Source organism: Rhamphochromis longiceps, linkage group LG1 (assembly GCF_057381845.1).
Source record: "Rhamphochromis longiceps isolate RC_006_pf linkage group LG1, R_longiceps_female_GT1.1, whole genome shotgun sequence".
NCBI lineage: Eukaryota > Metazoa > Chordata > Actinopteri > Cichliformes > Cichlidae > Rhamphochromis > Rhamphochromis longiceps.
The window spans coordinates 2,602,008-2,672,723 of NC_140557.1; the positions used below are offsets into that span (position 1 = coordinate 2,602,008).

At 42.9% G+C, this 70,716-nt stretch overlaps 5 protein-coding genes and 1 long non-coding RNA gene across 12 annotated transcripts in view; 3 read left to right on the top strand and 3 right to left on the bottom strand.

Annotated features, from left to right (window-relative positions):
• Positions 1-9,680: 9,680 nt before the first annotated feature.
• LOC146678075 (interleukin-17C-like) lies at positions 9,681-16,917 on the bottom strand. Its single transcript, XM_085400955.1, has 3 exons — positions 14,873-16,917; positions 14,562-14,794; positions 9,681-12,868 (listed from the first exon to the last, which is right to left on the bottom strand). The coding sequence occupies exons 1-3, from the start codon at positions 14,894-14,896 to the stop codon at positions 12,634-12,636; spliced, it is 492 nt and encodes a 163-aa protein (XP_085257081.1). The 5' UTR covers positions 14,897-16,917; the 3' UTR covers positions 9,681-12,633.
• A 9,547-nt stretch (positions 16,918-26,464) lies between these two features.
• LOC146678076 (uncharacterized) lies at positions 26,465-28,227 on the top strand. The gene is made up of 3 exons (XM_085410636.1): positions 26,465-27,042; positions 27,122-27,251; positions 27,748-28,227. Exons 1-3 carry the CDS (start codon positions 26,979-26,981, stop codon positions 27,914-27,916), a joined length of 363 nt encoding a protein of 120 aa, XP_085266762.1. The 5' UTR covers positions 26,465-26,978; the 3' UTR covers positions 27,917-28,227.
• Positions 28,228-30,645: 2,418 nt separating this feature from the next.
• Positions 30,646-35,749, bottom strand: LOC146678077 (gamma-aminobutyric acid receptor-associated protein-like 2). Of its 2 annotated transcripts, none has more exons than XM_085401094.1 (4): positions 35,534-35,749; positions 32,919-32,974; positions 32,660-32,832; positions 30,646-31,130 (listed from the first exon to the last, which is right to left on the bottom strand). In XM_085401094.1, exons 1-4 carry the CDS (start codon positions 35,565-35,567, stop codon positions 31,040-31,042), a joined length of 354 nt encoding a protein of 117 aa, XP_085257220.1. In that variant the 5' UTR covers positions 35,568-35,749; the 3' UTR covers positions 30,646-31,039. The 2 variants fall into 2 exon arrangements, with proteins under 2 accessions (XP_085257220.1, XP_085257163.1); XM_085401037.1 differs by having other exon boundaries at positions 35,507-35,724.
• Positions 35,750-36,861: 1,112 nt separating this feature from the next.
• On the bottom strand, positions 36,862-45,997 carry nqo1 (NAD(P)H dehydrogenase, quinone 1). The gene is made up of 6 exons (XM_085401165.1): positions 45,861-45,997; positions 44,013-44,180; positions 42,763-42,893; positions 40,877-40,990; positions 40,495-40,596; positions 36,862-37,522 (listed from the first exon to the last, which is right to left on the bottom strand). Exons 1-6 carry the CDS (start codon positions 45,862-45,864, stop codon positions 37,163-37,165), a joined length of 879 nt encoding a protein of 292 aa, XP_085257291.1. The 5' UTR covers positions 45,865-45,997; the 3' UTR covers positions 36,862-37,162.
• LOC146678079 (uncharacterized) lies at positions 44,954-50,263 on the top strand. Of its 6 annotated transcripts, none has more exons than XR_014910362.1 (5): positions 44,954-45,179; positions 45,382-46,443; positions 46,609-46,819; positions 47,001-48,825; positions 49,053-50,263. It is a non-coding gene; the product is annotated as an uncharacterized LOC146678079 (long non-coding RNA). The 6 variants fall into 6 exon arrangements; XR_014910383.1 differs by having other exon boundaries at positions 44,973-45,179; positions 47,001-48,141; positions 48,681-50,263; XR_014910388.1 differs by having other exon boundaries at positions 44,979-45,179; positions 47,001-48,141.
• Positions 50,264-67,351: 17,088 nt separating this feature from the next.
• The window catches only part of LOC146678080 (uncharacterized), a 5,781-nt gene continuing 2,416 nt past the window's right edge, over positions 67,352-70,716 (top strand). The window contains exons 1-2 of the mRNA XM_085401708.1: positions 67,352-69,252; positions 70,387-70,716. The exon at positions 70,387-70,716 is cut by the window's right edge and continues 2,416 nt beyond it. Coding sequence (XP_085257834.1) covers positions 68,807-69,252; positions 70,387-70,621 — 681 coding nt within the window. The 5' untranslated portion in view covers positions 67,352-68,806 and the 3' untranslated portion in view covers positions 70,622-70,716. The remainder of the gene's footprint in view (positions 69,253-70,386) is intronic.

Below are 70,716 nucleotides of genomic sequence, written 5' to 3' on the forward strand. Positions count from 1 at the left end.
ACACCTACGACTGGACAGCCATGAGCAACTCCAACATCATTGTGAAGTTTGCAGACGACACTACAGTGATGAGACGGCTTACAGGAAGGAGGTCAGCGCCCTGACCCACTGGTGCCGAGGAACCATCTCACCCTCAACGTCACAAAGACAAAGGAGCTGATAGTAGACTTCAAGAGGAGCAGAGAAGCACACACCCCCATCACCATCAACAGAGTGAGCAGCTTCCGTTTCCTCACTGGATGCATCACCACCTGGTACGGCCACAGCACCGCCTACAACCGCAAAGCTCTCCAGGGAGTGGTGCGGTGTGCGGGAAGGACAATTGGAGGTGAGCTTCCCTCCCTCCAGGACATCTACAGAAAGCGCTGCCTGAGGAAACCGGAGAGGATCATCAAAGACTCCGGTCACCCCAGCCACAAACTGGTCAGACTACTTCCATCAGGCAGGAAGTCTGCAGTATCAGGAGGTACTGAAGTATCCGGTCCCGAACCAGCAGACTGATGAACACTTCACAGACACCTCACCTTCACTTACCAGAACTGTACATAAATGCCACTTGTTTTGCACAATATCCAACCGCTGACCTCTGTATATTTTATTTTATTTTATATATAAGTACACACACACGTATGTATATATATACATATTCAGTAATGCGCATACATTCTGTATTTGTACATATATTTATTCTTATAATTCTCAGATTCCCATTCTTATATTTCTTATTCTAATGTTATTGTATTGTGCACACCTCTGTTGCTTGTGAAGCTTGCACACAGGAATTTCCCTCCCATGTGCTGTACCAGTGTACCTGCACATGTGTGACAATAAAAGTGATTTGATTTGAAAACCAAAGTGAAGTCTTTAATGGGAAACACACAAAAACAAAGATGCTCAAAATCAAACAAAGTCCAACAGGAAGCACACAAAGCGCTCCGACTCCTCCCCTCAGTGTCATCTTCTTAAAGCTGCTAAAGTTCACATCAGAGCGCGTTCATGACGTGATCTCAGATACTTCAGCCTATTATTTGATGGAAATCATCTCGCCACCGATTTCAGGCCCTCTGGGACCGGAGTCAGAGTTAATCCATCGCTGCCGTGCAGCGACAGACAGAACTGATGCAAACTCAGTGATGGAAACCGCTGCACTCACTTTGATCACATTAATAAAGACACCTGATTTAAAATGAGAAGAAAATATTATATTATTGTATATTATTATCAGGGTTACTTTACACATTTAAAAAAACGTGAACACAAACTGAAAAGATTTCCGTGCATCACATCATCTCTGCATTTATAATGATACAACAAACGTGCCCAAATGTATTAAAATGCACGTTTTCAAACAACTAAACATGCGAGCCAGCAGTGAGCGACAAATTATACAGGGTGGGCCATTTATATGGATACACCGTAACAACATGGGAATGGTTGGTGATAGTAAAGTCCTGTTTGTGGCACATTAGTATATGTGAGGGGGCAAACTCCTCAAGATGGGTGGTGACCATGGTGGCCATTTAGAAGTCGGCCATCTTGGATACAACTTTTGTTTTTTCAATAGGAAGAGGGCCATGTGACACATCAGACTTATTGGTAATGTCACAAGAAAAACAATGGTGTGCTTGGTTTCAACGTAACTTTACTCTAAACCAAAACCTGTGTATGAATGTGTTGTAATTGTATGTATGCGTATGTGCTATTATTTTATCCATCTTATGCTTTGTATCAATGATTTATGATGCTGCTATCCCTCTTGGTCAGATCACTTTTGTAGGACAGATTTTCAATTCAGTTCAATTCAATTTTATTTACACAGCACCAAATCACAGTCGCCTCAAAGTGCTTTATACTGTAAGGTCGACCCTACAATAACACATACAGAGAAAAACCCAACAATCATATGACCCCCTATGAGCAGCACTTTGGTGACAGTGGGAAGGAAAAACTCCCTCCCGGCAGAACCAGGCTCAGGGAGGGGCGGGGCCATCTGCTGTGATTGGTTATAAATATTACAAATATTAAAAATATTACACCACATCATAATTTTTGATTAAGATGACAAATATCAGTTATTTACTTGTTTTCATGAACAGAAACATGTTTTAGTGTTTGATGGACTGTGGGATCGACTCATTTCTGACTTGTCGGATGAAATTCGGGTCTAAATGTGTGAATTCAGTTTACTTGCTGAATAAACAACATCATAATTGGTAGTTTTTGACAGATTTCTAAATTAAAACTTTTTTCTGTGGCACATGTCCAGATACGTTTGGCAGTGCAGAGCTGCGACGCTGCGAGATGGTCAGCGTCGCGCAGTTTTCACTTCCTCCAACTGAAAAAAGGTTTCTGAGAATAGCTGGGGACCACGCACACAGCCCGAAGACAGACCATAAATGTTTTTGTTCTTCATTGTTCTGCTTAGAAAAGGATTTAAAGAAGGTGAAATGACATCACTTTCTTTCTCCTTATTTAGGTCCTGTTCTTGTTCCTGTAAAAAACCAGCTTTAACACAGATGCAGGCTCCTTTTCTCCTCTGGTGAAATCAGTAAAGATGAATAAAAACACGATGCAGACCCACAGGTTTGAAATTTGGTGTCGTTTCAGCAGCTGTTATTAATGTTACCGTGAGGTTTACATCTGATTGCGTCATTTATGCCACAAACACAAAATAACATCTGTAGTCGTTCAACAACACACAGCTTTCAGCCAAAGTTGTGCGTGAGTGCTGAGGGGTTTACTTTTGTGCCCCTCACAGGGTTTTGGTTGTGAAGGTGAGCGCGGGGAGGACTCTGATCTCTGACTTCTCTGCTTATCCTGCTGCAGCAGTTTTCATACCACAGATAAATGTTGTCGGTCATTCTCTGTCACTGACCGGTGACATGTCCGTGTTTTCAGGTACAGTCATATGTTGTCTCCTCCCCAGACACTGAGAGCAAACACACACTGCACAGACTCAGCCTTAGAAATGACGTCTGAGACCTCACAGTGAGCAGTAAAGCTTTTTCTTCTGCTGGAGGCTGTTTCAAAGAAGAGGAATCTTTAGACCGAAAGAGAACAGCTGATCAAAACGAGCTGTGAGATCCGGTGTGGCTGGAAGGACGAGTGGGGCTGACTATGAGCGTCTTTTCCTCTTTGACTAAATTTAAAAATTTGGAAATTTTTGAGAGTTTTCCAAGTATTTTTCTGTGAGCTGTGCAGAAATGATGCAGAGGACAGACGAGGAAGCGAAAGCATGAAAAGAAGAGTAGACACACACTTTTACACCAGCTTTGTTTAAGGTTGTGTCACTCGTTGCTTTTTTTTTTTTTTTTGTAAAAAAAAAAAAAAAAAAAAAAAAAAAAAAAGCAACAACTACTGAATGACTGCGGGTAAATTATTTTTAAGAAATCCAGCCCGGTGCCAAGTTGAAAGAGTGTCGGTTAAAACAATAAAACAGCCCTGGTTTAGACAGTTGACATTGCAGATGTCTGTTTTATGGGTGGATCTGAAGCAGAGATCATACAGTGCCGTGCTGCTTAAACTCAGACGTTATAATTAGTGACAGCAGGCTGCAGACTTCGGCTTCTTTCAATGGTTTTATGTCATCCATAACTTGTTCCAATTCCGTTTTCCACTCCATAGTCTTGCAGTCTTTCATGTGTATCTATTTAGTATTATTTATTGTTTACACAGAGTATGCAAAACATTTAAATGCTTACTGGCCTGTAAATCTGCTTGGCTATGTGTAAATATGTGGATGGATGCTAAACAGAATTTCTTAAATAACTTGTTTAATATCAACTTTGATTTGGTTGCTTTTAATCCCCACATACGTGCAGCCATATGTTTTCCTTCATTATCTGAGATCCACCTAATTAAGCAGACAACTACGTATGTTTTCCTCTGTGCAGTTTGTTCTTCTAGCAATGGTCTCGCCTTTATGTCAAGTTTATGTCACTCCAGCTCCTTTTAAGATTCCGTGCTTTGACAGGAAAAACTCATAAAGTGCATTTATTAACCTGGCGTCTGGGTCAGTTCATTTAGTGGGGTTGGCTTTTAACACAGGAAGCTAAACCACTTCTCTCTTTAACTAATTATCAATCATAAACTGTGTCTGTAGACCTGCATTTAAAGTAGACGTCTCTATTGATATGAACTGGGCTGCAATGAACTGGGTGCTGCCAGGCCAGATTTTTCACTATAAAAACAAGAGAAGAAAAAAAAAAAAAAAAAAAGGTTGTGTCACTCGTGGATTTCAGGGGCTTGTTCTGTTTCCAGGGTGGATAATGGCTTCAAAAAACAAGAATTAGGTGGACAAGATTTAATTTATGTTGGACTCTCTCTAATCCTCACAGTGCCAAAAGGCTCAAATGTATATACAAATACAAAATATATCCAAAGTCCACACCTTCGGGCTATAATGAAATTCGTGGCTTCCCACAGGGGCGAGCCAGTCGCCTTCTGGAGAAAAGTTTTATGGTCAGCTGAGACAAAGACCAAGCTGTTTGGCAACAATAACCAGTTTACGTTAGCAGGAGTAAAGGTGAGACTTTCAAACCTGAGGCGGTGGCGGTAGCATCGTGCTCTGGGCCTTTTTATTTTACTGCCAGTGGTGATGGTATGCTGCACAAAGTGGGAATAATGAAGGAGGACTTCATCACCAGTTTAAATGAACTCTAACCATTCTGCTAACAAGAGCGGTCAAATATTCAGCCAGAATTACGCCAGAAGCTTGTTGATGGTTTCCCAAAGCATCTGGTCGAGGTGCAACTTGCTACAGGACATTTAAGCTCATGTTAGTTTGGCTGTTTGTACATATTTGAGTCTGAAAAAAGTTCAATGAAATCATTACAAGCATAAAATTACAACAATGTTCATGCCCATGATGACTGGATGTGATCCTCTGACCACAGCGGCACATATGTTTTTATTGTGTTAGAAAATAAAAGCATGACATGATTTCTGAAGACCATGAAACCATGAACTGAAGCTCTATCAAGAGCTCACTATCCTGCAGCACCGGCTTCTAGAACCGTCCTTATAAAACAAAAACAGCATCGACTTTTAGGGATTTGCTTACCTGAAACCAAACATCTACATCTATCTGCATTTTGTTATATTTCTGCACCAAGATGCCTTTTCTTCTCTTAGAGAATGTAAAATAGCACCTGAAGAAGCTTTGGTGGACACATGGATCTACAATGCCAGAGGATTGTATAAAGAGGCTGGTAGATAACGTACCCAGAAGTCACTGCTGCACGTTTGTCTCATGAGGCCAACACACTCGTAAAAATAAAGCAATCTATACTTTTATTTCCAAAGCGTTGGCCAATCAGAACTGTTGGGCTTTATGACAGAAAACACTTTATGACTGAAAATGCAGCTCTATCATGCAGCCAGATGTTTTTCTCTGAATCCTGTCAGAAAGGAGAAGAAGTGGAACCAAAGGGGAACCGTGACTTCTTAGAACACACTGAGCCATGAACGTGGCCGTTGGATATAAAGGGAGCAGCGAGCAGCTCAGAGCACATCAGCCCTGCACATTCAAACAGAAGAACATCTGTCTGTGTCGGGAACCATGAAGACTCTGCTGGCTCTCACAGTCCTGACGCTCATCTGCTTCCTGAAGCACAGCTCTGCCAGTGAGTACCGCTGACCTCTGACCTCTGAGCGCCGTGAGTCTGAGCTGCACTCATATTAACTCTGTGTGTGTGTCCACAGTGCCAGTCGCTATAGAAATGGTGATAAACGGTGTCGAATGCTGCGAGGCCGTCACTAATAAAATCCACATACCAGTGACAAAGGTGAAGCATGTGATGAAGAGCAGCTGCAACCTTGAAGCGATCATGTGAGTATCCTCAGGAGGTCAGGAGTGTTATTATCCCGACTGTTTTTGTTCAGTTTTGTAGCAGCTTAAATTCTCACTGTGACCACCTGACTTTGAAATTCTGTTAAATATTTCTCATCCAGCAAACTGTGAGCTGTGACAAAATAATTAATGTTCTTGCTGTAAAACGGTTTTATGAAATAGGGGTGAACCAATCTATGTCATGTAGATTTCTAATTATAAGTGTTAATACGTTTTCCTGTTGCCACATGTTAAATGCAGCCATTACAACAACAGCATGGTCCGTGAGCTCAGGACTGTAAACTGTAAAACAATAATAATAATGTTGAGGAGAAAATTAGGTGAAGCTAAGTAAATGCAGTGAAATCTGCCTCCAAAAAGATGTTTTTAGTTCTCAGGTCCTGTTCGGATCAGCTTCACTGATCTGTCAGGATCAACTGCCATAAATGAAAACTCAAGTCTTTGCTCTCGTTCGGAGTCACGATTGATCTGAATCAGTTCGACAATAAAGAAGTGCGATTTCTATCAGTGGCTTCTGGTAATGACTAAATGAAATGTTTATTACTTCTAATCAAGTCTTTGCGACGTATATTCCAGTTTTTTCCCGACAGTGAAACTGCACGTGTGTGTTTAAAGTGTGTATCATGTGTTTCTTGCAGAGTCACCACTGTGGCTCGGAGGAAGTTCTGCCTTGATGCTAAATGGAAACATGCACAGATGCATCTGGAAGAATTCAAGAAAAAATCCTCAGCCCGGAAACCCTGAGAGTGATGAAGGAGATCTAAAAACAACAGAAAGTAGTTCCTCTGTGCTTCTGTGCACAAACTGACGTTTGTTTGATTGTGTTTGACTTAAAGCTGGGCGATAGAACGATAACGATATGTATTGCGAAATAACTTTTTCTCGTTAGGAAAATCAAACTGTTGCGATAGACCTCGCCGCTCTTGTCCTCTTAACAAAAAAAAGAAAAAAAAAAGAACAGTCAATCCAAATTAAGTAGCGCAGAGCCGAACCAATCACAGCCGCAGCGTCACGTCACGTGACTTGTGACGTACAGCACAAGTGCCAAGGCGCACATGTGTATTTGTTTGGGAAGCAGCCAGCCGCCGTGCCAGCGGGTAATGGAGGAATGAGTGCGCCGACTAGAGAAACATCAACCGAGCGTGACCGAAGAGAAAACAGATGATGGTTCCAACGCCGGAGAGATTGTCGAACGGAAGAGCCATAGAAGTTCCGTAGTGTGAAGGTATTTCTGCTATTTCAAGTCTGACAAAAACAGAGTAGCGTTCACTGTAAATGTGCCGAAAGCAAGTCTGGAAATACAATAAAGCGGTGCAGCTCAGTCTCTGACTGGAAGCGCTGATTCGTCATTCGGCTTTTGTCAGACTAAAGTAACTGTTACAGCTGTTTGAAAAGCTCAGCTATACAACAAGGAGAGATTGAGAATTTCCTTTTAGTTCTCAGTTTATTTGATATTGACAAAAGTTAGTCAGTTTTGTCTGTTCTTCTGTAAAACAAACTAAGATTTATTTTTAGAATTAATATTTTGTTTCTAAGTGGAATTGACAATTTAGTCTGTTTTGTTTGTTCTATTTTGAAACTTAAACGCTTTAGCGGCTGCCTTTTGTGTAGTTTGTAATATTTGCCTTTATTTATCTGAAAAAGTCTCATGTTCCTTAAGTACATCTACCCTGTTGAACTTATTATGAGAAATAAATATTTAAATAAAAACAAGCTGCTGATTATTTCACATTTTACTTGTGAGCAACGGCACATTTAAATCTTACAAATATAGTTATTTGGCTTATATCATGATAGATATCGTTATCGCCTGAAATGAAAAAAACATATCGTGATATGAAAAAATCTCATATCGCCCAGCTCTAGTTTGACTGTTTGATTGTGTTTGATTGTGTCTGACTGTGTTTTTGTGAGAACACGGTGTACGTGTATGTTTTGATCTGCTGCAGAACTTTATGTGTGGTCGACTGTGATCACACAGAAACGTTTTCAGTTTAAACCTTTGAAAGTTTATTTTTCTCTGATGTCTTGAGCTAAACCAAGTAGTGCGACTGAACTCGTGTCATTGTATTTAAAAGGCTTGATAATTAATGCTTCACCTTAACTTAAAGTATTTTTAAAAGTGCTTTTTTTAAAATAAAACTTTAAAATACTTTTAAAGTACTAAAGAAGGGAATTAGATTTGACATCACTCCATAGTCTCGACTCTTCGCTGCTTTCAGCTTATTTAAGCCATTGTGCAGAAGTCTGGGGCAGTAACTATAAACTACAGTGTCCATCATTTTCAGTGTTATTCATACTAACTCATTGTTCTTAAAATGCTGAGGTTTGCAGATCTAATTGAAATAAAAGTATAACAGAAAGAGTCAGAGCATGTGTTTTTGTTGTGGAGCACTGCACAGACATGAAGCACTTCAAAAAAGAGGCATAAAGATCATAATGAGATCATAAAAATGGTGAATATTAGCGAACGTCTCGGTTTAGTTAGCGACCACTTTGTCCGTATTCACATTGTACAGCAAACGTTCCAACACTGGAGTATTTATTCAGCTTCGATGTGTGCAGGCTGCAAAAACAGGATGATAATAATTTGTATTTTACGTAGAGGCTTATTAGAAAAATGTTCTTATTGAGGTTCATATCAGTAAGGAAGCTGGATAAATGTCAACTGATAATTTTTGGAGAAGAGGTGGAATCAGATCAGCGTGCACGTCCTCCCACTCCTTCTCGAGGGCAAGCCAATCAGAACAGCTGGAGTGAATTTGATTTATTTTTCTCAATGAGCTTTCTTTGTATTGTTTACATGGTCAAAATAAATTAAAGAGAACAAACCAAAAAACTAAAAAATAAAAGTCATCATGCTCAGTGAAATGATCATAGAGGGACCAATGAAATATGATTTTACTGTTACAGTGAAGCTTGGAGAAAATCCACTTGGAAAGTCATTGATTGTCCTTCTATATAATAACAACGTTGTTATTGCCCAAAATCCAAACAATGAAGAACTGAAGCAGCAGATGAATGAGCTGGAAATGTAAGTGTCCTGTGTGGGTGCAATAATAAGTCAAATTAAACATATTCTGCCTCGCTGAGATCATTTGTCCTCACTTGTCCACATAATTTTGTCCAGTTGGTGGCGATGTCTGCTTATCTTAGTCTGCCGGGCAGTAACACAAGTTCCCAACAATCCCTGAATGAGGCGCAGCTCTGCAGTAAAAATACTCCAATCCCAAAATACTCCTTGTACTGGAGTATTTTGGGATTTGGACTGGAGACGTATTTTCCCAGTCATCCTGTGCCTCCTCTCTGAACTCTGAGCAACATTTGTCCTTCTGTAACTTCCACCACTTAATCCTTGCCTCTGCCTTCGCTTGCTTCTTCCTTAAAGCCATCCTACAGACTACCATCTGACACCGCCTTGCACCTTCTACACCCATTTCCATGTTTCACAGAAGATGCTGCACATCAGGATTTCTCTCCTTAATGCCATAACCACCCAACACCTCTGCACCACCTTTGTTCCCTACATGTCCACTGCAGTCGTTACATTTAGTCTGTGCTCTTCCACATTCCTTACATTTATCCCTGTCATGACGGAAGGACGGGAAGCATGAAGATGACAGATCATACCATCTTGGATTTCCGAACCAGTTCAGAAGATAGATTCCCCGGCGTCTTAACGCAAAGAATCCAAAACTGGTCATGCTGAAACTATGCAAAACAGCGCCCCCATGTGACAGATTAAGGAAACTGCTGTATGTAGACACTTGTGAGGACTTACAGAAAAGACACAAAAGGACAAATCATAGAAACAAATTCATTTATTGGCAGTAAAATAGTTACACAATGTTCTTTTAAGGAGATGTTGAACCGTTTTGAGGTGAAACGATCAGCCGCACAGGAGTCAGGGAGGATTTCACAAGTGTAAATGAAATAAACGCGGCTTCATGTCAGCGCACACCCGGTTCGCTTCTAAACTCTCCTGAAATTATAACGTAAAGATTACAGAAATAAAAACAAAGCTTTGACGGTACATTTATAACACAAATTACAGCAAAAAGTCAGTCCTTGTGCTTCTTTGCCAGGGCACTCTCGTAAAAGAAATTTTAATCTCAAGAGTTTTATTTTTCCTGGTTAAATAAATAAAAATACAATTTTAAAGTTCACAGGTGTCTTTATATCAGGGGTGTCAAACAGGAGGCTCGGGGCCCAGCAAAGACTAATTCGGCCGGTGGAACAAGTGAAGGAAGGCATACATTTTGCCCTTTTAACTGTATTTCCGTAAGTTTGCAGCTTTTCTTACTGATAAAGACGTCCACCATCCACATTCATACTATAACACAGAAATAAAATAACAGAAAATCAGTTTGAGGGCAGAAAATTTCTTTTTTCAATAATGAGACTACAGTAAAAGTTTTCTGTGAATTAACAAAAACTTGGTGTTTTATAAGTACAGTGTGAGGAATGAGCTCTCTGAACATTTAAGCCCAAAGAGTCAGGCTGGCAGGTTTCTTTCTTTCCTGCAGCTGCTTTTATTTATCACGTAGAAAAACTGAGCTGTACTGTGCAGACTGCCCTTCTTGGTCTCATATGAACACATGTCAGGGATTAAATATGTACTTAAGCTTCTTTACGCTGACAGAAAGGCCACTTTCACTGGTCCGGGCCTTTTAACACAGGGTGGGCTGTATGTGGCCACAATGCAAACTGAGTCTGACACCCCTGCTTTACACCTTTATCCAGCAGAAACTGACAGTTTGACAAAAACAGCTTTAAAAATCTCTTCAAAGGGATCAAATCTGCATCATTACCTCACATGAAAATACAAATAAATAAAAACATGAACAATATCTCAAAGAAATATAGTGAAACTAAAACATTTCTTCACATTCATTCTCCTCTCTTCATTACTTTTTAGTCTCTTTAAAGCTAATTCATGTGCAGCTTCTTCATATTGTGCATGTGCCCAATACTGTCCTGTTTTGCATAGTTTAACATTTGATTCCTTCACAGCTTGAGGGGGTCGGACCGCTCTCACATCGCTCTGCTAAATGTGGAGCCATGAAGCTGTTTGCTAAGCTGAGCAGAAAAAGGTGCGTCTCTGTAAAGGCTCACAGCGTTTCTGCCAGGATCCAAACCAAGTCAGCTTTAGAGGATTTTCAGCCACTTGTTCCGAGCTCGAGCATCCTGACTTTTACTCTGCTGCAGGTCAGAGACCTCACCAGCTTTTTACTGCTCTGCATCCATCTGACAACAACATTAGTCACATTAAAAACATATTTATTTGAAGTCCCGACAGTAATTATGGACTCTTCCTTAGTAAACTCAGTGCATTTACATGATGCTGTTACTGACCGTGAAACAGTCGATCAGCTGACTGTCTCTCTGCTTCTTCTTTGGTAAATGAAACATACTAAAATCTTTCCTTGGACTCATCGTTGCATTAAAACTCGAGGCTTCGTGCTCAGCTAAGCTAACGTCTCCTGGCCTCAAATTTGCCCAAATGTTGAACTATTCATCTTCTGTTCACGCTTCCAGCCGCTCTGGCATAAAGTGAAGCTACAGCGGCACTCTGCTTTAGTGGCATTTCACATTAATCTGCATGTGCAAACTACTCAAAAAATACAATAAAATACAACAAAATAAATACTAAAGTGTGAAAGCACATCCTCGTGTCTTTGGTGAAGTCTCTGTGCTTCAGAGGTTAAACCTGCAGGTCTCACAGTTTTAACCGTGTGAGGAAAAAGAGACTTTTTAATTTTAAAAAAACATGGGAAGAAATCTCACTTTCTTTGGAGTTTCTGGTCTGTTGGTTGGACGTTTACTGAAAGGTGGAAACAAGCTGCTTTCAGACGAGTTATTCCAAGAAATAATCAAAAAACCTGACTGACTGCAGTCCTGCCTGATTTAAGTCACTCATTAAACTCTACAGAGCAGACTGACGCTCGGACGGATGATGGATCCGTCTTCATCACAACTCAGTTTTACCCTCCTAAGACCCAAACTCTGTCATGGTATGCATTTTTAATTTCTCTTTGCTATTTGGGCTGATTGGGACCTGATGGATGTAAAAACAAAGAATTACCTGTTTTGTTTTTTTTTACCTGATTTTTGTCTCTGAGAAAAATTAGATCCACATATGAGGACATTCATTTTAAATTTCGATAGAACAGTGGCAGTATAATGTCCTTGTTAGTGGATATCAGGCCCTTGTAGAGCAAAATTGAGTATTTTGGTCAAGACGACCCAAAATGCGATGTCCACATATGTGGACGCCAGGTCCTAGGAGGTTAAACAAAAAGAAATCACCACCAGTTTTCACTTGCAAGTAACGTCTGAATGACGAAGGAAAGTTACAGGTAGTTGGAGATAAAGTGCTATATTAAATAAGCTTGATATGTATTTGCACAAAGCAGCGCAGCAGCTGTAATAGTTTTCTGTCACACAGCAAAGGTCTGAGGCTCTTTGAGGACGTGAAGCCTCTGAGTCTGTCTGCGCTTTAGTGTTGGTGCTGTTTATGATTAAGACTCCAGAATGACCGATCACGGTTAGTTTCTCTCAACTATCCAGACCAAAACGGGCCTGGATAGTTGCTGACATATTGTGGTGTGGACTGGCAGCTTCAGGACAGAAAATCTTCCCTCTGGCTGACAGAAGGTCCTACTTACAGAAAACATTTTCACATGCAGGCAGAAAGCTGTGATAAATATTCTTATAGTGTAAGTGAAGGTGCTGCACAGCTATAAATGGCCTTCAGTGTGAGTAAAGCTTAGTTTCTCAGATCACTTAGTAATTTTGGGCCTTACACAAGTGCAGCCCACCGGGACTTCGATACGCGTCTTCTGGACTCGATATGTGTCTGCGTCCTTACACTTGGTCTTCATCAGGACCACCATCGGAGCCCGAACCTCCACAGAGTTGTAGTCGTTCACCTCGCGCCCGTCGATGATGCATCCCTTACAAAGGCACTCGGCAAAGATGATGTCACGTGGATACCTGCTGTCGTTTCGGTCTATGCTGGAGACACAGACAGACAGAAAAGACCTCAACACGTGCAGGAGACAGTGAACACACAGCAGATTCAGTCAGGACAATACGCGGCTTCTCAAATCAAAGCTCGTTTAATATTAAAGCTGGTAGCTTTCATCTGCTCGCTGGTTCCAGGTTGAACTTCCTGAACCAGCTCAGCAGCCGTCCATCCATTTCTACTCCGCAATAATCCAGCCTGCTCTCTGCACATCCAAACTTTGGATCAGCCACCACCAGAGATGGGCAGTAATGCGTTACTGTAATCTGATTACTTTTTTCAAGTAACTTGACCAACACTGGCCACCACACAGGACGAGAACAGAATACACCGGAAAGTCAGGACTGCACAGAAAGTCACTGCTGCTGCTGACGTGTCCTCCATTCAGGGCTTGTACAAATCTAGAATCAGGAAACAGGCAGGCAACACCACTGCAGACCATCACAGCATGGACCCAACCTGTTCCCACTCCTGCCCTCTAGTAGGCGCTACAGAGCACTGTACGCCAACAGACATCTGTGCAGCTTCCTCCACAGGCCGTCACTCTGATGAAATCTTACTTACTGTCAAAAACATCCACCATACCTGCTGCTGAACCAAAGCATGATGTATATACTCTCAAATGCATCTACATCTCAGCTACAGTCACATTTTCTGGTAACACTGCACCCAGCAATGACATCTGTAGTTAACCTTAAACACTGATTAGAATTAGTTTTTTTAGTCTGCAGCTGACACCTGCAACACACCTGTGTGCTACATGAACACAGACCTGTTTTGTCACATTCTAGTTCACTGAACTCTTACTTCACTAAGCTGCCATCTCATTTTGTTATTTATTTTTTTACCGTTTCTTGATAACATATACATTTTCCAAATCCTCCATATATAAATATATGCAGTAAATTATTTTTTTTTATGCTAGTAAAACAGGGCTGTGAGGAGCCTACTTCATGTACATTTGGCTGCAAGTATTTGTTTACAGCACTTGAGTTAATGATAGTGGTGTATGAATCAGGAATTAGTATTAATCTAAAATAACACTTTTAACTCACTGGTGTGCTACATGCAGGTTTATTGCGGACAAAAGTTAAATACTTTTTACTGTACTTTGAATGAATGACTTAATGTGAGCAACAAAACGGTAAAAATTCTGCTTTTAACATAATTATTTACTTTAACTATGTACTTCATTAACCACAGAGCAGCACATGCCATCTAATGAGATAACGTTCATTTATCCACAAAGCTGAGTGACTCCTTTGGTTTTGTTAAATACAGGGGAAAAAAGATGTGAGCTACATATACATATAACCTTACATATGCACACAGAGAGGCAGATATACAGGCATCTGCCAGCTTATTACTAGTATTATTAACACAACATCGTTTCAAATGTACTCAAATAATTTTACAAATATGATCTACACAAATGATTTCTCATTTCCACCATCATCTAAACTGGCTTCAATAAGTAGAATGGTAAAAAAAAAAATCATTAAAATAACATTTTAAACAACTTTTAATAATTTTAAATAAATTACATTTAAAATCAAGTAAAAGTGTGTCGAACCTGCTCCCCAAAGCGCGCTTTAAATGCTGACGATGAGGCAAAGAACAGGTTTGTTTGTTTGTTTGTTTGTTGTCTGAGCATTTTTGTCCCTCTGCGGGTTCCATACTTACTAGTAATACCACGGAGACAGCGCGCGGCCGTTGAGCTCGTGCATTTGCTGGGCAGCCTGTTCGCAGGTGTGTTCGCAGGTAGTCAGATTCTGGTCCTCGCGGGCGTCGCGCTGAAGGCCGAGCTTCTTCAGGTTCACGTCAAACTTTCGCTCGCGGGCCTCCACCTTCTCGGCGCTGAGACACGTGGAGTTGGAGGCGGCGGCGCAGAGCTCGTGGAGGATCAGCAGAGAGATCTGCTAAGTGGAAGAAACACGCGTGAGAGTCAGAGAGAGCTGTCCGCGAGCCCGGGGCGCTAATGTGATGTGATTTACCAACTGCAGGAAGCTCGCGACCATCTTGACTTCGGACGGCTGAGACTGGCGGACGCTCCATTGAAGCTGCTTTAAATACACAAGCGGAGCTCCTACGGTTGCCTGGTTGCCATGGGGATCTCCTCAAAATCAACATTTCCGCATGAGAAACAGTTCGCTGCGGCCCCGCCCCTCTGCTGGCTGTGCGCTGTGTTTGTGACCGGTCAAAAAACGTCCTAACCAATGTTTCTGCGCTGACGCGGCGCATGCGCATAACACCGAACCCAAATTAACTTTTTCTCTCTGGAATACTTCTTAAGGTTATGGGTAGGGTTAGTCACAAGTCACCGTCAAATTATAATACGAGTAGGACGATTTGTCAGAGTAGGATGGTTTCTCAGAACACCGCGAGCAGACAGCCTCGTACCTCTAATAAACTCCGCCGTGAGCGCTTTTTAAACATTTCACACGTTTCATTGTTGGTTTGTTTTTTTAAAGGTAGAGACAGATGTTTATGTTTTACAGAAAAAGGTTTATCGTCTGAAACGTGAATATTGTCAGGTTTTCTGCAACTGCTGCTGTTCTGATCCTCAACAGTACATCTCAGGGTTTACACATCAGAGTCACAAAAGCTTCTGTCGGCTTCTTTTTCTGAAAGAAGAAGAACTCAAATGAAAAGTTTTCAAAATGTCAACACAGCGCCATGAAACACTGTATTGTATGTATTTAAAAATAAAACGAGGTCATTCCTGACTCTTCACATGGAAAAAAATCCTCTTGGGGTCACCCTGCTCCTGTGAAGTCACTCATCGCTCATATTTTTCTGTAGAAAAATGTGGGAACTTTGTCACGTGGACTGTCAGCATCAGGAACAGCAGGCTACAGAAAAGTGGGAGCGATGAGTTACTTTACAGCAGCGGGGTGACTCATGATGTGTGTTCTCACAATGTGAGTATTTGCATGAATCAGATTGTGATCTTATCTTAATTCACAGTTTTTAGCCGGTGAGCTCTCTATGGTCTCAGCTCTATTTTTTGTGCATGATGACATGATATGACATCAGTTCTCAGGCACTGAGTTTCATCCCTGTAAATCTTCCCACCCCGGCCCATCCTCCTGCTGAACCACCAGCAGGAATATGGAGCCCTCGCAGCTCCCTCATACTTTAATAACAGCACTTGTGTGTGGCGCACCCTGTGGTTACCCTATCACTCCACAGATGTGTCCTGGTGATGCAATGACACACTCGAGCTGACTCAAGCGTCAGACTACATTCACTTCCTGCTGCTGGAGTGAGGTTCTGAGGTCAGCAGAAGTCGAAGGAGGAAATAAACACAAAACATTTAGTGTTTGTTTTTAAATACATTTTAAATATTTATTTTGGAGGGTTGATGAATTTGAAGTCATGTGGAGCAGGATGAGGAAAACTGACTGAAGCAACAAAGGCGAGCCTTTATTTCATCTGATGAAACCTCCATAAAGGTCAGCAGAGTGAACGCCATCCAAAGCTGGTTAGGAGCATGCAGAGACGATTAAAAATGCAGAGACATTAAGCTGACAAGTTAAAACAGGAAGTGAGAGGCAGTAACTAAGCAGGAAAATACAGACACATGAATTACTTTCACTCGGGGAGTTTGTGAGGAAAGGCATAAACTCTTAATACAAAGGAACTAACCTAAAAATGAAGGACTCAGCCGCTGTAGTAATTTTGATATGACAAATGTAGGAAGTATGATTACGCACAGGAAGCAGGGCTACGTACCGGTTCCTCCTGCTGCCCCTCCCCTTGGCCCAGTGAGGAAAACCCTAAGATCGTGACAGCTCAGAATAACTCACGAGAATGTGCTGCGTTTAGGCTGAGAGAAGCCGGGCTGATAACCTGCAGGGCCCCTGCCTCATCATGTAGGTCATATAGCCTTCATATACTTCCTGCAAGTGCTTAGCCAAGTGAAACATGTGCTGCTAAAATACAGAGCTGTTTTTAACTTCTTACCTTTTAAAAATGCATCTCAAACGCAAACTGTAGGCACGTATCATAGGCCACATTCTTCGGAGGCCGCATTTGTAGACCGCCTTTTGCTAACTTTGTTTGTATTTTGTCTTTTTAATCTGTTATATCTTGTAAAGCACTTTGTGATCTCTATCTAGAAATGTGCTATATAAATAAAATTTTACTTACTTACCGATTACATCACAGCCAGGTGAGGAAGGCTGTCCTGATTCGAAGGCTGCTCCAAATGCAGCCGACAAATGCGCCCTTCTTTTCCCCGGATTTGAAGGATGGCTCGGGTGTATCCTTCATGGCCCAACCTATCCCAGAATTCATAGCGCTGCCCAGCCGATTCCTGTTTCCAACAATGGCGGCAGCTACTTAGTTATAATTTTACTTAAACTATAATTTTGCTCTTATTACTCTTTCTGTGTTACACAAGAATGTAGCTGTAGAAACTTCAAATATCTGCTCGGTTTATCAAGACATCGCATATTTGCAAAAGTGCTCCAACGTTTTCGGAGACGTCTGTTACCCACCAGCTCGATAGCTGACCGGGGCGAACAGCTGACCGGGGCGAGAACAGCGAACTCCCCCCACATCATTTTCAAACCCCCCGCAGTCTTTCACTACTCAGGTTAAACATGATATATAAGTCACTTAGATAACTTAGATAACTTCGAAGGACCCGGCCCACATAGACCGCGAAGGCCAGGTCCTCAGGAGGATGCGGCCTATGAATTGGGACATAGCTTGTGCCTCTGCGGCGCAGCTAGCATGGGGATAACTTTCATAACTACTGTGAGGCTCCACGATCCACCGCTGCAGTACAACGTAGTCCATTAGAGTGAACTGAGATGATGCGACGCTTCCATTCAGCAGCTCTGAACTCCCGCTGTTACTCGGTAACCATGGATACCACAGAGCGGCCTAAACGTGTGCAGCTCGAGTGTGCTGTTTGTCCAGGACTCTCTGAAAATCTCTAATTAAGACTTTGTTCACTCACATGCAGAACATTACACACACCAAGTCGTTGTGCAATGCATGAATTTTGAGTGTCGCCTCAGATCACACACAGCAAACAAAGACTGCAGGGTTTGGCTGTGCTGGGTGCGCTCACTGCCCCTCACCCCTGAAACTGTAAGTACATGGTAGACTGTAGACAACCTGATGGACACGTGTGACTGACAGTTTGTTGGCTATCCTGGTTTACTGGCCTTTTAAATTAATGCAGCTTGTGGAGTGAGCTAACTGGAGTTAGCTGGTAACTTAGCACGCCAGCCTGTCATCCAAATGTGGTCACTTCTGGCTTTGAAAGTCTAAGGTGGCAGCAGCCACACTGCTAATGTTCATGTGTCTGACTGCAGAGTCCAAAATCAGTTGTTGACTAAAGATGGTGCCTAATTCCATCCTTTACATACATGCTGTGTCCAAATTCAGCATGAGGACCCGGCCTTCGCGGTCTACGTAGGCCGGGTCCTTCGAAGATAGAGAAAGCCGTAAGTGTGAGGCTGTGAAATGGGACGGTCTGGCCTTCAGCGTCACCGCTGTCTCTGTAGAGTTTAATAAACTCGACCATCTCACACTTCTGTTTAATCAGTTTTTTGTTTGACGTTTATGAAAACTAGAACTTTAATCTCAGCCAAACCGATTTACTCAGGAACAAATAAAGCACTGAAAAAAGCCAAACAATAACATGTTTAAGTTATCTAAGTGACTTATGTATCATGTTTAACCTGAGTAGCAAAAGACCGCGAGGGTCTGAAAACAATGTGCCGGGAGTTCGCTGTTCTCGTCGGCTCTAGTGAGCCTTGACCTCATGGTCCGCTCCAAGCTGGTGGGTAACAGACGTCTCAAATATGCGATGTCTTGATAAACCGAGCTGATATTTGAAGTTTACACAGCTACATTCTCGCCTGAAATTATCTTAAAACTTTATTTTGTGACCCAGAAAGAGAAATAAGAATAATATTAAAATTAAATAGCTGCCGCCAATGTTGGAAGCTGGAATTGGCTGGGCCGCGCTATGAATTATGGGATATGGTGGGCTACGAAGGATACACCCGAGCCATCCTTCAAATCTGGGGAAAAGGAGGACACATTTGTTGGAGTCTTCGAATTTGGACAGCCTTCGTCCCATCGCTGTGACGTAGTCGGTCTACAAATGCAGCCTCTGAAGGATGCAGCCTATGAATTGGGACACGGCTACAGTCTGTGGCAATTGTCCACAGGCTCAGCACCAACGTTTCAGTCAGTTTTTTCTCTAATGTTTAGGTCTGTGTGACGTCAGCTCTGTCACACCAGGATAAGAGCGAGTTATTCACTTCCCACCTGTGTTTTTAACGGTGCATTTGCTTCTGGAAGCTTTTCTGAAGCCCTCAGTGCAGAGAGAGGGAAGCTTGTTTGGTACCTGTGGGGTAAAATTCAGGGCAAACAAAGCTCGCAATCTTTCAGCTTAAAATGTCTTTAAGATCCTTCTGGGATTCTTTATTAAGGTAAACGTTCAGGGTACGGGCCTTCAGCTGAATGATTCAAAGTGAAACTGTAACAGTGCTTTTACAAGTTACTGATTAAATCCAGCCTCTGTTATCACAATAAGTCTTATGCTAGAGTTTCCTTGTTTACTCTGTGTGGAGTTTATGCTCTTTGTGTCTTTGACGGTGCTTTTTGGCACAGAAACCAGTGAGGTGATGCAATGCCGCTGCAGTCTCCTCCCTCTCGCTATAAAGCCTTGCTGCCTGTATTTAGAAGCAGAGCTCGCCTGCCAGATCAGCCTGTGAGACGTCCTAACTTTACGTTTAAAATGAACTTGAAACGAGTTTGTTTGTGCCGTCGTGTTAAGATTCTAAAAGTCTTAAATCTTAAAAAACACAGGCAGTAGCTAATAGTTCACCTCAGCCTGCTGCTAAAGCTTGATGCCTTCACACAAAACCAGTCTAACAATTAACAATTACGCTGAATTAAAAAACAAACAATTTCAGCAGCTTCCTCCACTGATTCTATAAATAACTTGTGTGTCAAACCTGTTCATTGCATCACTGTCCCACAGAGGAAAGAGGATATGTGTCTGATTAGAATTAAAAGGCCGATTCTTCCTGCTTCTTTGAACCCTTTCACTCCCATTGACCGACTTCCTCTCTGCGAGTGACAAGGAAACCAGGGCATGCAATACGGGTTTTCCACACTCACATCATCGTTCGGGCACCTGCAATGATTCAGGATGACTGATTCTCACTGTCATTGTTTTGGGTTTTGAATCTAATCCTCAGATTTTTTTTAAATATTCCTTTCAGTTGTTTTCGCAGCGAACATGTCAGAAATGTTGTAATCTCACACTCAGCAGTCCTGCACGTGTACGGCGTTTACACACAGAGACCAACATGAAGCCTTCTGTCTGTCAGTGGGACGTCAGTGCCTCGGAAACCTGACGAGTTTTTATTATAGTGTCATTTTAGTCGGTGTATTTGGCAGCAAGTCTGCAGCTCCTTTGGACTTTTTCATATGTTATCTGTGGCGACCTCGTAAATCCTGATCTGTCTCATGAAAATCATCCTTTGTACATGAAACTCATAGAAAATGCACAAAAAATGAAGAATGCATTTTTTTGTTACCGTGCACACATATATGGAACATAAGTATAACCTTTAAACATTTACAGTGGGGCAAAAAAGTATTTAGTCAGCCACCGATTGTGCAAGTTCCTCCATAATTTTCACCAGAGGTACACTTCAACTGTGAGAGACAGAATGTGAAAAAAAAATCCATGAATCCACATGGTAGGATTTGTAAAGAATTTATTCGTAAATCAGGGTGGCAAATAAGTATTTGGTCAATAACAAAAGTACAACTCAATACTTTGTAACATAACCTTTGTTGGCAATAACAGAGGTCAAACGTTTACTATAGGTCTTTACCAGGTTTGCACACACAGTAGCTGGTATTTTGGCCCATTCCTCCATGCAGATCTTCTCGAGAGCAGTGATGTTTTGGGGCTGTCGCCGAGCAACACGGACTTTCAACTCCCGCCACAGATTTTCTATGGGGTTGAGGTCTGGAGACTGGCTAGGCCACTCCAGGACTTTCAAATGCTTCTTACGGAGCCACTCCTTTGTTGCCCGGGCGGTGTGTTTTGGATCATTGTCATGTTGGAAGACCCAGCCTCGTTTCATCTTCAAAGTTCTCACTGATGGAAGGAGGTTTTGGCTCAAAATCTCACGATACATGGCCCCATTCATTCTGTCCTTAACACGGATCAGTCGTCCTGTCCCCTTGGCAGAAAAACAGCCCCATAGCATGATGTTTCCACCCCCATGCTTCACAGTAGGTATGGTGTTCTTGGGATGCAACTCAGTATTCTTCTTCCTCCAAACACGACGAGTTGAGTTTATACCAAAAAGTTCTACTTTGGTTTCATCTGACCACATGACATTCTCCCAATCCTCTGCTGTATCATCCATGTGCTCTCTGGCAAACTTCAGACGGGCCTGGACATGCACTGGCTTCAGCAGCGGAACACGTCTGGCACTGCGGGATTTGATTCCCTGCCGTTGTAGTGTGTTACTGATGGTGACCTTTGTTACTTTGGTCCCAGCTCTCTGCAGGTCATTCACCAGGTCCCCCCGTGTGGTTCTGGGATCTTTGCTCACCGTTCTCATGATCATTTTGACCCCACGGGACGAGATCTTGCGTGGAGCCCCCGATCGAGGGAGATTATCAGTGGTCTTGTATGTCTTCCATTTTCTGATGATTGCTCCCACAGTTGATTTTTTCACACCAAGCTGCTTGCCTATTGTAGATTCACTCTTCCCAGTCTGGTGCAGGTCTACAATACTTTTCCTGGTGTCCTTCGAAAGCTCTTTGGTCTTGGCCATGGCGGAGTTTGGAGTCTGACTGTTTGAGGCTGTGGACAGGTGTCTTTTACACAGATGATGAGTTCAAACAGGTGCCATTCATACAGGTAACAAGTGGGGGACAGAAAAGCTTCTTACAGAAGACGTTACAGGTCTGTGAGAGCCAGAGATTTTCCTTGTTTGAGGTGACCAAATACTTATTTTCCACCCTAATTTACCAATAAATTCTTTACAAATCCTACCATGTGGATTCATGGATTTTTTTTTTTTCACATTCTGTCTCTCACAGTTGAAGTGTACCTCTGGTGCAAATTACTGACCTCTGTCATCATTTTAAGTGGGGGAACTTGCACAATCGGTGGCTGACTAAATACTTTTTTGCCCCACTGTACGTATGCCCCAATGGATACTCGTGAATATCTGAGGCAGGAATTTACTCTTATAAAGCACCTAACCTCCCAGGTGTACTGCTTACCTGGTGTCAGTGGAAAAGGAAGAGGAACAGGCAAAATTTACCGAAATAATGTAACAGTGATGGAAGCTTTAGATGTGTGTAAAAGGCTGTTTAGTGTTAGGAATTTTAGGTTTGTCTATAATTCAGCGTTTCAGACAAACAGAGTCTAACTGCTATGATTCATGAAAAGCACAAACTGTGGATGAAACCAAGAAGAGCTGTTTGGGATTCTTTGCATATTTACATACTTTAAATATATAATGATATTGAGGCATTTCTGCAGATTTTCCCTCATGTGCATGCAGCATACTGCATGCACACTATGACGCAGTGATGCAAACATGAACAGCCTTCTGTTGTTTCGGTCGGGCTGATGTACGTACAGGAATGTGACGTGGGACTTTCTGCAAAATATCCAGCCAAGGCGGCAGAGTTTCAGGGGCATTCCAGTCGACACCTGCGACACCATCTTCCTGTACTACAGCATCAAAGGGTGAAGTTTGTGAAGAGCGCTGGGAGGTGACATTAAAGTGTCCAAGAAATTAAGAATGACGGGTGAATAATCGAGTAATGCAGACATTTTGTTCATTTTCAGTAATTTACAGAATTAGTGAAATGTAACTGTGCACTGACATAAATCCACTGGAAAATAACCGAATCTGAGGTCACAGATAAAGGAAGCAGCAGGCTCAGTTTCTTATTGACATCCAAATAACACAGGTCTGCAAACAGAACATTGTATATGATTTTTTTTGACTGTTTCTTATAGATTTTTACTCACTGGGAAAAATCCTCTAAAAGTTCCACCTCATCAGGTTTTCTTGCAACACTCATGTTTTTACTGTAATTAACCTTTTTAAACTGAAATCTGGTATCCTATAATTGAATCAAAAAACCATATCCAATAAGGATTCCTTACATTAATTTAATGTTTCTAAGAGCGAGACATACAACTAGAAAATGTGAGGAATTGAGGGGGGTCAGTAGGAGGGGGGAGGGTACGGTGGGTTTGGCGGTGTGAGGAGCTCAGATGGTCGTGTCCCAAAAGGTTTATTTTGTTCATAGCCAAAGCTAAAGAAAAAGTGTGCACAGTTAAATTATTGATACTTTTCATTGCTGTTGTGCTTTTTTTAATGTAAACTACTCGTGTTTTGCAAAAAACTGAACGTGATGGAGGGAAATGAAATCATTTTTGGGTTCAGCACCCTAAAAAACATACAATTTACCCGAAATATCCCATGCAGCTGAAAATATTTTGTTTTGTTTTTTGGAGACCTGTGTAATCTGAGTCTTTGCAGCAGGGGACTCGCCCCCTGCTGGGCATTAGAGAGAATACAGGTTTGAAGACAAGAAGGAAGTTTTTGCATTAGGCCGTCAGGAGTCTGCCTAACCAGGTTATTATAGTTAATTCAAACTACACTAAAAGAACAAATTTAAATAAAATCAAAATAACTGACAATCTAAACTTGTCAATTTAAATAAAATGGAAATATGAATAAAACTCCCCACTCACCCCTGCGGGCGGTCTATCCTTCAAGCTCGGGTCCTGCACAGTATCTGAGCTGCTCCTGTTCCTAGGACTGCGCTCTTCTGCACAGAGGTCTCCGATGTTGTTTCTGGGATCTGCTGGAGCCACTTGCCCAGTTTGGGGGTCCCTACCACTGGGAGCACCGTTACCTTCACCCTCCACATCTTCTCGAGCTCTTCTCTGAGCCCTTGGTCCTTCTCAAGCTTCTCGTGTTCCTTCTTCCTGATGTTGCTGTCATTCAGTATCACTGCATCGATCACTACAGCCGTCTTCCTCTGCTTGTCTTACGCCACTATGTCCGGTTGGTTAGCCATTTGTCCGCCTGTATCTGTCCCACAGGATCTTTGCTTGGTCATTCTCAACCACCCTAGGGGGCGTGTCCCATTTTGACATGAAGTTTGTTATCCTTAAAGTTCTTTCAAAAGACTCCAGCCAATCCAAAATGCAGTGATAGACCTCACAGTACCATATCACCCTATTAGAGCACTTCGCTCTTGCACTGCAGGCCTACTTGTTCTTCCTACAGTATTTAAAAATAGAATGGGAGGGAGAGCCTTCAGCTTCGTCCCCTCTTTAGGAGACAGACACTGTCTCTATTTTGAAGGCTGCAGTACTGCATGTCCTTAAGTTTTGTCTTCTCTCTGTCATAGGGTGTAAGCAGACAGCTTCCCTTCCCTAAGTCTGGTCCTGATGAAGCCTGTTGGAGAAAAGGTGGTGCAGTGTGCCTGCTGTTATGGAAGGGGGAATTATCTTTAGAGACTGAAACAGTTTTTATAGCTGTGTTACGTCCACACATGACATGTTTATTTCTGCTGTAAGTTTGGACATTTGAACACGAGAGTCTGGGGGACTGATTGGCTTCTGGGAAAGTGTTCGGTTTGTTTTTTCCACTTAGACGTTCTTTCAGTTTCACAGCTTCACATTTCTCTGAGTCAGTGAAGCTGAAATAGGCTGATAGCAGCAGGTTAATTTGGGATGTCATGCAGCCTGGTCTGCAGGAATTACACAGAGATGAAAAGTTTCTGTTTCCCGTTAAGGAAAAACGGGACTTGCCAGTTTTCCTAGCAAAGCTGCTGCTTATCTCTTTACAAAGATAAGAATGAAAATTGAATAAATGCAGGAAAATGAACCTGACTACTTAAACACGCAGATCTGGGTAGTTTTCCTCATGGATCTGACGCACTGACGAGGCGTCTCACTCTATTCTGCTCTGAATTATTTACGTCCTACTTTCCTCGCAGATGCACATCCCTTTAGTCACCACTGGAAGGAAGGAGTTTCCTCTTGTTATGACTTATCATCACAAATGCAAACAGTGAATTCTGGGTGACTCAACACCTTGACGCAACCGGGACACAACTTTTAGGGCTTTGGCTTCAGCGAGCCTGGCTGCGGTCCAATCAAAGCAAGCAACAGTCCCGTGTTTTCAGAAAAAGCTTTCTGACGCACAATGTGAGATGGGCACATTGGAACATTCTTGGTAAATGCTTTCGTCCGTCTTGCGCCGGTCCAAGAATTTCACCTCTAGCAGCACAATACGAATGCCCCCGGCCGTCCCTCTTAATTTAGCGGGACCGGTCCTTTTGTTCTCTTCTGTTGAGTGAGTTGATTGCAGCACTGATAGGCTCAGACTAAAAGAAAGGAATCTGCTTGTTGCACCAAATGCTGGCCTGCAGGTCATGTGTTTGTTTCCCTCACTATGGAGAGACTGTATATCATATTTCAGCAGGTATATTCCAAACATTTCACATAATGTACTGTCCCTGATTTATTAAAAAGCACATTTGAACACAGGTGCAATATTAGCATGTGCATTTTTAAATATATAGAGTCGTGACCCAAAAAGGCACCAGAAACACAAAGACTATCAGACTGGTGTCAAACACCACTGAGGACAAAGTACGTTTTCTAGTTTTAAATAAGTTGATGTGTCACAGCAAACAGAGGTTTATTTAAGTAAATCAATTAATGTATGACACAATAAAAATACCAAAATAAAATGAGATCGAATAAAACATGAAGCACATTATTTTGAAAAGCCAAACACATATAAAATAATGAATAAGACAAATAAAATTCCCTCTGAAGTTAAATGAACACATTTAAGCTCATGATGAAAGTCAACAAGAGGAAATACGCTTGTTTTTCTTCCACTTCTCTCCTTTTGCCTCCTAAACGAGCTCACCACAATGAGGAAGTAGAAACACAAAATTGCACACAGTCACAATAAATGTGCGGGTTTTCTCAAAGTGTGAAAACAGATTCACAGAAACTTTTTTCTGGTGGAAGTGGACGAGGAAGTGAAAACCGCCACACAACTCACAACGTCACCCCACAGCGCTGCAGTCCGGCCTGCGAGTACCTGGACAGGTGTTTGTGTTTCAGACTCAACACGCTGAAAATGAAAGAGAATAACAGAGATCTGTAATCTGTGCTCCGACCTCACAGGTCAGAGGTCGTGCTGACTGGAGCACTGTGACTTTGTCCTGCTAATACTACCAGTATTACTGTTCATTACAACAGTATTACTACCATTACTACTGCACTACAACTTGTACCATATGTGCTTTATAAAGTTAAATTCATATCAAACATATTAAACATAGCTGCTATGATCTTTTCTACTCATTCCTCTGCATCTACCAGCAGTGTCAAGGCTCTGCGGTCAGAGGGTCCCAGAGGAAACCAAGTGACTGTTTTTAATGTTTCTAATGTTTCTAATGAAGCCGTGGAAGGACTTTATTTTTATTTATTTAAAATGAGAAATCCCAGCCGCTTGTGGCCCCGTCCCTCTCTGAGCCTGGTTCTGCCGGTATTTCTTCCTTTTAAAAGGGAGTTTTTCCTTCCTACTGTCACCAGAGTACTTACTCAAACAGGGTCGTGTCATTGTTGTTGTTTTCAAATCGGATGAGTTCTGCCAATACAGACCGATCAGTTTGTAATTTTCACATAAAGCTCTGCCGAGTTTATTTCTCTGATTTATTGACAACAAATCAGAGAAATAAAAAAAGAGAGAAATAGATCAAATGTGATATTCAAAGACAGATTTTAGTTAAAAGTAAAATGAGATTTCGTTGCATTTTTCTTTGGTGGTTTTAACATCATTTAAAAAAAGAAATCCTCTGTAAGGGGTTTCTCTGAATCCTGTCAGAAAGGAGAAGAAGTGGAACCAAAGGGGAACCGTGACTTCTTAGAACACACTGAGCCATGAACGTGGACGTCGGATATAAAGGGAGCAGCGAGCAGGTCGGAGCACATCAGCCCTGCACATTCCAACAGAAGAACATCTGTCTGTGTCGGGAACCATGAAGACTCTGCTGGCTCTCACAGTCCTGACGCTCATCTGCTTCCTGAAGCACAGCTCTGCCAGTGAGTACCGCTGACCTCTGACATCTGAGCGCCGTGAGTCTGAGCTGCACTCGTATTAACTCTGTGTGTGTGTCCACAGTGCCAGTCGCTATGGAAATGGTGATAAACGGTGTCGAATGCTGCGAGGCCGTCACTAATAAAATCCACATACCAGTGGACAAGGTGAAGCATGTGATGAAGACCAGCGGCTGCAGTCGTGATGCAATCATGTGAGTACATGAAAGTCAGGTTACAGGTGTTGCAGGTCTCTGTGCAGATGCAGAAATGTAGAGTGCGGCTAACCTGCATTAATATCTTTGATGTTTTAGTTCATTTAGGAGGCATCGAATTTGGAGGAGTTGCAATTAAAGAGGATTTTAGAACATTTTGACTTTAGAGGCAAAATAAAAATCTCAGTCTTCTGATTGAGACAGTTGTAGTATGTTATTGTGAAGTAGGCTTACACAAGTGCAGTTAGAACTGGGAGGCTCTTATTATGAAAAACCAGCGTGCACTCTCTTTTGGCTCCATGTTTGGGCTCCACCAGTCTGAAACTCAGTAAATTTGATCGTCTTCTGTGTGTTCATCATCGACTGGTAAAACTAAGTACTGAGAAAAATGAAACTGGCTGCTGTGTGACTTATTTTTCAGCTTCTTTCCATCAGTGGCCCTGTTTGCGATGTTGTGACGTGTGCATTGACACTACGTGTCGTGTGTTTCTTACAGCGTCACTACTCGGAAGAAGAAGTTCTGCCTTGATCCTGAATGGAAACATGCGCAGATGCATCTGGAAGAATTCAAGAAAAGATCAGCGCCCACCACTCTGGAACCTGAAACCACTAAAGAAATGAAGACAAACGTCTCGTCCACCACTCTGAAGCCCACAACCATCTGAGTCTGGAATCCCAGAAATGATCAAAGAAGCTATTTGTTGCTCTCATGTGTTTTGAACTGTTGCAGAACTTTGATCATTAATGATGATCACACAGAAATGTTTCTAGTTTAAAACCTTTAAAGTTTTTCTTTCTTGGATGTTTTTTATGAGAGAAACCAAGTACTGTGACTGAAAGTTTCAAATGTCTGTTCGTCATTGCTCCACCTTTCACAATAAAAGCTTTATTTTTGTACGCTTTAAAGCCCACTGAGTCCTTGTCTGAGCTTGTTGGTGTTGTTGGCGCGACTGCTTTATTTAGAGCAGCTGTGAGTCATGAAGACATGCACCCATGTTATAATAATGTTATGTTATGACAAACATCACCTTCATAAAGACCCAAAGCTGGAATAAACCAGTGTTTGCTGTATACTTTTGGGACCTTTGCGTCTTCGCCGTCAGCAGCCGCATCTTCTAACATTTATTTTTAATTATAAAAGATGGATTTTATTATTATTTCACCGTTTTTACACATTATTTGTCAAAGTAAAAGATTTGATTTGTCGTTCTAGAGTTTTAACTCAAAGCTGTCGACGCGAGTGATGAAAACAAAGACGAGCAGCGGCGCTTCAGCGGCTCAGAGATCAGATGTTATTTAGAGAAAGAGGAACTGTGGTTTGTTTACACCCGAGTATCCTTAAAATTCAGAGAAAGAACGCAGACATTACAGGAGGAAGTGAAACCAGAAGAATACACACAGAAACACAGTTTTACACAGATTGATCATGAATTAGTTTTAGGTAGTTAAATAAAAGTGTTTTATATCTTTCTGTTGTAGATTTTGTGTGTATTTCACATTTTTTGGAAACGATTACAAAATGTCTTAAATCAGACCTTCCCAAAGGGGGGGGGGGGGGGGCATGGCAGGGGGGCGCAGAGCCATGGCAGGGGGGGGCGCGGTATGAAAAGGAAAAAAACTAAACGCTTGGACACTGCGAGCACAGGCGCCCACAGACACGCAAAGCAGGAGATGAAGCATCGCTGAATATGTTTCCAAACCAGCTCCATTCTAAGCCAAAGACGAGAAAATATGGTGCCGCAAATCTTCCCTTTGGCTTCACCTGCACAAGTGCCGAGGTAGGTCTCCCTGCAGGCTTGGTTTCCCCTGTGTCGGGAGCAGCGCTGGGCTGTGTAAATCACGGACAAACAGGATCCCACAGCTGTTTATGTTTTTAAACCCATTTTGCACAGAGAGGCATTTTTTGAAAAATGTATTGATGCAATGTTGAATATTATTACACAGAAAACAACTACACCTAAAATAATGACACCGTGACGCCTCTGCCTTTCTAAATGGAGGGACAGTAACTGCATGTAAACCTGCAGACAGTCAGATTAACAGTATTTTGTCTCCATCTGCGATTCATCTCATGTAAACAATAACGTGGCCACAGCGTGACGTGAAAAAGGCGCATACCTTTGACGTTGCATGAAGAACTCTGTATTCCTCGTCCACACATAAACGCAAAAAGGAGTTAAAAAAAAACCTCCGTTCTCGGTGACGCGGACGAAACAGCTGCGTGTTCACAAATACCCGTGTAGGTGTGGACGCAGCGTGAAAGAGTTAGAAGTTTATTTTATTACTGCCTGTGATTTATTGCAGATTACTTGTATTTGCTTAATTGTTTACTAAATGTTTGAGCTGTGAAATAAACCGCAATGGAGCAAAAAATGGGCGCGTGTGGTTGGAGGATGTGTTTGTGCGCGAACATTTTTCTTGTAAAACAAAGGAGCAAAAACAAGTTTGGGAACCGCTGCCTTAAAGTGACATTAAAGAGTTAAAATCTCTGTGAAAAGGTAAAATAATAAATAATAAATGTAGTGAGTGAAGAGGAGTCGCTGAGTTCATTTTCAAACTTTGCTTTCGTAGAAGTCAGTAACCACATTCTCACAACCTCACTCAGATATCGAGTGTCTGGTTCCTGATTCGAGCTGCTAATACCAAGTATGAGAACTCAGCACGCAGACGCGCTTCCACGAACTTTCATGTGTCCCTGGTCGGTTTTACCCAGAAATCACTGCGGCAACTTCATCCCACCGAAGAGCTCGTTGCACTTTGTGCAGCGTAAAATGTCACGATTAGAAACTCTAAACAGGAAGTGAAAACTACTAAATGAATGAATGTTTTGCAATAAAGTGACTGAAAGTATCAAAGGTTAAAATCACAACACAAGTCATAAATGACACCAAACAAAAAGAAACGAGACTTCCTCCTAAAGCGTATACAATCAGATTTCACTAAAACCAAGGAGCAAAGGGTCAAAGTTCAGTGAATCATCACGCCTCAAACAACACGTTTGAAAAGAGATTATTTTGAGCGACGTCAGGATCATCCTCAGTGCTGTGAGAGGTTTTCTGGATATTTGTTCCACGTGCACGCTCCAGACCATCAAACAAATCTTAATATTAGTTAAAGATAACCCGAGTAAATACAAAATACACTTTTAATTGATCATTTCATTCATTCAGGGAAACAAAAGCTATGTGAAATGACACCACTCTGTGCAGATGATTCTCTGCAGCAACATTTGTAACAATGTTGTAGTTTTTCTTTGTTTTTTGTCGCTGTTGTGTCATCTGTTAACACCTCGACTGGAGGCGACACTCATGGGGATCTTTTGTGCTGAAGAGTCACATGACCCCATTTGCATCAAATAACACACAGTTTGAAGAAATGAGGAAGGTGCCCGGGATTTATTTTTGGCTTTTTATTGGTTAGGTCATCCAGCTACCTTACCGTCAAATAATTCATTTTTTTAAATATCATCTTCAAAGAAGAAAGCACAACTGAAAGCAAAAATCATTCACTCGTCACTTTTAAAAGGTGGAAACAATCAATAATAATAGTAAATCAAGGTTCCTACTAAAACACTCAAATCACAACATCAAACAAAGAGTAACTGAAATGTGACACACTGGATCTGTAAAGAGGAGGTGAGACATGAGCCGGGACAAGCACGCCGGAGTCTCCTGATGCGCATCCGTGTCTGTTCCAGTCTCTGAATTTCCCTCGCTGTCTCCCAGGGGCCAAGTGAGGGCTGTGATTGGATGTGGGTGGGTGTCAGGAGAGGCAGCTTTTATTTTCCTCTAAAAGCCAAAGGTGTTCTCCCCGCTGTAGGCCACGTATAAAAAGCCGTCCTCATCCTTCTCCTTCTCGTAGAGCTGCCCCATCGTGATGCTGAAACATGGAGGGAGACGCAACGTCGTCACTGAACACCAAATAAGAAAACAATCCACCGCAGAAAAGACACCGACAAATCCGCCCGGTTAGCATTTTTTCATAAATAACAACAGAAATCTGTGAACATTTGGAGGAGTAAATGGCCTGTATTTGTATAGCGCTTTACTCGTCCCTAAGGACCTCAAAGCGTTTTACACATCCAGTCATCCACACATTCACACACACATTCACACACAGGTGATGGCAGCTACATTGTAGCCACAGCCACACTGACAGAGGCGAGGCTGCCGGACACTGGCGCCACTGGGCCCTCTGACCACCACCAGTAGGCAACGGGTGAAGTGTCTCGCCCAAGGACACAACGACCGAGACTGTCCGAGCCGGGGCTCGAACCAGCAACCTTTTGATTACAAGGCGAACTCCCAACTCTTGAGCCACGATCGCCCAAGTGACGCACACTAGCACATAAAGAGCGGCCGACAGCCTGTAAACAACAGTAGACTTGTGATAGCAAGCAAGCGAATAATGAAGAAAACAGATTTTTAGACGGGAAACTGTGAGAGAGAGAGAGAGAGAGAGAGCTGTGCATGAAGTGTGATTTTATCCTGGTGGAAGCAAAACAGCGAAAGTCAGAGTGAGTTCATGACGATGTTTATGTGAAGCGTAGTTTGGATCTTCTTTTGCTGCTGGTTCAGTCAATATTGTTTGGAGAGAGATCAAACTAACAGCTTTAGAATCATCTGCACAAAGACATAAACACAAAGCGCGGAGCCGCCGAAACATCAGAATCAGCGAGCTGTCGGCTTTCAGCCCCGACCGTGTCCGCGCCGGCGGGTGAGAAAGGCGACATCTCACTGATCCTGATGATTCTGATGCGTCGGCGGCTCCGCGCTTTGTGTTTATGTCTCTGTGCAGAATCCGTGTTCCTGCTCTCATTTACTGTTTCAGCTGTTTGGTGGTTGTTGAAATTTTGTGAGGTTTAACCTGAGATTCTGGCGTTTCGGGCAAAATAAATTAATATTAAAAAATCAATTCAGGATTTCAATGAATCGATATCACGTTATCCAAGCTAGAATCGATTTTAATCTATATATCGATAATCAAAACCCAGCCCTAGTGGAAACTGACCCACTAACACTGAAATACTGAGACGTGCAGCATTCTGAATGCTGAGAGACAAAACTGAATGAATACAGTATTAAATGAATGACGGGAAGATTTACAGTTTTCATCTGTTGTGTTTTGCAGTAGAGTAAATATCTTCCTGTCAGGCCTTCTTTTATCATTCGTCCTCCAAAAGCCGAGCAGATTCATGGAAAATTAAAGATATCATAGATATGATGTCTTTTATCTAAAGACCTTTGAAACTGAAACGGTTAATGGTGGCAGCCACCAGTATTCGCTTACAATCAAACATTCAACCCTCACTTGACCTGAAGTTACAGAGCGAGGTCATTTCAGATCTCATTATTTTACTTTATAATATAAAAATCAGACAACGAGGTCCTCTGAAAGGCTGAGCTCACCTGGACTGAGGCACCGTCTTATCCACAAACAGGAAGATGGCCTTCTCCGAGGGCAGCTGGATGCGTTTCCTGATGATCCACATGAACTGGGCCACTGTGATGTCAGAGGGGACCAGGTACTTCCTCTTGTCGATGTCCACTATCTGTGATCCCGACACTTTCTCCACGATCACCTGAACGCAACGACACACACATTTCATCATCAGCGAACTGGCCGACTTGCAGAAGCAGCCGCCCATGCGTCGTCGCGCTCACTCACCGGGACGCGGTCAGGGTACTTGTTGCGGATTTTGGCTGACTCTATGCATCGATGTTCTGCAGGAGACAAAGACACACGCGGGTTAGTCTGACGGGTGTTTCTCAGCACCTCGCGCTGTTTCCAAGTGAAATTTAAAAAAAAAAGGCTAATGAAAGTTAACCAAAATGAAACTATAAAGAAAATTATTATTATTATTTTAACAATAATGAAACAAGAAACTGACTCTGAGTTCTCACTTGATTAAACCACAGAAACAAACATGATTAAAAAGACAGAAAACTACAATAACGATCAAACAGATGCAAATTATAAGCAACAAATAACAAAAAACAGACATTACAAAGAGCTGCTATTCATTGCAATCGAATGTTCAACTTAATTCAACATATTTATATTGCCCAACAGCTTTGCATGATTCACAGTTCAAAATAAGCCTTCTTTATCTCATACAGAGCCTTGTTTCATATGAACATCCACCAGGAGCAGTGGATATATGACAGGGTTTAACAAATGCAGATTTAAGTCCACTTCAATCAGTGAAAAAAGGTTTTCAGTAACTTTCTAAATGCAAAGGCAAGCTTTGGCTCCCTGCAGCGCCCCCTGTGGTGTGGAGGCTAGCTTCAGCAGTTTGTTTACATGTACCAAATATTATCAGCCTTCTTAAATGATCAATAAAAGCTACTTTTCAAAAAGCAGCTGACTTCTTCAGTTTAAGTCTTTAGGTCCCTGGTGGTTATGTGAGGAGTTCTTCAGAGAGGTTTGTTTAGAAAAAACCTTCCTCAGACAGCTCTCAGCACCTCCTGCTGCTGATTATGTACAGAGATCGATATCTGACGGTGGAGTTGTTGTCAGTTAACATCACCTCTGGCCGCCCGAACACCTTCGATCCGCTCACTCAAAAGAAGAACGTGCAGGCACTGAATCTTTAATAAAACATCACCATGTTGCCTCTATGATATCACGCCGCATGCATTCCTGCAAGTATTTATTCTGGCAAATATTTGCACTAAAGTAAAACAATCACTCTCGTTTCTAACAGTTCACCAGCTCCTTTTCCTTCAGATCATTCGTTTTCACTATGTCACATGAATTTAAGATGAATGAGCACAAATGGACAAAAATCCTTATCGCGGTTTGTAGTCAGCCGGCTGAAACAGCGCTCGGCATGAGGCCGCAGGAACCACATCTTATCTTTCACAGGAAGCACTGGGGTTGCCCTGAGCTCCTGTTCAGGTTTCACAGTTGGCTGCCATAGACATGCTAATTGCTGCAGTTGCTTCTAGTTTGCATGGAAGATACTGAATTATCTGCAAACCCTCGCTAACTACTTCCTGAACTGTAGTGAAACACAAAGTGCAACACAACCCAGAAATTCACCTTCCCTGTAAAGGTTTCGACTTTTGTGTTTTGCATTTTTACAGCTAGAAATTAGCGAGCATTTGCAGAAATGTCCGCATCTTCCTTCCAAACAGCGACTGGGGCGACGTGTAGCGACCTAAGCCATCGCAGGAAGGTCCATACAGGTAGCACCGTGTACCGTAAACCTCCAACCAGTCCCCTCACTGATCTAGGACCGTGTGACTCTGTGGGGCCTTGTTCACGCCACCCTACAGCATCACAATGGCAAAATGGTGGACAGGTTAATGGTCATGTGACTACAAACCCTGAATAGTGCTAGCTTGAAAGAAAGAACCATAAATACTTTCTTAAGCTTTTATTATAACAACATTTAATAAATGACACAAAAAAGTTACCACTGATTTTTTTTACCTAAATCAACAGGGGGGGGGGGGGGGGTTGGGCCTTCACCAACATGTGCTTGTCTTTCTTAACGGAGACAACATTTGTGCTATTTTAAATCCTACAAATAATATTTCATGGTAAGTTTCAACCACTGGTGGAAGTCAGCTTACACAATATTTATTACAATTGCGTAATTATAGAATAATACAATATTTTTATGTGAAATTAATGGATATAAAACTATTTTACAGTAACACAATCACAGGGAAGGTGCTCCTGCACTCCTCCTGTACTTCACTAAGTGAGTTTTCCTGATTACCTTGATTTACTTTACTGTACTTCAGCTGTAACTGAGCACACTTTAAATGATCCCTCAGCACATTTACATGTCTAAACAGATGTTTCCAGCTGTGTTGCATGCGGCTGGCCCGCAGTGTAGAGCTGTTTGGTCATCCAGCTGCTGATGAACTGCGAGCAGAGGCGAGGCCCGACTAGCTACTTGCTGAGCCAGTATACACGATTAGCCTGAAACTGGGTCGTCGTGTTAACAACAAAGACACGATGGTTTGTCCGCTTCCACGAGCCCAGTACACGGCTTTAACACTACGGGTTTAAAAGTTAACGATAACAGGAGCGGACATCAACATTTACACCTGTATGTCCCCGTTAATGGATCGCTGGCTCCTCTATGGACAAAAGCCTGGAGGACAGGCCCGGCTCCCCGCAGGGCCCGTTTACCAGCGACACCTTACAAACTTTAAAGCCCACATTAACTCCCATACGGAAGAATAAACAGCTAGACTTTTATAACATAATAATAACAACTCATAACTATTTTTCCTCACTAATCAGAACGTCGCCTCCATTCTCACCCAAAGAGTGGTCTTCTTTGAACATCCATTTCATGTTTGCCGTTTCCGGGCTCCTCTCGTCGGGTGCAGCGGGCTGTAAACGCGACTCACGGTTAAATTTGGGGCTCAGCAATCTTCCCGCTCGCTGTCCTCTCAGTTTTAACCACAAACGAACACACGGCTCGGCACCTCCCAGCGCTCCAGCTACACAACAACAACAACAACAGCAACAATCCTCTTCTTCACGATCAGCCTGCTGAGCCCCGCCCAGCCCGTGACGTCACCAAGGCCCCTACCATTCCGCCATGTAAAGGGGGGAGAGAAAGACGGAAACATCGACTCTTTCTCTCTGTAAACGTATTAATAACGAACAAGCAATGGCGAAATGCATCATAACTAGGCTAATAACCACATAAGACCTAAGTAAGATTAAATGTTTCCATTTCACTGTATGCATAAGCCGATATTAACATTTCACATGGTAGTTTATGCACTGTTCCCCCCGTAGTGATGCGCAGTCATACGTATTTCTCCTCGCTACAACGTAAACACAACCAGCATTACAGCATTGTCCCCACAGACATGCGCAGTTTGAATCCCCTAAATGCAACCATTACTTTCGTTAACAAATGCTGAGTATTAAGAATGTTTTATGATGTCGTGGCAGGGCTAAGACTTCTACAATAATTAATTGATATTAAGATAAAATGAATAAATATCTATCTTCCTGTTTTGCTTTGAAAGGAGAGATCCAGAGCACAGCCTCCAACTACAAACCCATGGCCTTGGTAATTCTGCTTCTGGAGGTGTTGCAATCAGAAACGTGTCATTGCTTTTTTTCCTCTCTTCTCATTTTATTCGAGTAACATAGAACTAATCTGTCCTGAACCTTACATAACAGGGGGGTCCAACTCATTTTACATCATGGACATACAGAAAAAGCTCTGGTAGCTTTTTGCCAAGACTGTCCTGAATTTTGGACTAACTAAAAGTTTATATTTAAAGAAGAAAATAATAATTTAAATTTATTTTTTAAAAAAAATTGTTCTGTTTTTCTATCTGTTACTGGCTGTGTGGCAAGGTCTTTGTCAGTAAAATAATTTGTAAAAAACTGAAAATACAAATAAAAGCTCAATAACTTATGCCCTGGGTATGGCGTCTTTTCTATACCCATTCAGCCCACGGACTTTATGTTTGACATTCCTGTTTTACAAAATAAATAAAAACCAAAGGCATGAATACTTCTGGGATTTTTAAAAACCTTTCCAAAAGCTGACTCACTAAAACAATATATTTAAAAAGCTGGCATTAAGTAATTCAGTTGTATAAAAGCAGGTGGGTGCAACTTAAAATGTTACGTTTAATGAAATCTGGTGAAATAAACTTTATTTGATTAGGATACATTCACTTTACATCAAGCATAATTTCTTTGATGTTTTTTTGGAATACATAAAACTTTTATTTCATACATTTCAGTTACACTTTCATCAAATGTATTGCTTCATGTTTATGACGACAGAATTTGTTTTAGAGTAAAAGCTTTTCTTTGTTCAGATATTCTAAAAAGAGAAATGCTCCAGCACCAAAGTAAGTGCTTTAATACAAAGTTTTATTCAAACTTCAGTAAACGTGTCTAAAACCACGCGTGAATTACACTGTACGAATGGAGCCACACGCCTTCTTCCCGTTGCCTCGTTCGTCTTCCGCTGTGGCCGCTCTGGTCTGGTTATCGGGCGGCAGCGGCTTCCCCAGGTGGTGTCCTGTGGAGATGCCGAGAGGCTGCGTCGCTAGTTCCTCCTTCACTTCCGGCCGAAGTAAGAATCCTCCCTGAAAGCTGAGGTCAAAGAGCTCACAGCGGGCAAAGGTCAAAGGATTTTCTGCAAGTAGTCCTTTGAGTCGAGTCCGCCACCCCTCGAGCATCGCGGCTCGTGCAGCTGGGGGACTGTGAGCCGGACTCCAGAAAATCTGAGGAGCCAGAACCTGAAATCCACAGAAGTGCAGAATCCCATTCTGGAAGAAACAAGAGCAGACAGAAGGGAGGAAGATGATTCCACAAGCATTCATCTTTGGGTTTGTTATGTGTTATTTGTGTAGCTTTCCATCTTATGCCCTTCTTTATCAACTTTAATTGTGTTAGGGTTTTGTCTCTGTGCTCAGTCATTTCCTGTTTTATTTTGGTAGCTCTTTATTTCCTTGATTATTTTCACCTGTTTCTTGTTACCTAGCTGTTTTCACTCCAATCATTAACCGTCAGCTGTTGGCTTCCCAGACTTATCATCTGATGTTTGTTCTCATTCACTTCATGGATTTTCTGTTTTCTGGGTTCCTGCTTTGAGTCAGTTTTGTTTATATGTTTACCTTCAGCTTCTGTTATTTGATAAAAAGAGAGAAACAAAAGTCCCAAAAGAACTTTGAACTGCTGGTGGTACAGTGGGGCAAAAAAGTATTTAGTCAGCCACCGATTGTGCAAGTTCCCCCACCTAAAATGATGACAGAGGTCAGTAATTTGCACCAGAGGTACACTTCAACTGTGAGAGACAGAATGTGAAAAAAAAAAAATCCATGAATCCACATGGTAGGATTTGTAAAGAATTTATTCGTAAATCAGGGTGGAAAATAAGTATTTGGTCAATAACAAAAATACAACTCAATACTTTGTAACATAACCTTTGTTGGCAATAACAGAGGTCAAACGTTTACTATAGGTCTTTACCAGGTTTGCACACACAGTAGCTGGTATTTTGGCCCATTCCTCCATGCAGATCTTCTCGAGAGCAGTGATGTTTTGGGGCTGTCGCCGAGCAACACGGACTTTCAACTCCCGCCACAGATTTTCTATGGGGTTGAGGTCTGGAGACTGGCTAGGCCACTCCAGGACTTTCAAATGCTTCTTACGGAGCCACTCCTTTGTTGCCCGGGCGGTGTGTTTTGGATCATTGTCATGTTGGAAGACCCAGCCTCGTTTCATCTTCAAAGTTCTCACTGATGGAAGGAGGTTTTGGCTCAAAATCTCACGATACATGGCCCCATTCATTCTGTCCTTAACACGGATCAGTCGTCCTGTCCCCTTGGCAGAAAAACAGCCCCATAGCATGATGTTTCCACCCCCATGCTTCACAGTAGGTATGGTGTTCTTGGGATGCAACTCAGTATTCTTCTTCCTCCAAACACGACGAGTTGAGTTTATACCAAAAAGTTCTACTTTGGTTTCATCTGACCACATGACATTCTCCCAATCCTCTGCTGTATCATCCATGTGCTCTCTGGCAAACTTCAGACGGGCCTGGACATGCACTGGCTTCAGCAGCGGAACACGTCTGGCACTGCGGGATTTGATTCCCTGCCGTTGTAGTGTGTTACTGATGGTGACCTTTGTTACTTTGGTCCCAGCTCTCTGCAGGTCATTCACCAGGTCCCCCCGTGTGGTTCTGGGATCTTTGCTCACCATTCTCATGATCATTTTGACCCCACGAGATGAGATCTTGCGTGGAGCCCCAGATCGAGGGAGATTATCAGTGGTCTTGTATGTCTTCCATTTTCTGATGATTGCTCCCACAGTTGATTTTTTCACACCAAGCTGCTTGCCTATTGTAGATTCACTCTTCCCAGTCTGGTGCAGGTCTACAATACTTTTCCTGGTGTCCTTCGAAAGCTCTTTGGTCTTGGCCATGGCGGAGTTTGGAGTCTGACTGTTTGAGGCTGTGGACAGGTGTCTTTTATACAGATGATGAGTTCAAACAGGTGCCATTCATACAGGTAACGAGTGGGGGACAGAAAAGCTTCTTACAGAAGACGTTACAGGTCTGTGAGAGCCTGAGATTTTCCTTGTTTGAGGTGACCAAATACTTATTTTCCACCCTGATTTACCAATAAATTCTTTACAAATCCTACCATGTGGATTCATGGATTTTTTTTTCACATTCTGTCTCTCACAGTTGAAGTGTACCTCTGGTGCAAATTACTGACCACTGTCATCATTTTAAGTGGGGGAACTTGCACAATCGGTGGCTGACTAAATACTTTTTTGCCCCACTGTACCAGCAGCTCGGTGACTGGCTCTTATCTCCTTTTTATGTAATCACACCCACATCAGCAGTGTTGCTGCTTTTCAAAGACTCCTGATGCTCAGTTAAAGCTTCATATTTTTTTCCTTGGACTTTCCTACTGTAGCTTTGCATGAATTAGAGGCGTTCCTTTATCGTACCCTGGCCCCTCAGCAGTCAACAAATTATTTCTGTTCAGCTCCACGAGCCTGCCTGTCAGAGGAGGAGGGTGCATGTCTGTTTGTATCAGCTGATAACGGCGGTGAATGGGCCAACGGATGAGGACAAAGTCAGCTTTGAAACACTGGAGGAGCTTCAGTGGTTTATCACAGTTTTATCAGCCGAGACACTGAATCACATTTGTGCCTTTGTTTGTGCTGCAGCTTGTTAGGATCAGAATAAGATAATCCTCTGGGATAAAATATGGGCCTTCACTACGATAACCATACACATTGAAAAAAATGAGCTTTGAGGGCCAGGCCCGTCTCCCTGATGCTGTACCACATCCATGTGTGACTGAGAGGCTCCAGTGGATTTGATAAAATTGTGACATTTAATAACTCAGGAATGAAAACAACATCTGTCTCCAACAGGAACATCACAGCTATGATCGATTCCCATTAATCTGCCTCCAACAGGTTTCTGTATGTGAGATTAGGATTACAGTGGATCCTCTGAGTTTTTGTTACTCTTCTGCTGTTTGAAGTTTTGAATTCTTTTGTTTGATTTGTTGCAGCATCACTGAGTCTTTGATTTTCCTCCTAAGAACTTTCTGTTTTGTGTGTTCTGGTTCACGATGTTGCCTTAATGTTTTGACTTCTCATCTTACTGGATCTTACTGCATAGTTGTGCATGCCGATTAATTATATAATTTACTATGCTTGTAGTAAGTTGTGAATTCTTGGTCTTTGTTTTGAGTTTATTTCTCGGGTGTCTCACCTGCAGAGGCCACAGGGTGACGTTGATGTCCCCGTTGATGCCGTCAGGCTGAAACATCGTCGGAGCTGCTGCGGTCGTGAACGACAACATGGCTTTTTTATCCTTAGAGGAAATATAACATACAGTTGGATAACCAGACCAAAACACGTCCACAAAGAAAAGCTCTTTATTTTATCAACATCAAGTTTTCCAATAATTTTCAAACATATGTACAGAAATTCCTTTCTTGTCTTTTGCTTTTCATCTCTGAAACATGAGCGCATCACCTGACTGTCCCACTTAAATGTAGGTTAAATCGATAAATCCAGACTGATATTAATGGAGTTGGTTGTGTTATTTGTTGCATCCTTCTAATGATTTGATGTTCTCTGCTGGAACGTACCTTGAATATCCCGTTATCGTACATCTTTTCCAGGGAGAATGCGAAGCCCTGTGACAGCACTCTGTCTATCCAGCCCTTCATGACGGCGGGAAAACTGAACCAGTACAAAGGAAACTACAGAAGGAAAAAATAATGTTGTTATTAATACCATTCAGAATTTTATTATTCTCAGTCATTTTCTAGTTCAACACTCTTTTACATCAAGCATTTCCAAAGACGCAAACATGCCTGTACTAAAAGCTGCAGTTCCCCTAATGTCCAGCAGAGGCAGAAGTGAGTCAGTCCCCATAGACTTCCAAACTTTACAACAGAAACAAACATGTTTACAGCCTGGTAGCTGGTCTCTGTACATGGAAGAATGTTTCTATAACCAGTGTTGGGAAGGTTACTTTTAAAATGTATTCCACTACAGATTACAGAATACATGCCCCAAAATGTATTTTGTAACGTATTCTGAATACTTTGGATTACTTTGTGGTGGAGGTAAGCATGGACGACACAGAGCTCTCAGTTCTCACTCCTTCTTTATTCCTCTCCAAAATCAACTGAACACATCGCGCCACAAAACACAGCAACACACTTCCTCAACACTGGGTGTGAGTGGAGCTCTCTAGTGGTCCACCACAACTTAATATATTATCAAGCAGTTTACAACTACATGAATGTGATTTATTACTATTACTGAAGGTCCGCGGCACTGAACCGTAGTAAAGGGACCTCTGGCTAATACGTCGGGTTCATGTCGGGCTCGTAGCCGAAAAATAGCTTTACTTTGTTGTCTGGGTCAAGTTTGCTAGCGAGACACAGAGAGAGGCGTTGAAAGGCTGCTGCAACAAAACTTATTGTTTCGGAGGAAAACACGAACACGGTGTACAGTCGAGTCTTAACAGCTGACTTACAACTGGGCTCGTCAGGCACTCTTCTTGGCTGCAGTGGTTATTATTATATTTACATGCTTCCAGCTCCCGTTTCTGCTCCGTGACAGCTCGTACTTTTCATTTTTCTCCCTCCTCGCTCACAGACACATAACGTGTATGGCAGTCCATTCTCCCTGCAGCACGGACTACACTGCCCATGATGCTGCATTCTTTAGAGCCTGTAGCATTCTGCCTGTTAGCTTAGCACAACAACAACAACAAGGCCTCTCTCACCCAGGAAACACACAGTGGCAGAGAGAGCGTCACCCTGTAACCATGGCAACCGTAACGCTGCTGCCTGGAACAACAACATAGCTGTCAAACAAAACCCAAACAGTCCTGACCCGCGACAGTGTGAAACAGGAAAATACCGCCGTGTAATCCCTTTATTTCAACAAGGTAAATGTATTCTGAATACCGAATAATTGTTCTGTTGGAGCCTTATGGAGTATTTTCAATGACCTCATGTGACCAAAAATATGGCTGCTGTGAGGTCACTGTACTAACAGACTGTCCGAGAAGGCGGAGCTCCAGGTTTGGAGAATTTTATTTGCAATAGAGATACGACAGCTACTGAGGAAGATGAATTTTATCACCCTGAAAATCTAAATCCTATTTAAATCTAAATTTATTTCTAAAACCACTTTACTTCATGTTGCTCAGATGGTGGTTTTATTAGTCTGTGTTCTGCTTCACTTTAAATATTCTGACCTTTCATGAATCCGCCTCAGGAATAATCTTTCAGAAGAACAACAACATTCCCGATGAGCAGGGCGATTTAAGGAGCTTGTTGAATTTAGAACACAGAAGCTGAACATTACAAACCATTAAAAATGGAACCGATCTCTGTATTCTCAGGATAATCCAGGATGTGGGCTCACTTGTGTTTGTGGGCACGATGGAGAGGTTACTCATCATGAAATGGGAAGTTGTGACACTCAATAACTGCAGCTTTTAGTGACCTCTGACCTGGAAGATGATGAGCTCGGCCTCTGTTACTTTGCGCTGCTCAGCTACGATGTCTTCGCTGAGACGGCCCTCCATCCCGGCGTGCAGGGTCTCTTCTCCGTACTGGAAATGCTCAGAGTTCCTCACATCACCTGAACACAACACGCTCAGTCAGAATCTCACTGGGAGGTTTTATCGGTTCACTTTAATTGGGTGTTTTCAACCCAGAGGCACCCTTTCTATATAAAACAAACCTTTGACTTAAGCTGAGAGTTATTTCACTGATACCCATCAAAGGCCATAATTTATTAACAAGTGTGATGCTTGTGAGGGGAGATAGTCCAGCGTGCAAAAAACTGATCAGCAGCATTTTTTAAAAACTTTCTGTAGAAACTATAACAAAAGCTGTAGCGGCTGGAAAAAGGCAAATCTCACATAGTCCCTGAAACATCCCTTCAGGTCAGCATCTAAGGTCTGAGTGCAAAGCTGAGGCAGCAGAGCTGTTTGTTGGGTAGCTTCAAAGTGTTTGATGAGGTGATGAAGGCAAGGTTAGCAAGAGTCACGTGGCATGCCTTCATCCATCAGTCCAATCATTAAAAGTTCTGATGATAGTTCAGGGCGCACAGGAGCTGTTTTTCACCGGGAGACGTGTCTTAAAGTTTCAGCTTCCTCTTTGGTGTCCACTGCACACAGAAGTTGTGTCACCATGTGGAGCTGAGGGGCATTTCAGCTCAGAGCATGCCCCGTCTGAGCACTACAGCATTAAAGAGCAGACTACAGCAGACAAAGAAATGATTAGCCTGCGAATCAGACCAAGGTATGTTTCATTCACTTTAAATATTTACACAGATTTAAAGGTGAGGATTTAAAGGTGAGGTGATGGACCACAAACTGAGAGACACACAGAGAGCAGCATTAAAGCTCGAGTTGGTGTTTTGCCAGGATTTGCTGACAATGAGAAAGATGAAGCTCGGCTCAAAACGTGCCCAAAGACACAAAACAACAAAGAATAAATATGTCAGATGAATGCAGACGAAGCACAAAAAAGGCCAAAAACTGACTGACAGATGCAACGTGAGCTCAGAGAGACACGCCTGCAGTCATCTCTGTCTCGCAGCATCTGAAGTCATAAAGTTTAAATGTACAAATATGATGAGCTCCTGCACTCTGCTCTGATTTAAAAATAAAACGGTGAAAAAAACTGTAAAGCACTGATGATGAAACAAGCAATAATGTGTGTGTGTGTGTGTTCCCCGTGTGGGGGGGGTCACCGATGATGTCATCCCGCGTGGCACTGGCTTTGAAGTTCATGGCGTACAGGTCAGACACGACGACCTCGTATCCCTGCAGCTTCAGCTCCTGCAGCGCCACGTCTCGAGCCGCCGCGTTGAACGAAGCCGGACTCTGGTGGGCGTAAACGATCAGAGCTGTCTTCTGAGCTGACACACACACACACACACACACACACACACACACACACACACGTACACACACAGAGACACACACACACACACACGTACACACACACACAGACACACACAGAGACACAGACAGACACACAGACACACAGACACAGACAGACACACACACAGACAGACAGACACACACACAGACAGACAGACACACACACACACACACACACACACACACACACACACACACACACACACACAGAGCTGTTAAACCTTGAAATCAAGTTTGATGACTTTCTTTGTCGTGTTGCTCAAAATATGAAAACTGGAACAAACTAGTGAAAAAAATGAAAAGAGTTCAAATTTAAATCTGGATGTTTATCAGAAACATTTCCTCTTTAACAGTAAACACAGACGTACAGCTCGTCCGACACAATCGAGCTTTAAATAGTGTTTCTAAATACAAAAGACAGGAAGCAGAAAATCCTGTAAATAACCTTCAGAAGGTGAAACTAGAAACGTTAAAGTCACAGCAGGCTGACCGCAGGATTTCACAGTGCTTTCTGTTATTATAAATTCCTCCTGGTCCATCTGGATGTAAGAACAAAAACACATTCCTTTGTTTTGTTTTTAGCTTATTTTTTTATTTCATGCACAGCTTCTGTGGCTGCCGTCAGCAGCAGTTATGCAATTTAAGACAATTTTATGGTTCAAGTTACAATGAATAAGTGAAATACTTTATTGTTAATATATGTGTGTGATGTAATGTATGTTGTTGGTGTAAATACATTTACAAGGGTTTACAGAATGTTTCCGGGGTGGAACCAATGTTTAGTCTGTTGTTTGAGGTCGACGGCATATTCTGGTACACGCTACACTCGGTAGAGCGCAGCATGCTTTCGTCTCTCTCTGGTGGTGGTAGAGACGAGACATGTAGACGCATGCAACGGAGTGTCCGACTATGGGAAAGAGTGACACTACAAGAAGCGTTTTCATTAACCCCTGCAAGTTAATGCGGCCAATGAGGTATGCAATTTGTATATGTTGTGATAGAAAATAAGATGTTTGTTTGTGATAGAGCGAGCGAGTTTATGGTAACCACGTGTATATGTTAGCATTTTGTGAAGGTAAATTGTAAGCATTTGTGTTGTTTAATGATGTACCTTATTGTTTATTCTCTATGAGAACAATGTACGGTGGAAATTGATTATTTTATGTTGTTGTACAGTTCTCACGGCATCGTTACGGCATCTCTGGTGGCATCGTTGGTGGCGCCCGTGTGCAATAAATGCCAGTAAATCAAGAACGCCTTGTGTTCGTTTTTCAACTTGGAGGGAGTTACAGCTTCAGAAGTCCGAGAGAATAAAAAAGAAACAGGAAGCCTCCAGTTTAGTTTTTCCTTCCACTTTAACCAATAAGCAAATGTGAGAACACCCAGTGTGGGGTGTATTAATTCATTACGCTATTTTACATTCCTGCAGTGATCCATTATCCAAACCTGAAAATCTTTCTTACTTTGAGGTCACTGTTTTTACAGTTCTGAGAGCAAACTTTATGAAAAAAATTACAAATACTTGGAAATATAAAGAAAGACATAAACCTGAGGTTTGTTTGGGAGCTGTGTGGATGCACACGGTCTGCCCACAGGACGCTCAGCAGTTTATAGATTTATTTCTCAGATTTTTACCAATGAGCGCAGACACTTACCCATGCTGCGTCTGCTGGACCCGTCGGCACAGGAGACCGGCTTCGCGGAGCTTCTTATAGGCCCACGGCTTTGTTAGCGTGACAAACAGGGTTAGATCAGATGTCAGGATAGAACAAACCTGTCTGAGAGTCATAACAGCATACCGTGGGGGGCGGGGCATGTTGTCAGAGTGCAGGGCCGGTTCAGCGGGGTGAACGGACTCTCATGACTGACAGCAGAGTGGACTTTCACATAGTTCACGGATGATTACAAAATCACATAATGGAGACATGATTAAGAATATGAGGCCTTTTTTATTTTGATTTTGATCTCACTCAGTCCACAGGACTAATCTTTAATCAGCCAGCCAAGCAAAAAATAAAACGACAAAAAAAAAGATTAAGTGGAAGCAAAAAATTATAATGATAAAGTCCAAAAACAGGCTGGACATGAAAACAGCCAACGCCAGCCAGGAAACCACAGGAACACCAAGAACAGGAAGACCTCACACAAAGAAAAAGGAAAAGGAAACCTGCAGCGAGCAGCAACGCGACACAGCGTGACAGGAGCAGGCGGGAAATCAGCTGATACTGAGGGACAACGGTGAGGCTTTCTTACTCAGCTAACATCATGCTCGTAAGCTGTCAGTACGAACCACGGCAGTGAGAAACAGGTTCTAATAGCATTATTATCCCTTTGATCTAAAAGGTCAGAGGTCAAAGTCTGATCAGGATCCACTGAAAGCTTTTCCACCTATCATGTTTACAGACACTCAAACGCTACAAAAACCATAATGTCCTTGGCTGAGGTGAGTGGGAATCAACGAAGAAACCCAAAAACCATCGAGATTCACTGCTTAAAGGTGCAGTAGGCACCAAGTTTAAGTCACTTCCATCAGACAGGCACCGGGACCAGGACCGGGACCAGGACCAGGACCGGGACCAGAATGAGGACCGAGACCTGTAAACAGCTTTGTAAAGTGAGACATGTTTAGAGGCAATCCCAAGAAAACATCTTTCACCCCTGAGGTTGTGTGCTGCAGCTAAACTTAGAGACGGTCAGTTTATGTGTGTGTGTGTGTGTGTGTGTGTGTGTGTGTGTGCGTGCGTGCGTGTGTGTTTATCTGTGTGTGTGTGTGTGTGTGTGTGTCATGGTACAAGAGAGTGTCTTGAAGCTTCTATCAGACGCTGGTCATACCTGGAAAGCTCATCTGTAACCATCGTTCTCCTCCTGGACTCCCTTGGAACTCTGGATTGGATCTCCTGCTACTCCCACTGCTCTCACCTTGCCCGGACACTCGAGCGTGAATCTGAGTCCTGATTGGATAAGGCACAGACAGGAAGGAAAAAGTGATGATTATTAGTACAAATGGAAGAAGGTGATGGACTTGGATAAGTTTAGCTTCTTCCTACTCCTTTTTGAATATGTTACCATATTAATTATGACTATTCTGTTCTCCTTATGTTTTACTTTGATTTTTTTTTTCATTTTCTTTCTGTATTTTTTTTAAAGAAAAGAAAGGCGTACAATTCCAGCTCCAAATAAATTCAAGATGTATGCGAGTTGTGTTTCTGTAAAATATTCGGCGTGTCTACATTAACCCGTCTTTTCCATATCTATCAGATGTGACCTTTATCTGAATGATCCTGAGGTGGATTCCCGACACGCTACTCGCACGCTACAGTTCAGGCTCAGCAGGCTGCACTATCATAGGAATGCTGCCTGCACACCTGTGTCACCTGCTGTTCACCTGATTAGACCTTCAGATAAGAGTGTGCTTTACATGCTGATGTGCAAACTGTGAATGCAGCTCTTCCAGGAATGAAGCGCAGCAGTGCTGCATGCCTTTCAAACACACAACCAGATGGTGCAGTCTGCTCTTCTGCACCAGTGAAACATCACAGTTTGATCCAGTGTGAACAGCAGCCAGTTGTTCAGCTGGTGCTGAACTTGTTCTCTGGGTTAAAAACATCACCGCTGCTGCTGCTGGATCTCTGAGCACCTCAATGCTTCTGGACTCAAACCTGTAACTCCATCTCATTCACACGGAGTGAGCTCTGGGGCTATGAGGTACACGCTGAAGTGCCAAAACCTGCAGTTCCTCTAACGTCCAGCAGAGGCTTCAGCAGTGACTCCCCCTTCATAGGAACCCTACAGGGCGGGGGGTTTAGATTCACCAGTGTGGGTCAGCTGAAGGGAAATGGCAGTTCTGGTGAAAGTTGAGACGATGAAAGTGTATTCACGCCGTGTCTGTGCTACCTCTGTCAGCCGTGACCTCGAACCGAGCCGGGGCCTTTCAGTGTAAGTTTTGCATGTTCTCCCTGCGCCTGCAGGTTTCCCTCCACAGTCTAAAGACTCACGCGTTAGTTTGATTCTATGCTGGCCATGTGACCTGCTGTATGAGCGTGCGGTCAGAGCGCCACATGCAGTTCAAAGTGCTCCCATTGGTCAGTAAGAGGTCATAAGATTAGAAATGCAGCTGAGCTGTGGATGTTTCTCTGATGAGGCAGAGAAGACCGTGTGTAACTGTGCTAATGTTGTTTTAATAAAATATATTTACATTCATAATAACATACATGTTATTATGTCCTGTGTGTCTAATCGAACACAGGACAAACTCCGCACAGTAAAAAAGTCTGAAGGACTTTCATGCACTTATTTTAGTCCCTGGTGTCTCACCTGAGTTCCATCCACGGTTAATCAGCAGAAGGTTCTTGAGGCCAGCGCTGTCCTCCACTCTCCACCAGTTTGTCAGCTACGTTCTGGTGGTAACTAGGTCTTCATGTACCTTGTTTTTGTGATTTAGTCCTTGTGTTTAATCTTGTTTCCCTGTTCCTTAGTTAGTGGTCACATCTCCAGACCCATCCACTGCTGAAGCTTCTATCGGACGCTGGTCATACCTGGAAAGATGGGGTGGAGCCACCACAGGAACCCACACTGTGCATCACTGCAGTGTTCGTGTGTTCAGCTGCTGATGCAGAAAATGTAGAATTGCTTTAATATTTGAATCCAGGGGCGGGTCCAAACTTTTAGGGGGGCTCAGTTTCCAATCATACTGTCACGCGTGCCTTGTAATTAATATTAATGATTCAACTGGAAAACGTCACAATGTTACGTTCCAAAGCCACCTAATGTGTTGGATGACCTACTGTAGTGTCTAAGAATAATTCAGAGGGAATAATCAGAGATTTCAATCTAATCCACCGTTTTAGGGCGGAGCCTGTAGTTATCGAACCCGAGGCAAAAACTCAGCCCCCGAGGCCTGGAGTTCGACACCTGTGTGCTGGAGGGTGTAGGGAGCCACAGCCCTGTCCCCCAGGGCATGAAGCATGCATGGAGGAGATCCAGGCCCAAGGAGTGCGAGAGCCCAAGGAGGACCACCGGAGGGGCATCTGTGCCACCCACCTGGGAAGCTGAGGAGAGCCCCAGACGAGGAGTCAGCCAGCAGCCACGGAGCAGAAGCCAGACGGGGCTGCAGTGGCGTGCCCGTGGGCTCCGCCAGCTGTGCCAGAGTGTTATTGTAACATGTTATTGTTAATACTATTAATGGTTGTTTTTAGGGGTGCTCTGATGGAACTAGTCTATGTTTGAATCTCGCTCCGCTCCTCAGAGTCCGAAGAGACACTCAAATATTTAGAAAAATCACAGGGCTTTGCTGACAGTGGTGAACAAACACATGGAATCAATTATTCAGGGGGAGGGGCATCCGAATTACAGTCTTATTGCACCACAACAGTTTATAGTTTCAAGCAGGTCCAAAACCAAAAGCCAGATTCTAAGCCAAGCTGACAGCTGAAGTAAGGCCAATATCAGCCCAAAGTCAAGCCTACCTGCAGCCCTACCTGTCCAGGGTGTGCCCCGCCCCTCACTCAGTGATAGCCAGGCAAGCAAACATGGCGATTTTTAGAGGACGCCCAGTATGGTGTCCAGTGTTTGAAGCCAGTGCAGAGCCGAGGTTTGAGCTTTTTGGCTCTTATCATTTTATTTTTTTTCCTGGGATCGTAAAAAGCATTTTAATACTTGGAATAGTTTAACACAGAGAGCTGCCCAGAAGGGCGATTTTATCACAGTGGAAGTAAAACAGCCAAAGCAAAAGGGAATTCATGACGATGTTCTCAAATGTGTTTTGTTGCTGGTTCGGTGAGTTTCGGTTGGAGTGATGAAACCTGCAGCTTCCGAATCTCAGATGTGGGCTTTCAGCACAGACGGCGTGTCCGTGTCCACTTTGTGTTTACATGTTTTAAAGGAATCTGTTTACCTGCTTGCTAATCGTTTGGTGGTTGTTGAAATGGTTTTGTGGGCTTTTAGCTGAGATGCTGATGTTTCTGTGGACAACACACGTATCTGTATTTAAATAGCAGATGTGGCGATACATCCCATTAAACCAGATGTTCTCCCCGGGTACCGGGGCTCTGATTTTCAACAGGTTAGTTGTTTCTTACTTAATTACTTTGTGCTGTATGACTGGCATTAAGGAGGTTTTAATCAGTGGGAAAAGCTGTAAAACTCAATCACAGCTAAACGTCCAAAATTTAAACTCGCGCTTGTTTGTTCTGCTGCTCACCACAAACAAGTGAACTATAAATGGCTTCAAGCGCACATAGGGCAGGGATAGCTCAGTAGGTAGAGTGGTGGCCCCATGATCGGAAGGTCGGGGGTTCAACTCCATTGAACGGCTACCCTGTGGTACCCCTGAGCAAGGTACCGTCCCTACACACTGCTCCCCGGGCGCTGCATTGGTGGCTGCCCACTGCTTCACTGGGTGAATGGGTTAAATGCAGAGGAACTATTTCCCTATGGGGACTAACACATACACATTATTACATTATTATTATGCACACACATGCACGCACACCTCTGCCATTCAAAGACACTTTGTGTATAGTAATAATAATATAGTATATTAATCTTCAACAGCAAACTGAACGTTGATCTCTTCCAAGGAAGTTTTTTTTTCATTCAGCATTTTCATAAAACGCTTATTTTTATAGATCTACTATGCAGTCAGTCATATATTGAGTCTGAAAGTTTCCCCAGCGATGATAGAAATATGCGGATGTGACACATCAAAGAAGCGCTCTGACACTTTTATGAATCGGCTGCTGTGATTGGATCGCAGCCAGCAGCCTGCTCTGAGTTCTGAGACCATCCGTGACACAGCACAGCTTCCACGGCTTCCACGGCTTCCAGCAACAACGCCGCCTCGGCAATTCTACTCAAGATGAGCAATGAGTAGAAACACCAACAAGCCACACAGGTTTGTTCCACTAAAATGAGACAGAAAAGGTCATTTTGCAGTTCCGTTTAAGTTTATTACTCAAAGGAAAACAATGTTTTTATCACGGTCCTGTATGTGATGACTCGGTGTTTTTCTTTTGATTAATATTATCACTCGTGTCTCATGTGACTCCTGTCCCTGCACGCCGTGTTCCCTCTGCTCAGTGTCAGAACTGTGTCTCGGTGCCTGTCATTATGCTTCCTGTTTTATTTTGATGGTCCCTGTTCTGTGTTCAGTCTCTGTCCCCATGTTTTCTCTGCGCCTGTCCTGATCCCACTTCTCCGTGTCAGTATTGCCGTAGTGTGACCTCAAAATGGACAAAAAAGTAGGATTAAGCAGACAAAACATCCACAACTTCTATGCAGCGTGCACCACATACATACCACGCCCACACACCTGCTGGCAGTAGGTCAGCATTTTCAGAACAGGCATGATTATCTATTAGAGCGGGTTTAAATCAGCAGTCGCCAACCTTTCACGGACGGTTTAATTTCAGGCAATATTTTCACTGACCAGCTGTTAAGATGTGGCGGATAAATACAACAAAATAAAATGATACGACCAAGACAAAAAAACCTGGTATTTTGTAAATATAATAATAAACGAGAATTCATTGTGTAACTGTGTAACTTCATCAGCAGCGTCCTCCTGACAACAACATTGAGAGTAACATCCTGCTCTCTGGTCGCTATAACGGGGAAACATTTCTTTCAAAATAAGACTCACAACTACAACACGGGAAAGACCCAGAGGAACCGAGTTAACGATAAAAACCCTGAAAACCATACATTTCACACCCGAGTCTCAACTCTCACGGCATAAATCATCCTGCTATATTATCATAACAGGAGGAAACTGTGGGAGTTTTCCACTGAATCACTCCACCAACTCACCTGCCTGCCCTCAGTCACCGTCATTGCATCCCGCCGATTCCTCGCTCTCGGAACCCAGCCGCCTCACCCCACCTCCCCTGTTGCCACTTCTCCACCTGCAAACCTCTATTGAGACTCCCGGTTGCGCTCCCTGAAGCCTGCGCCTTTCCTTCGTGCTCCTGAGCTTCTATTCTAGTGAATTTCTCTCATTTTCACTGCCATACTTTTAATTAATGTATTTTGTTTTATACTACGCATATTTTATATGTCATTAGGTCATTTATTGTGGAAATTCTCATACATGAACTATTGTACTGCATGTTGGTTCTGCTGGTGCACCTGAGTGAGATGCATGCCCATGTGGATGTATGAGCAAGGCAAGTTGAAGCAGTAGAGGCCAATTTAAGTCAGAGCAAGTTCAAATGTTCTTAAAAGTATCTGTAAAGTGCTCATTTCTGCCTCAAAGCGGAGGTCAGCCAGCGAGGTATGTTTTGTATGTTACATAGATCATTGTATGTCTCTATTTCACCCGTCGCACTATTTATTGAAGTTTGTGTTGTTTTAGTTCGACGGGGGTGTAGTTTGTGATCAAAGTGATACTGTAACAATATCAACACAAAGACCTTTCAACTCACATTACAGCCAACTTCATGCCATCACATAAAAAAGCTCTTAATTGACTATAAGAAGAGGTGGAAGTGATAGTCGAACTCAGAACTGCATAATTCCCGCCCCCTGGTGGCGAAATCGTGTCATTGCACCAAGGACCAAGCTGCTGCAAATGTTATTGGGCACAATGATTCACCAGTTGCTTCTTCATAAAGACCAGGGCCGGCCCGTGGCATGGGCCGTATAGGCAAATGCTAAGGGCGCCGTCCATCAGGGGGCGCCACGCCAGTGCCACAAATGTTGAAAAAAAAAAAAAAAGTTGGTACTATTATTTCTAAATACAAAAAATAATCCCACGTTAATTAAAATGCAAAGTAAAGATTATTTAATAGAAATATTATTTGTTACAACATTACACTACACTGCTGATGTAGGGGGGCGCCACCTAAAATCTTGCCTAGGGCGCCAGATTGGTTAGGGCCGTTTCTGATAAAGACGTCCAGAAGCCAGATATTGAAGTTCATGTTTGGAAACGAGACACAAGGATGAAGAAACAATAAGAAACTGTGTTTAAGTCTGACAACAACAGCACCACAAGTTAGCCAGAAGCCTCAATTTTATCCCACAACTTAGACATTCACATTACTCACACTCTCATTACACATACATATAGGATCTTGGGGGTGGGCACGCTACACGGAATCCAAAGTACCATCAGGGTGTATACCCCACCCCTGGCGTCGTTGCCCACCTCTCAATTTTAAATACACGTAGACATTGAGGGCTAGCAGGAGGGACTATGCGCTTACCTGCTGCTCTCTGGCAGGTAGCTCCATGCCCTCCTGGGTTTTAAAGGCACCTTAGAACACACATGCATCAACACTACAATGAGCGGGTGGAGGGAGGTTTGGAGTCTTCTCTCACCCCCATTCTCTGCGACCTGCTGGAGCGGGAGGGCTAGTAGGAGGAGTTGGCCGTCCGACTGCGGTCTGGAGTGTGGAGCCTTCCTGCTGCTGCTGAGTCGGGGCGGTCTGCCTCTCCCCACCGCAGGGAAAAGGGGAACACCACCTGGGTCTGGGTGCAGTTCCCCCCTCCAGGGGCAAGGGCACCTAGACCCGGTTCGTAGAGTACGCTTGGGGAGTGTGATCGTGTGTACAGCGTCTCTTTATGTCTGTCTCCACGTTGGTTGAGTGTGGAGTAAGTGTATATGAGAGCATGAGGGTGGGAATGGATGTTTGTATCTGTGTGTGCCTGTATGTCTGTGTCTATATGTCAGGTTGGGTGTCAGGCGCCACCTCTCTGGGGACATCTCAGGCCCTCCAAGGTTTGGAGGCCTATCTCCCCCTACCACCACTTCCCCTGCCAGTGGCGGACTCCCTCAGACATTGGTGCGTTGGTGGTTCTTTGTTGGTTCTCCTTGGCGGCCGCTTATCGGGGCCTGGAGCCTGGGGCTCGCTCGGGCCACTTCGGAGGTGGAGTGCCCCCGGCCTCGGGGCCTGGGGCTCGGTCACTCAGGCACGGCTGGCTGCCGGCGGAGCTCACGGGCGCGTCACTGCAACTCCCCCTGGCTTCTCCTCCGCGGCTGCTGAGTGAGCCCTCATCTGGGACTCTCCTCAGCTCTTTCTGGGACAGTGGTGCAGCTGCCCCTCTGTTGGTCTTCCTTGGTCTCTTGTGTTCTGGGGGCCTCTGGATGTCTGGAGTTTTGATCTCCTCCATACCTGCTTCATGCCCTGGAGGACGGGGCTGTGGCCCCCCCACACCCTCTAGCAGATCATTACATGAAGGAACCTTTTAAAAAAACAAGTGCGTCCATGCTCACAGGTGTACACACGGGTGATCACACCCACAAACTACACCCTTTTTGGCTCCTACCTCAAAGCACACTGTGTTCTGTTGATCTTATGTGCTGCACAATGATGTTTAATATTTAGTATTTACTGTCATATTCACATATATGTTGCTCTTTTTTTTCTTCTGCTTGTTTTCTCTTTTTTTCTTTCTCAACAGGTGATTGATATTTGTATTTTTTGTCTGTTTGCTTTTTTTGGTTTTTGCCCTTTATCCCCGTCCCTCTTCTCCGCTGTTTTTCTTTCCCTCTTTCTTTTCCCCACTCAAGTCTGTCCTGTATTCATTACTCAAGTCAAGTTAAAAGGAAATTTTGCATCAAGAAATAAGCACATTTCATTGCCTTTCATTGCTGAAAGGCAAGTGGATGAAAGTTGTTAACCTGAAAGGCCTCGCATGCTCACATGACACTGTCTGTGTGCTGTCGGTGAGAAAGCCGACAGCTCACAGATTGTGATGCGTCGGTTCTGCGCTCTGCATCTTTGTGCTGAATCCATTTACCTGCTCTCATTTACTGTCTTAGCTGTTTGGTGGTCGTTACATCTGCGTAACCAAGGCAGCATTTCACAAGAAGATGTCGGCTTTATAACAAAGCTACAAGAAGGAATAAAGCAAAAGCTCGATGGACGTCCCAATAACATGCCAGGTGCAATGGGGCATACCACTCATGTTCAGTCTAATTATGTTTGTTTCTTTCTTTTTCTTTTCTTTGCTTGTCCCATCCCATAATTTTGTATTTTTGTCTGAGGCCCAAGAAAGATGCCCAATGTACTTATTTTTTTGGCATTATGATCATTAACATAAATTTGTGCTTGTTTGTGAGCAGCAGAACAGATAAGTGAACTATAAATGGCTTCAAGTGCACATTCTCACTCATTTAGACACTGAGCCACACGCACACCTCTGCCATTGAAAGACACTGTGTGTATAGTTTATTTTATGTCATGTTCAATAGTGAAGCATAACTTTGGTCTTTTCCAAGGCCGCTGTTTTTTTAATTCAGTGTTTTCATAAAACTCTTATTTATTATAGAATATGTAGTCTTATTATTTATTAAGACCACATATTCAGGCTTATCTCAAGTCTGAAAGTTTCCTCAGCGGAAGGGTGCAGCATGTGTGAATATGTCTAAGAGTGATTCAGTACTTTCACTGTTCTCATGATATCCAGGGGCAAAAAAAATGTGGCCAACAAAAACCCCACATTGGGAATTCCACTTAAGGAAATGAGTAGAAACACCAATAAGGTGCACAGGTTTCCACAGAAGACATGATTGCACAGTTCAGTTTAAATTTACTACTCAAAGGAATGCAATGTTTTAAAGCTACACCGTCAATCATGCCGGGCAAGAGGGTTCAGGACCAAGGCTCACCAGCAGGTCAGGATGGTCGGCACACCCTCCACAATCCCAGTGAACAAACCAAAAATAAAACTTTAACACCACAGCCAGAAATGAACAAAAAATAAAGAACAAAAAAGACAAAACAAAGGACAAAACAGAACATCCACATGTACACACACTTTGTCATTGGAGGAGGGTTGAGCTTTTGATGATTGATTGAGTGATTTTATTTGGCTGACATCCTGCTCAGCTTTAGAAGGCCGGCACCACCTCGAGATAACAGTGCAAGAATAACACTCTGCCTCCCCATCCATTCCAGAATGTCTTTTATCTGCTTGACTACATGAGTCACGTTTCCCACTGTGAAATATGCCCAAATCCATGTGCAGTAAACTGTGATAAGACATCCTGGTTGACATTATAGCAACCAGAAAATATGTTTTTGGTGGGATTCGGGTGGGAACCAAAATCCAAGGGTTGAACACAGGTCCTAGGAGCATAAACATCATTTTGTAGTGAAATGCTGTTTTGCAAAGTACTGAAATTAGGCCCCTGTGTGGGGCAACTGCATCGCTGCTGCTTTGATGATTCTGGCTTTACAAGCTGTTGGAGCCTTTGATGCAAAGTCTTTTTAAAATAGTTGTTCTAATGATAATCTGCATCCATTTGCCTCAGAAACACATGAACCCATTTCTGCTTGTGTCAAATCCTCAAAATTAAAGGTTTAACAGCTTGTGATCTTCCCCAAGCAGCTTCGTACTTGGATGCACAAACCTTTTATTCCAGGTATGTCTACCACAGAATCCCTGACTAACGCCCAGTTTATGTTAATCTAAGTCCCCAAACCAGACTCTACCCACAGGTTCTCAGTGAGAAGCCTTATTTATTTACGGTAGTCAATAAAATAGTCAAAGTACCTAAAGTAAATACACCCATTGTGCAGAGTCATCCATATGTGATGACCCATTAACACGTGTCACTTTGATGTTGCAGTTGGTGATAATTATTTAATTAAATGCTCCTGAGTAGCTTTATCTTTAATAAAACCATCAGATATAAGGAGCTTTGCATTATGAAGCCTTTGTGTCATAATCCCCGTGTTCGTTTTAAGACTATCGGCTCCATTCTGAATGTGCCTCAGTCTACCACCCTGAAAAGCTCTGCTGGTATATGTCATCAGTTCCTTTCTTTCTTTTTAAACAGGTTGAGTCTATCAGCTCAGCAATAGTACCTCCTACACATGAACCATGCATGTTTATTCCCTGCTCAGCTGTTTTTTCACCAGTTTGAGCCAGTTTCAATTACCGTTCTCACTGAGGTGTTTAGGCAAATGAAACGCTCTGGCTTTCCCGTGGATGTGATCCCTGCATGGCTTTTTAAAGAGGATTTTCCCTCGACTGGAACCTCAGTCCTTGCTATTACAATTAGCAGTATTACTTCCAGTGTGGCTCCTGATGGTTTTAAACATGCAATCGTATTATAAAAAACAACCTGGGCCTAACCCCTCAGTTTGCACATCCTTTCCAAAGTTGCTTTTGTGGGTGGCTGTAGCTCAGGTAGAGCAGGTCATCTAGAAGGTGATCGGAAGGTTAGTGCCCTGGCTTCTCTAGTCTGCATGCCGAGTATGGTTAACCCCAAGTTGCTCTATGAGTATGAATGTTAGTTGGGAAGCACTAAGAAGCTTAGAAGAAAGTGCTTGGGTGAATATGGCATGTTGGATAAAGTGCTTTGAGTACTCTGGGAGAGTAGAAACGTGCTATATATGAATCAGTCCATTTACCTTTCAAAGTTATTCACATTTCTTTTTTACCCACTCAAATACATTTTTGGATACTAATGCTTTTATGGAGGTTTCTCAGTCTGGTTCCAGGCACTGAAGCAGCACTTTTATTGGTTTTTAATGACATCCTTACAGCAAATGATTCTGGAAGCTCTGTGATTCTGGTGCTTTTGGATCTTACTGCAGTGCTTGATACTGCGGACCACAGTATTCTTATCTCTCGTTTGGAACACTTGGCTGGCGTTAAAGGTGCAGCACTCACACCTCAGCCACCTTTTTTGTGTTTTTTTATTTTATTTAGTACAGTGCATGTTAATGAACATACATGTAAAAACATTACATGAATGTAAACATACCAGATTATAGCCAAGAGCAAATGTCCATCTGCCGTCCATAAAACATAAAAAATAGACATAATTCATAAAAAAAATCATAATTCATTCATAATAAAAACTCCATCACCAAACTCACACATACACACCATTCTGTTCCCAAATAAAACATTAAAACTATACAACTTCTACATGATCACACACTTGATCTTAGGAAACATGAGACATCCTTTCACTGCTACGCAGACGACTGCCAAATTTATCTGCCACCTAATAATCACAAGCATGAACATATCTCACCTGTCCTGTCCTCTCTTCAGTGACTTCCTGTTTATCACAGAATTCATTTCAAAGTCCCAATGTCAGCTTATAAATGCCTGGCCTTGTACCGCCGTACCTTTCTGAGGTACTTCAGCCTTATATTCCCTCGGGGGTCCTTGGATCAGCCAACCAGGTGCTTGTGGTTGTCCAGAAAAATCGAGGCTAAAACTTAGAGGAGAACCAACTTCTTTCAACTGTAGCTCAGAAACTTTGGAACAGGTTTCCTTTAAATATCACGCAGGCATCTTCGCTTCCTGTTTCTTAAGTCTCTTTTGAAAACTTGAAAACACACATTTTTTGTCAACAGCGTTTGGACCGCTGGGATTTGTTATGCCTTTTATGCTTTTATGTGAGTGTTTTGATGTGAACGGCTTTATTTCTTATTTCGTTTTTGTACAGCACTTTGGGCTGTTTTTTTGTGGTTTTTTGTTTTTTTAAACGTGCTATATAAATAAACTGGATTTGGAGTTAAATTCACAACAAACTTAAAATGTCACAAATGCAACAAAAAATGCAGCACAAAACAGCATGCCACCTTAACCATTTTCTCTGAGGCCTTGTGTTTAGGATCTTTCTGCAAAGTTTCCCGCAGACAGAGTACAGTAAGTAAATGCAGGTCAAAGTCAAACGAACACTGCGGCATCACTGAGAGGGAGCCGGTGCGCCTTATGTATGAAAACAGACCCATTCATCAACAGTGCGCCAAAAATACGGTAGTCTTTTGTTGATGACCTCGTGGTTTCCCTGGAGATGGATTTTCATTCCTATTTTTAATCAGGTGGCTACTCCCGTCTCCATGGAGATTTTCTGGCAGGGCATTAGAAGACAAACAGAGGGCAGATAAGCAGCAGGATTCCACCTAGGAAGGAAAAGAAAGGAGGGAGGACGGAAAGGTCCCTTGAAATAACATTTTAATTTCCCTTTTCTGTTTTTCAGTTATTGTTTCAGCTGGTTTTGCAAAGTTCAGTTTTGCCCGATTATTAGTATTGCATTCCAAGGAAGAGGGAGGAAGTTATCAGCATCTGTAAAGGTCTTGGTCTTCTCCCAGTGCTGAGGCTGAAATTAATTATTATTAATTATTAAAGTGTCACAACTAAGCATATGCATAAACCCTTAAATACTTTAAATGAGAATAATAGAAATGTTCTTTTTTTTTTTTTTTTTAAATGACATCAGAAACAGCAGTATGCGACATTACGTGATGGCAGAGCTTCAGTTCATCCTTTGTCTTTTTTTTTTTTTTTTTTTTTTTTAATAAATAGGACAGGGGGAATGAATGAGAGAAAGAGGGGGAGAGAAAGAAAGAAAACCAAAGGGGAGAAGAGACGGTGAGAAGGGGGGGGAAGAGAGAGAAAAAAAAAAAAAAGAACTCCTGGGTCACCTGTATGGAGAAAAAAAAAACAAACAAAAAAAACAAACAGAGGAGACAGCAAACAACAAAGAGCAACATAATAATAGAGAAAACAAAGCACCATCACAATAAACTAGCTAGTCATAGATATCAATATTTACTAAATAATAAACGATATTGTGCAGCACGCAAGATAGACAGCGCACAGTGTGCTTTGAGGCAGCAGCCAAGAAAGCTTTAGTCCGCGTCTGTGAATACCCATGTGTGCATACCTGTGTGGATCAGCATGCTTGCATTCCAAAGGTTTCTCCATGTAATGATCTGCTAGGGAGTGTGGGGGGGCCACAGCCCCGTCCTCCAGGGTGTGAAGCGGGTATGGAGGAGATCAAAACTCCAGACATCCAGAGGCCCCCAGAACACAAGAGACCATGGAAGACCAACAGAGGGGCAGCCGCGCCACTGTTCCAGTAAGAGCTGAGGAGAGTCCCAGATGAGGGCTCGCCCAGCAGCCGCGGAGCAGAAGTCAGGGGGGGTTGCAGTGATGCGCCCGTGAGCTCCGCCGGCCCCCAGCTGCGCCTGAGTGACCGAGCCCCAGGCCGAGAGGCCGGGGGCACCCCACCTCCAAAGGGGGCCCGAGCGAGCCCCAGGCCCCAGGCCCCGACAAGCGGCCGCCAAGGAGTGAGCCGGTGTGTACCCGGACGCCCACCCCCAGACACAAAGAACCACCAACACACCGACACCTGAGGGAGTCTGCCACCGGCAAGGGAAGTGGTGGTGGGTGGAGATAGGCCTCCAAACCTTGGAGGGCCTGAGATGTCCCCAGAGAGGTGGCGCCTGACACCCAACCTGACATATAGACACAGACATACAGGCACACACAGACACAAACATCCATTCCCACCCTCATGCTCTCATATGCACTCACTCCACACTCAACCAACGTGGGGACAGACATAAAGAGACGCTGTACACACAATCACACTCCCCAAGCGTACTCTACAAACCGGGTCTAGGTACCCTTGCCCCTGGAGGGGGGAATTGCACCCAGACCCAGGTGGTGTTACCCTTTTCCCTGCGGTGGGGAGAGGCAGACCACCCCGACTCCGCAGCAGCAGGGAGGCCCCACACCCCAGACCGCAGTCGGACGGCCAACTCCTCCTACTAGCCCTCCCGCTCCAGCAGGCCGCAGAGAATGGGGGTGGGAGAAGACTCCAAACCTCCCTCCACCCGCTCATTGTAGTGTTGATGCATATGTGTTCTAAGGTGCAATTAAAACCCAGGAGGGCATGGAGCTACCTGCCAAGGAGCAGCAGGTGATGTGAACGGCTTTATTTCTTATTTCGTTTTTGTACAGCACTTTGGGCTGTTTTTTTGTGGTTTTTTGTTTTTTTAAACGTGCTATATAAATAAACTGGATTTGGAGTTAAATTCACAACAAACTTAAAATGTCACAAATGCAACAAAAAATGCAGCACAAAACAGCATGCCACCTTAACCATTTTCTCTGAGGCCTTGTGTTTAGGATCTTTCTGCAAAGTTTCCCGCAGACAGAGTACAGTAAGTAAATGCAGGTCAAAGTCAAACGAACACTGCGGCATCACTGAGAGGGAGCCGGTGCGCCTTATGTATGAAAACAGACCCATTCATCAACAGTGCCCCAAAAATACGGTAGTCTTTTGTTGATGACCTCGTGGTTTCCCTGGAGATGGATTTTCATTCCTATTTTTAATCAGGTGGCTACTCCCGTCTCCATGGAGATTTTCTGGCAGGGCATTAGAAGACAAACAGAGGGCAGATAAGCAGCAGGATTCCACCTAGGAAGGAAAAGAAAGGAGGGAGGACGGAAAGGTCCCTTGAAATAACATTTTAATTTCCCTTTTCTGTTTTTCAGTTATTGTTTCAGCTGGTTTTGCAAAGTTCAGTTTTGCCCGATTATTAGTATTGCATTCCAAGGAAGAGGGAGGAAGTTATCAGCATCTGTAAAGGTCTTGGTCTTCTCCCAGTGCTGAGGCTGAAATTAATTATTATTAATTATTAAAGTGTCACAACTAAGCATATGCATAAACCCTTAAATACTTTAAATGAGAATAATAGAAATGTTCTTTTACATTATCCACCTGCACTGTGAAGCTCTGTCTCATCAGTTTTGCACCTCATAGTTCATCCTCCTGCTTCTACCAGCAGTCACGTAATCGATAAACACCAAAGACCCGGTTTCTCTCTTAACCACAAAGGACCAGTAAAGTGCCCGCATCACTGCACCACCAATCCCAGAGAACCAAGATGGTGAAGCTCTCGATTTACCGGTCGAGCTACTTCTCTCTTTCCATCAGTTTGGTTTCGTCTGTCCACAAGTCGTTTTTACCGAACCGTCACGGCTCTTTAAGATGGTGTAACCAGAGGATTGCACCTTGCTGTAAACTCTCTGCATTAGCATCCATCGAGGCGTCTCTTGATTGTAGACCTTCATACTGATCCTCCTGCCTCTTCAACGGTGTTCCTGACTTGGTTTGAAGTTGGTTTTCTAAACCATGGAAATAATTATATCATCATGCACTTGAGTTGTCTTCTGTGTTCTTTCAGGCCTTTTGGTGTTGCCGAATTGCTGAGTGTATTCATTTTCTCATCTCTCTGATTGGTTTATTTGGGGTTTTCAGCCTGATAATGGCCTCCTACACTTGCACTGGCATCTCAGATATGATGTCTGCTTAAAACATTCTGGGAAAAAACAGCTGTGATATTGCATCAGTCCACTGTGACTCATAGTAGCAGCCTGTTTTGTATCGGGGCGTGAATGTTTGACTGTTATTTCCTGAACGACCTAACAACTGTTCAGCTGAGTCACTCAGCATTTTCGTCATCTTTAGAAATATCGCGCTTCTGCAGTCAGAGATTTGTAACTCAATAATAACCCTTTTTACAGTTGTGCATGTTTTTACTATTTTTAATCTTCCCTGTAAATGTGATCATAGACGGTGTCATGGAAGTTTTTAAGTAAACTGTAAACACTTGATGAGATTCTTTTATTGCATGCTGCAGCACGGTGAGAGCGCGCCGGTCAAACGTCATCTCTAAAGATGGGCCGCCACCCTCGTGCCGTATATACGAACTGACAAAACACACAGAGCCAAAGGGAATTCCACAGCACATACAGCAGGTCTGTGCCGTCAGCTCATCCTTAACTCCTCTGGGAAAGGGAATCACGACTATGTTCTTCACTTAGCCGTCACCTAAATGTGGCAGCACGAGGTGGGGAAGAATGGAGAGTCTTCACAATTTGACAAAAACCCGACAACGCCACCCTGGGAATTTTCCGCCCACCCACAAACAGAGCCTCAAGCGGCTCTGTTTGTGCTGTGGGTGGAGAAAAGGCTTCCTCTGCATCACTCTCACATGCAGCATCTCCTTGTGTAAAGTGCGCCGAATGGTTGAACGATGCACAGCGACTCCATCTGCTGCAACATGATGTTGCAGGTCTTTGGTGCTGGTCTGTGGGTCGACTCTGACTGTTCTCATCGTCGCTTCTGTCTATCCGAGATTTTTCTCGGTCTGCCACTTCGAGCCTTAACTTGAACTGAGTCTGTGGTCTTCCTTTTTCTCAATATGTTCCTAACTGTGGAAACAGACGGCTTAAATCTCTGAGACAGCTTTCTGTGCCCTTCCCCTAAACCATGATGGTGAACAATCTTTGTCTCCAGGTCATTTGAGAGTTGTTTTGAGACCCCCATGTTGCTACTCTTCAGAGAAAATTAAAAGAGGAGGGAAACTTACAATTGACCCCCTTAAATACTCTTTCTCATTATTGGATTCACCTGTGTATGTAGGTCAGGGGTCACTGAGCTTACCGAGCCAATTTGAGTTCCAACAATTAGTTCCGAAGGTTTTGAATCAATAAAATGACAACAGATTTATGCACCTGCCTGATTTTGTTTAAACAATTATTGCACACTTTCTATAAATCCAATAAACTTCATTTCACTTCTGTGTGTCTCCTCTATGATATATTTAACTGACATTTTTTATTGTAACAACCAACGATTTATACAGGAAAATACTGACTATTAATAAGGTTGCCCAAACTTTTGCATCCCACTGTGCGTATATAACTAAGTGATAAAATGATCATTACTATTACTAAAGTGATCAATACACAAAATAAAGAAAAATAGTATGGAACATGACATTTGGTTCAGGAGGAGGGGAAAGTTTTGAGAGTGATGTGGGGAGAGAGGGATATCGATAGTGAGCTAGTGAGTGGTCTTCTTTTGTTTTATGTTTTAGAACAATGAGCGCTCTGCTAAATGTCACAGTTGAAAAGGCCAGAAACATTCCAGTGAGTGTGTGTAAACGCTGTTTCCTGTTAGAAAACAGGACGAGTGTTGAACCTTTGGCTGTCAGGCCTGTAACATGCTTCTCTGTTTTATAGCAGACAAACTATTTTTTGGAGTAGCACAGATCATTTCTGTGGCACCGGATTGTTCTGTTCATTATTGATCCTTTACCCCGAGTCCTAAAGTGTAGATTTATTTTCTTACTCTTCTGATATTTATTGTTTGTTTACTTGCACTGCTGTAACTGGAGCCTCGTCGTCTCGTCTCTATATATACTGGACTGTATGTAGCGGAGATGACAATAAAGTTTACTTTGACTTCAGCAGCGAGCAGGCGCACCGAGGGCTCTCGCGCTCACTTTTCCCTATAGAAAAAACATCGGTGCAAATTATAAGTCTGTATCATGATGTCTGGTGTTTTCGTGGTTGTTGGTTTGTTTTTATTTTGTTTTATTTTGCGAGTTGGTTATTAGATGCTGCTCCAGCCGGTCAGAGAAGGTCCCCCGCCCCCGGCGCCCTTACTCCCAGCAAATGGGCGATAGCAAACCGCCACTGCTTCAAACAGTACTGACAAATACACATTCAGCAAGGTAAATAACAACCAGTGAATGGGAGCCTCCAGCAGGAAAACTGCTGTTAAAAGTCAAAATCACACGTGCAAAATATGTAACTCAGTCTGTTTCTGACTGAAGTGTGGAAACGGTTCAGATGTAAAGTCAAGGCATAGCTGGTTGTGTTTAAAGGTTCCAGATCCTAATTCTGTGCAGCTTTTGATGAGCAGCCCCTCATTTCATCAGCATTTGGAATATCCACCCTCTCTGACATCATGAAGTCTGGATGCTCAGCTCATTCGGCCACTTCAGGTGCTTTAAGCTGCATCTTACTGTACTGTTCTAGCTAAGTTAACAAGCTGCATTCATATAGCCTACTTCAAGACGTGGAAGGACTAAGGAAGAGGACCTCAGTTTTGTCACTGTTTAACCTCCTAGGACCTGCGTCCACATATGTGGACATCACATTTTGGGTTATTTAGACCAAAATACTAAATTTTGCTCTACAAGGGCCTGATATCCACTTACGAGGACATTATGCTGCCACTGTTCTATCGAAATTCTAAACAAATATCATATATGGGTCTCATTTTTCTCAGAAAAAAAAATCAGGTAAAAAAAACAACAATCTGGTAATTCTTTGTTTTTACATTCATCAGGTCCCAATCAGCCCAAATATCAAAGAGAAATTAAAAATGCTGCCGTGGAAGAGTTCGGACCTTAACTAGAGGACGTTATTAGTGGACAGCCTGGTAGAGGTTGTAATGAACCCTGAGGTTTAAAGCTGTAAATCATTAGCATAGAAATGAAAGCAGATGTTTAATCTCCTAATGGTATCACCAAATGGAAGCAGACACGGTTACAAGACGACTGGTCCCAGGATGGATCCCAGTGTTCCCCGTAAAGTGAGAACTGAACCAGTGATGAGCTGCAGCCTCAATGCCAACCCAGTGTCTGAGGCGAAGAAGGCAGCAGCTCTGAGGTCCATCAGATTCAGGGCTGCATTATCATCTGAATCTACTGTGAGTGACAGATTATCACTCACCTTCAACGGCACTGTTTCAGCATCGGCTCAGAAGCTTTCAGGCCAAAACATGATGTAACCTTTTCCTTTTTACCAATCAGTAATTTCTCACAGATAATCATTGGATGCTTCTTCAACTGGATGTATGTGAGGAATGGATAGCGCTGAATGACATCTTAGGTCTGTGAGAACATTTCGCCCTGATATCAGAGAGGCACGCATTCCCAACAGTGTTACTCTGAGCTCAGGCACAGATGGGGGTTTCCTGACAGGGCAGAGGGGTGGGGGCTGCAGTGGGAACCCTGTGTGTTTCCCTGTTTCCTGTGCGTAATCAATCTTCCTGCTTTCCAATTCTCACATCTACTTCAGCACCTGGAGCACACTCCTATTGGACGGTGGTACTATTATCTTTGGCACAAATGTTTTTCTGATGAGATTCTGACCACGTTGGTCAGCCTAAAACCTCAGGATGTAAAATCAGTCATGTGCACACCCACAGCAGGTGACTCATTTTCACCATAAATGCTAAAGGTTTGTTTACTTCCTTTGTGACATTTACTGCAGTGCAGTATAAAAACAAGGAGTGCTATTCAAATATGTGGGAGGAGTCCACATTCCTAAAGGTGAACTCAGCAGGATGACTCTGGGATCTAAAATTAGCTGCAGGGGATGGGTCTACCCAGGAACTGATGTCACCTGTGTCTCAAGGTCTAACAGCTAACAATAAATGAGCCAATAAAAAACAGTTTCACTCTCTTAAATGACCCAGCCTGAAGGAGTCATGCAAATGATGCAATGTACCACAATGGCAGTGCCAAGTTGAATTAAATGTGTGAGCAACAGCGATAGCGCCCTACCTGAAACACAGCGGTGGGGCTAAGCTTCTGCAGTTTTATAAGCGGTGCGATGAGGCCATTGTGCTCCACCCACTTGCAAGGCCCACGAAATATGTAAGTTTTGTGCAAAATTTCTTTTGGTTTAAGCATGTCTAGTTTTTCAAATAAGTGATTAATTTTTGCAAAGAATAACTGTAATAAATGAAAGTGCACACATCTGGCTGCAAATGACAACATCTGCATTTCTGACTGGGGTGGGCACATGTTCATGTGTTCATATTCAAAAAGTCACTTTGTGTTGGACCTGAACCAAAACACCTGTAAGAAAAACTGGAAAAAACATTTATTTTTATTCCTTTCTTCTGCATCTCCGTCTGCAGCTGGTCCAAAATCCTGCTGCACGACTTCTAACCAGAACCTGTAAGAGAGAGCATATAACTCCTATCCTGGCTTCACTCCATTGGCTGCATGAGTTCATTTTCAAATTTTAATGCTTGTTTTTAAATGTTTTAAAGGTCTTGCTCCACCTTATCTCTCTGAGCTTCTTCGTGCTCCATCATTGTCCACTTCTAAAGCCCGTCTCAGAAATCACTTTTACTCCCTGGCTTATGACACAGTCTGACCCGGACGTTTTATGGTTTTTGTCTGATTGAATTTGCTTTTCTTTTTACATATACTATTTCATTTTGTTATTTGTTATGTCATGTGCACAACACTTTGTTTTCAGCTGAGATCTGTTTTGAAAGTGCTATATTAATAAATTGCTTGCTTGCTATCTTGTAAAATTACAGCAGCGTGTTCACTGACAGTTCATGACGACCTGGGGGGGCCCTGACGTCAGAACCGGTCCCCCCACAAAGAGAATCCAGTGTGCAGATAGTAAAAACTGCAGCAGCCATTTTTCAGCTGCTGTTCCTGATGCTGATATTGCAGGAGACGTTTCCAGATGTTTAAACCTTCAAGAGGATTTTTTTTCCATGTGAAGAGTCAGGAACGACCTCACGTTTTATTTTTTAATTCCTCATGTGTTTTATCTTTTATTTCACATTTATATTTTACAGGAGAATACGGGTGTTTCATGGCACAGTGCGGACTTGAACCTTGGACCGTTTAATTAGGGTGACCATATTTTGATTTCCAAAAAAGAGGACACTTGGCCCAGTCATGAAGAACTTTAATAATACTGTTTTCTTAAAGAAAACTTTAACATATTTACACGGTACCGTCTCTGTGCAGTTAATGAATGGTGAAATAAAAAATGTTATAAAGGTTTTTACAAATCACCAAGTGCAGAAAAAAGAGGACGGTTGGTCACCCTAGTTTAATACATTTTGCAAACGTTTAACCCTTCAGCATCCCTCAAACTTTACATCCATTGTTTAACCTCTGGACCCAAACGGGTCCCCATCCAACAGGTGATATAGCATTATCATATATGAATTCATTTTTCATTTTTTTCCACATCAGATCTTTTAAAGTTTTTATGGCTTTAGTGTCATAAGGACCCCTGTTTTTTTGGGGGGGAGACCCATAATATGCAATATTTTCCAAAAATTAATTGCAAAGTAAAATATTTGGCATGAAGTTATTACAGCCTTGAATAGGTCAATAATTGATAACAAAATTGATTTGGATGCATTATTATTTTTGGAGCAATAAGAGTTTTTAAAATTTACATCCACTGTTTACCCTCGGGACCCAAACGGGTCCCCATCCAACAGGTGATATAGCATTATCATATATGAATTCATTTTTCTTTTTTTTCCACATCACATCTTTTAAACAACTTCAGACCTAACCATAGGTATAAAGTTTTTCATTATTTTTTAAATATTTTTTAGGTTTCTGTGGCTTTATTGTCATAAAGACCCCTGTTTTTTTTGTTTTTTTTTGGGGGGGGGGGGGGAGACCCATAATATCCAATATTTTCCAAACATTAATTGCAAAATAGATTATTTGGCATGAGGTTATTACAGCCTTGAATAGGTCAATAGGTCAAAAAAAAGGGAACAACAAAAAGAAACACATTAAAGTCAAAGATCTGTTGTCACTGCATTTTGCCAAAAGTCACCATGAAACTATCAACATGTGAAGAATAAATAAAGTCACTGCTAATAAAAAGCTACAGAAAGTCAGATTTAGCTGTATTCAGTCTTGTGTAAAGCCGCAGTGTTCAGCTCCACAGAATTAACAAAAAAAAAAAAAAACTGTGTAAACACATGTAAACACTGAGATGTACTGTTGAGGATCAGAACAGCAGCAGTTGTAGAAAACCTGACAATATTCACGTTTCAGGCGATAAAACCTTTTTCTGTAAAACATAAACATCTGTCTCTACCTTTAAAAAAACAAACCAACAATGAAACGTGTGAAATGTTTAAAAAGAGCTCACGGCGGAGTTTATTAGAGGTACGAGGCTGTCTGCTCGCGGTCACAAACACAGCGCACAGCCAGCAGAGGGGCGGGGCCGCACGTGGACTGTTTGTCGTGAGGAAATGTTGAGGAGATCCCCATGGCAACCGGGCAGCCGTAGGAGCTCCGCTACCGTATTTAAAGCAGCTTCAATGGAGCGGCGCCAGTCTCAGCCGTCCGAAGTCAAGATGGCCAATCACGCCAAGCTCTCTCTGACTGTTTCTGCCACTTTGCATTTCTCTCTGCTGATCCTCTACGAGCTCCGCGCCGAGATGGTGGACGCCTGCGAGCACCAGAACCTGACCACCAGCGAACAGGCTGCCCAGCAAATGCACGAGCTCCGCCCGGCCGCCTCCAGGTGTCTCAGCGCCGAGAAGGTGAAGGCCCGCGAGCGGAAGTTTGACGTCAACCTGAAGAAGCTCGACCTTCAGCGCGACGCCCGCGAGCACCAGGAGCTCACCACCTGCGAACAGGCTGCCCAGCAAATGCACGAACTCAACGGCCGCGCGCTGTCTCCGTGGCGTTACTAGTAAGTATGGAACCCGCAGAGGGACAAAAATGCTCATTCTCTCACTCATTACTGTTTGAATGAAAGTTTGAATGTTGGGTATTGTCGCAAATTTCTATCATCGATTCGACTGAATTTTGACTGACAGTCAGAAATATTCTAATTCTATATTTTTTTTCAATCTCTGTATAAAAACAAGGCTGACCCTTCATCAGAGCTGTGAGCATCACAACAGATGCGTTTGTGTCAAAGTAACTGAGGCTAAAACAGAAACACATAAAGGAGATTTTCCTGGTCTGGCTTTTTCTAACAGATAACCTTAAAAATATTCTGCAGCCAATCAAAAATGGAAGAAAACCACGAATCAGCTTCTGAACTTGATGCTGCTGAAGTTACAGAGGTTTGATTAGAGACTCAGCTAAGAGTTTTGGCATCATTTTAAAAAGTTTACATTTCTGCACTGAACAGGCTTTCTTGTCAGAGGCTGACAGCACTGAACACACAGGTAGACTGGTGCGTAATAAGCAACAAATAATGCAGAAAACAGAGATTTGAGATGGGAAACTGTTCTTGAAGGACACTTAGAGAGACAGAGCTGTGCAGGAAGTGAGATCGTATCGTGGTGGAAGCAAAACAGTCAAAGTAAGAGAGAAACAGTGACGATGTTTTACAAATGTGAAGTGTAGCTTGGAACTTTTTTTGCTGCTGGTTCAGTGAATTTTGGTCAGAGACTGACAAAAATAGATTCAGGATTTAATGAATCGATAACGCGTTATTCTGGCTAAAATCGATTTGAATTGGAACATATTTAATAATTCTTTATTTATTTACCAACATGGTATACATCATGCTTTGGTTCAGCAGCAGGTATGGTGGATGTTACAAGTAACGCGTTACTGCCCATCTCTGGTGGTGGCTGATCCAAAGTTTGGACGTGCAGAGAGCAGGCTGGATTATTGCGGAGTAGAAATGGATGGACGGCTGCTGAGCTGGTTCAGGAAGTTCAACCTGGAACCAGCGAGCAGATGAAAGCTACCAGCTTTAATATTAAACGAGCTTTGATTTGAGAAGCCGCGTATTGTCCTGACTGAATCTGCTGTGTGTTCACTGTCTCCTGCACGTGTTGAGGTCTTTTCTGTCTGTCTGTGTCTCCAGCATAGACCGAAACGACAGCAGGTATCCACGTGACATCATCTTTGCCGAGTGCCTTTGTAAGGGATGCATCATCGACGGGCGCGAGGTGAACGACTACAACTCTGTGGAGGTTCGGGCTCCGATGGTGGTCCTGATGAAGACCAAGTGTAAGGACGCAGACACATATCGAGTCCAGAAGACGCCTATCGAAGTCCCGGTGGGCTGCACTTGTGTAAGGCCCAAAATTACTAAGTGATCTGAGAAACTAAGCTTTACTCACACTGAAGGCCATTTATAGCTGTGCAGCACCTTCACTTACACTATAAGAATATTTATCACAGCTTTCTGCCT

Coding starts and splice junctions, on each gene's coding strand:
- LOC146678075 (XM_085400955.1), bottom strand. CDS start 14,896: ATGGTCGCGAGCTTCCTGCAGTTG. Junction 14,795..14,872: donor TCGCGAGCTTCCTGCAGTTG/GTAAATCACATC, acceptor TCCACTTAGCAG/ATCTCTCTGCTGATCCTCCA. Junction 12,869..14,561: donor CTGTCTCCGTGGTATTACTA/GTAAGTATGGAA, acceptor CTGTGTCTCCAG/CATAGACCGAAACGACAGCA.
- LOC146678076 (XM_085410636.1), top strand. CDS start 26,979: ATGAAGACTCTGCTGGCTCTCACAGTCCTGACGCTCATCTGCTTCCTG. Junction 27,043..27,121: donor CCTGAAGCACAGCTCTGCCA/GTGAGTACCGCT, acceptor GTGTGTCCACAG/TGCCAGTCGCTATGGAAATG. Junction 27,252..27,747: donor TGCAGTCGTGATGCAATCAT/GTGAGTACATGA, acceptor TGTTTCTTACAG/CGTCACTACTCGGAAGAAGA.
- LOC146678077 (XM_085401037.1), bottom strand. CDS start 35,567: ATGAAATGGATGTTCAAAGAAGACCACTCTTTGGGTGAGAATGGAGGC. Junction 32,975..35,506: donor TGGAGGCGACGTTCTGATTA/GTGAGGAAAAAT, acceptor TGTCTCCTGCAG/AACATCGATGCATAGAGTCA. Junction 31,131..32,659: donor AAGACGGTGCCTCAGTCCAG/GTGAGCTCAGCC, acceptor TCCATGTTTCAG/CATCACGATGGGGCAGCTCT.
- nqo1 (XM_085401165.1), bottom strand. Junction 40,991..42,762: donor CCGAGCTCATCATCTTCCAG/GTCAGAGGTCAC, acceptor TTCCTTCTGTAG/TTTCCTTTGTACTGGTTCAG. Junction 37,523..40,494: donor TCACCCTGTGGCCTCTGCAG/GTGAGACACCCG, acceptor TGTTTCTTCCAG/AATGGGATTCTGCACTTCTG.